Source organism: Orcinus orca, chromosome 1 (assembly GCF_937001465.1).
Source record: "Orcinus orca chromosome 1, mOrcOrc1.1, whole genome shotgun sequence".
Classification (NCBI taxonomy): domain Eukaryota; kingdom Metazoa; phylum Chordata; class Mammalia; order Artiodactyla; family Delphinidae; genus Orcinus; species Orcinus orca.
In genome coordinates, this window is record NC_064559.1 from 68,342,146 (window position 1) to 68,414,234 (window position 72,089).

The window sequence follows — 72,089 nt, forward strand, 5'->3', positions numbered from 1 at the left end:
GCCCTCTGGTGGCAGTTGGAGCCTGCTGGGAGCCTCCTTCCATTGGTGATGAGGGTCCTCTGGCGTCAGGCCCTAACTGCTGGTCGCCCAAAATTTTCTGATACTTTCTCAGTGGTGCGAGGACACTCCTACCAGATTTCCATCCCCATGGGGATGTGGGCCTCCTGCTCTGAGGTCCCAATGGCTGGGTTGCTCAGTTTCATGACATGGGCCCTCTTCTGTGAGTTCACTGTGGCCTGGATCCCATAGCCTCGGTGCTCTGGGCTGCCTGCTGGGAGGTTCCAACTGCTGGATTCCTCACTTTTTTATTCTATGGGCCCAGTGTTGTGAGGCTACTCCTGCCTGCCTCACTCTGAGGCCCTTGGAGATGTGGGTCCTCTGGTTTGAGGACACATGTGCTGAGTACCTCACCTTTCGATGATGTGGCCCCACTGGTGTGAAGACACTCCTGCCTGGTTCCCATCCCCTTGGTGATGTGGACCCTCTGGTGAGAGTCTGATGTTGGCTGGGTTTCTCACACTTCTGTGAGGTGGGACTTCTGCTGTGAGGTAACTCCTGCCTGGCTTGCTCACGTTGCCTTGGCAATGTGAGCCCTCAGGTGGCAGTTGGAGCCTGCTGTGAATCTCCTCCCCTCAGTTATGAGAGCTCTGGATAAAACACATATGCACTTTTTTGCCAAGTGCATTATTTTCCAAGTTCTGTCTCTTTTCCTATGCTTTAAGAGCGACTCCCTTGTACCTTCTGAAATCGGTTTCCAGCAATTCTGCCCCGCATTCAAGTCCTCTTCGCAGCCTTACTTCAGAATAACTTTGGATGATAGCTGTCATTTATAACTCCACAGGTTTGTGAATTACAGTGCCCCTCAGCTCCTTTCTTCAACTCGCTTTCTTGTGAGCTGGCCGCAACACCACAGGATCTCTTCAGGCCCTAATCTAGTTCCAGCACGGCATGCGGAGCCTTTGGTTCATTCGTCTTCCTGGTAGGAAATGACAGTTAAATTTGCCCGTCCAGCCACCTACAGATAGTCTCCCATTGCTTCTCCTTATTCCTGTTCGTCTTCTGCAGAAATTGCAAACTGGGCCAAACAGGAGGTTAAAGGCACTGACTCTCCAAGTGGGGAGAGTGTTAGTAAACCGTCTGGAATGTTGCACCTGAGTACAAGGGGACGAAAACTGAGACACATTGGAACACGTTTCCCGATCACACGGTGGATCATACTCTGGGTTCCACATGTATGTTTTACTGAAGGAAGAATCCCTTAAACCTGGAGAGTAGAGACCCATGGAATGGGTAATATGCAATATGACTTCAAAGGGTCTGCATTTGCTCACCGAACCTCACCAATCCTATCACTGCTGCGTTTATGCCGCTGTACACACGCTTGATTCTCTTTTGGAGACATATAAATCCATAGGTTTTAAGATTCTTACTAGTCAGGTATATTCTTAGGCGTTTAATATGGGGTGTTGAGTCCACGTCGTTGAGCAAGGAGTAACTCTTGTCTATTACATATTTGGCTTATGGAATGGTATCTTTGCTAATTTCAATCTCTGGTTTTATGCAGCACCCCAACTCACCTTTCCACTTAAGAAAGCATAAGTTGGTTTTCTACATTTGAGACCCTGTTCTGTTTTGTAATTCAGTACCTGTGTAGCCAAGTTTACATTCCGTGTAGTAGTGATATCTTATGATGTTTCTTTTTCTGTGTGACTTATTTCACTTAGAATCATCGTACCTGAATGCACTCATTATGCTGCTACGGGCCTGATGACAGAGATTTCTTTGCTGAGTGATATTGCATTGTACGTAAGTACCACAACTTCTTTATCCATTTTTCGCTGTCTGTGATATTGAACTTGTACCGTAAACGAGGTTCTTGTAAACAGAGCCATCCCAAACTTTGGGGTGGCTGTGTCTTTTTGATTTTAATTTCCCTAAGCTATAGGACCATAAGTGGAAATGCCCTAGGCTCTGTTGCTTTGTTTTTTGCATGTTTCAGGAAACACCATACACTTCTCCAGAGTGGCTCTTGGCAATTTACATCCCGCCCGTCATCATGACAAGGCTCCCAGTTCTCCATGGCCTGTCCTGCCTTTCTGGATTTTACACTTTTTTGAGATGGCCCTTTTGACCGGGGGGCAGTGAGACTTCATTGTAGTGCAGATTTCCTTTGCAAGCTTGCTTGGTTGGCCAAAAGGGGTGTATGCGTTTTTTCCTGAATATATTCAGGAAAAAACGCATACGCCCCTTTTGGCCAAGTGCATCATTGTGGACGTTCTGCCTCTTTTCCTATGCTTTACATGCAATTCCAGTCTACCTCCTGAAATCGTTTTCCTGAAATTCTGCCCCGCTTTCAAGTCGTCTTGGCAGCCTTACTTCAATATATTTTTGGACGATAGCTGTCATTTATAACTCTGCAGGTTAGTTAATTAGAGTGCCCCTGAGCTCTTTTCTTCAACTCGCTTTCTTGTGAGCTGGCCGCAACACCGCAGGATTGCTTCAGGCCCTAGTGTGGTTCCAGCACGGCATGCTGAGCCTTTGGTTAATTCCTCTTCCTGGTGGGAAATGAGAGTTAAATTTGCCCGTCTAGACACCTCCAGCTAGTCTCTCATTGGTTCTCCCTATTCCTGTTCATTTTCCGCAGAAATTGCAAACTGGGCCAAACAGGAGGTTAAAGGCACTGACTCTCCAAGTGGAGAGAGTGTTAGTAAAGCGTCTGGAATGTTGCACCCGAGTACCAGGGGACGAAAACTGAGACACTTTTGAACACGTTTCCCGATCACACTGTGGATCATACTCTGGGTTCCACATGCATGTTTTAGCTGAAGGAAGAATCCCTTAAACCTGGAGAGTTGAGACCCATGGAATGGGTACCATGCAATATGACTTCAAAGGGTCTGCATTTGCCTACTGAACCTCACCAATCCCATCACTGCTGCGTTTATGCTGCTCTACACACGCTTGATTCTCTTTCGGAGACATATCAATCCATAGGTCTTAAGATTCTTACTAGTCAGGTATATTCTTAGGCGTTTAATATGGGGTGTTGAGTCCACTTCGTTGAGCAAGGAGTAGCTCTTGTCTATTACATATTTGGCTTATGGAAGGGTATCTGTGCTAATTTCAATCTCTGGTTTTATGCAGCACCCCAACTCACCTTTCCCCTTAAGCAAGCATAAGTTGGTTTTCTACATTTGAGACCCTGTTCTGTTTTGTAATTCAGTTCCTGTGTAGCCAAGTTTACATTCCGTGTAGTAGTGATATCTTATGATGTTTCTTTTTCTGTGTGACTTATTTCACTTAGAATCATCGTACCTGAATGCACTCATTATGCTGCTACGGGCCTGATGACATAGATTTCATTGCTGAGTGATATTGCATTGTACGTAAGTACCACAACTTCTTTATCCATTTTTCGCTTTCTGCGATATTGAACTTGTACCGTAAACGAGGTTCTTGTAAACAGAGCCGTCCCAAACTTTGGGGTGGCTGTGTCTTTTTGATTTTAATTTCCCTAAGCTATAGGACCATAAGTGGAAGTGCCCTAGGCTCTGTTGCTTTGTTTTTTAGATGTTTCAGGAAACACTATACACTTCTCCAGAGTGCCTGTTGGCAATTTACATCCCGCCCATCAGCATAACAAGGCTCCCAGTTCTCCATGGCCTATCCTGCCTTTCTGGATTTTACACTTTTTTTGGATGGCCCTTTTGACCGGGGGGCAGTGAGACTTCATTGTAGTGCAGATTTTCTTTGCAAGCTTGCTTGGTTGGCCAAAAAGGGCGTTTGCGTCAGGAAAAAACGCAAACGCCCTTTTTGGCCAAGTGCATCATTGTGGACGTTCTGCCTCTTTTCCTATGCTTTACATGCATTTCCAGTCTACCTCCTGAAATCGGTTTCCTGCAATTCAGCCCAGCTTTCAAGTCCTCTTGGCAGCCTTATTTCAATATATTTTTGGACGATAGCTGTCATTTATAACTCTGCAGGTTTGTTAATTAGAGTGCCTCTGAGCTCCTTTCTTCAACTCCTTTCTTGTGACCTGGCCGCAAAACCGCAGGATTGCTTCAGGCCCTAGTGTGTTTCCGGCACGGCACGCTGAGCCTTTGGTTAATTCCTCTTCCTGGTGGGAAATGAGAGTTAAATTTGCCCGTCCAGACACCTCCAGCTAGTCTCTCAGTGTTTCTCCCTATTCCTGTTCATTTTCCGCAGAAATTGCAATCTGGGCCAAACAGGAGTTTAAAGGCACTGACTCTCCAAGTGGGGAGAGTGTTAGTAAAGCGTCTGGAATGTTGCACCCGAGTACCAGGGAACGAAAACTGACACACATTTGAACACGTTTCCCGATCACACAGTGGATAATACTCTGGGTTCCACATGCATGTTTTAGCTGAAAGAAGAATCCCTTAAACCTGGAGAGTTGAGCCCCATGGAATGGGTACCATGCAATATGACTTCAAAGGGTCTGCATTTGCTCACCGCACCTCACCAATCCTATCACTGCTGCGTTTATGCCGCTGTACACATGCTTGATTCTCTTTCGGAGACATATAAATCCATAGGTTGTAAGTTTCTTACTAGTCAGGTATATTCTTAGGCGTTTAATATGGGATGTTGAGTCCACTTCGTTGAGCAAGGAGTAGCTCTTGTCTATTACATATTTGGCTTATGGAACGGTATCTGTGCTAATTTCAATCTCTGGTTTTATGCAGCACCCCAACTCACCTTTCCCCTTAAGCAAGCATAAGTTGGTTTTCTACATTTGAGACCCTGTTCTGTTTTATATTTCAGTTCCTGTGTAGCCAAGTTTACATTCCGTGTATTAGTGATATCTTATGATGTTTCTTTTTCTGTGTGACTTATTTCACTTAGAATCATCGTATCTGAATCCACTCATTATGCTGCTACGGGCCTGATGACATAGATTTCATTGCTGAGTGATATTGCATTGTACATAAGTACCACAACTTCTTTATCCATTTTTCGCTTTCTGCGATATTGAACTTGTACCGTAAACGAGGTTCTTGTAAACAGAGCCGTCCCAAACTTTGGGGTGGCTGTGTCTTTTTGATTTTAATTTCCCTAAGCTGTAGGACCATAAGTGGAAGTGCCCTAAGCTCTGTTGCTTTGTTTTTTGGATGTTTCAGAAACACCATACACTTCTCCAGAGTGGCTCTTGGCAATGTACATCCCACCCATCAGCATAACAAGTCTCCCAGTTCTCCATGGCCTGTCCTGCCTTTCTGGATTTTACACTTTTTTCAGATGGCCCTTTTGACCGGGGGGCAGTGAGACTTCATTGTAGTGCAGATTTCCTTTGCAAGCTTGCTTGGTTGGCCAGAAAGGGCGTATGCGTTTTTTCCTGAATATATTCAGGAAAAAACGCATACACCCTTTTTGGCCAAGTGCATCATTGTGGACGTTCTGCTCTTTTCCTATGCTTTAAATGCAATTCCAGTCCACCTCCTGAAATCGGTTTCCTGCAATTCTGCCCCGCTTTCAAGTCGTCTTGGCAGCCTTACTTCAATATATTTTTGGACGATAGCTGTCATTTATAACTCTGCAGGTTTGTGAATGACAGTGCCCCTGAGCTCCTTTCTTCAACTTGCTTTCTTGTGAGCTGGCCGCAACACCGCAGGATTGCTTCAGGCCCTAGTGTGGTTCTGGCACGGCATGCTGAGCCTTTGGTTACTTCCTCTTCCTGGTGGGAAATGAGAGTTAAATTTGCCCCTCCAGACACCTCCAGCCAGTCTCTCATTGGTTCTCCCTATTCCTGTTCATCTTACGCAGAAATTGCAAACTGGGCCAAACAGGAGTTTAAAGGCCCTGATTCTCCACGTGGGGAGTGTGTTAGTAAAGTGTCTGGAATGTTGCACCCGAGTATCAGGGGACGAAAACTGAGACACATTTGAACACGTTTCCTGATCACATGGTGGATCATACTCTGGGTTCCACATGCATGTTTTAGCTGAAGGAAGAATCCCTTAAACCTGGAGAGTTGAGACCCATGGAATGGGTACCATGCAATATGACTTCAAAGGGTCTGCATTTGCTCCCCGAACCTCACCAATCCTATCACTGCTGTGTTTATGCCGCTGTAAACACACTTGACTCTCTTTCGGAGACCTATAAATCCATACGTTTTAAGATTCTTACTAGTCAGGTATATTCTTAGGCGTTTAATATGCGGTGTTGTGTCCAATTCGTTGAGCAAGGAGTAGCTCTTGTCTATTACATATTTGGCTTATGTAACGGTATCTGTGCTCATTTCAATCTCTGGTTTTATGCAGCACCCCAACTCACCTTTCACTTTAGCAGGCATAAGTTGGTTTTCTACATTTGAGACACTGTTCTGATTTGTAATTCAGTTCCTGAGTAGCCAAGTTTATATTCCGTGTATTAGTGATATCTTATGATATTTCTTTTTCTGTGTGACTTATTTCACTGAGAATCATCGTACCTGAATCCACTCATTATGCTGCTACGGGCCTGATGACATAGATTTCATTGCTGAGTGATACTGAATTGAATGTAAGTACCACAACTTCTTTATCCGTTTTTCACTTTCTGCGATATTGAACTTGTACCGTAAACGAGGTTCTTGTAAACAGAGCTGTCCCAAACTTTAGGGTGGCTGTGTCTTTTTGATTTTAATTTCCCTAAGCTATAGGACCATAAGTGGAAGTGCCCTAGGCTCTGTTGCTTTGTTTTTTAGATGTTTCAGGAAACACCATACACTTCTCCAGAGTGGCTGTTGGCAATTTTCATCCCGCCCAGCAGCATAACAAGGCTCCCAGTTCTCCATGGCCTGTCCTGCCTTTCTGGATTTTATACTTTATTAAGATGGCCCTTTTGACCGGGGGTAAGTGAGACTTCATTGTAGTGCAGATTTCATTTGCAAGCTTGCTTGGTTGGGCAAAAAGGACGTATGCGGTTTTTCCTGAATATATTCAGGAAAAAACGCATACGCCCTTTTTGGCCAAGTGCATCATTGTGGACGTTCTGCCTCTTTTCCTATGCTTTACATGCAATTCCAGTCTACCTCCTGAAATTGGCTTCTTGAAATTTTGCCCCGCTTTCAAGTCCTCTTGGAAGCCTTACTTCAATATATTATTGGACGATAGCTGTCATTTATAACTCTGCAGGTTTGTGAATGACAGTGCCTCAGAGCTCCTTTCTTCAACACGCTTTCTTGTGAGCTGGCCGCAACACCGCAGGATTGCTTCAGGCCCTAGTGTGGTTCCGGCACGGCACGCTGAGCCTTTGTTTAATACCTCTTCCTGGTGGGAAATGAGAGTTAAATTTGCCCATCCAGACACCTCCAGCTAGTCTCTCATTGGTTCTCCCTATTCCTGTTCATCTTCCGCAGAAATTGCAAACTGGGCCAAACAGGAGGTTAAAGGCACTGACTCTCCAAGTGGGGAGAGTGTTAGTAAAGCGTCTGGAATGTTGCACCCGAGTACCAGGGGATGAAATCTGAGACACATTTGAACACATTTCCCGATCACACGGTGGATCATACTCTGGGTTCCACATGCATGTTTTAGCTGAAGGAAGAATCCCTTAAACTTGGAGAGTAGAGACCCATGGAATGGGTACCATGCAATATGACTTCAAAGAGTCTTCATTTGCTCACCGAACCTCACCAATCCTATCACTGCTGCGTTTATGCCGCTGTACACATGCCTTGATTCTCTTTCGGAGACATATCAATCCATAGGTTTTAAGATTCTTACTAGTCAGGTATATTCTTAGGCGTTTAATATGGGGTGTTGAGTCCATTTCGTTGAGCAAGGAGTAGCTCTTGTCTATTACATATTTGGTTTATGGAATGGTATCTGTGCTCATTTCAATCTCTGGTTTTATGCAGCGCCCCAACTCACCTTTCCCCTTAAGCAAGCATAATTTGGTTTTCTACATTTGAGACCCTGTTCTGTTTTGTAATTCAGTTCCTGTGTAGCCAAGTTTACATTCCGTGTAGTAGTGATATCTTATGATGTTTCTTTTTCTGTGTGACTTATTTCACTTAGAATCATCATACCTAAATCCACTAGTTATGCTGCTACGGGCCTGATAACATATATTTCATTGCTGAGTGATACTGAATTGAATGTAAGTACCACAACATCTTTATCCGTTTTTCGCTTTCTGCGATATTGAACTTGTACCGTAAACAAGGTTCTTGTAAACAGAGCCGTCCCAAACTTTGGGGTGGCTGTGTCTTTTTGATTTTAATTTCCCTAAACTATAGGACCATAAGTGGAAGTGCCCTAGGTTCTGTTGCTTTGTATTTTAGATGTTTCAGGAAACACCATACTCTTCTCCAGAGTGGCTGTTGGCAATTTACATCCCACCCATCAGCATAACAAGGCGCCCAGTTCTCCATGGCCTGTCCTGCCTTTCTGGATTTTACACCTTTTTCAGATGGCCATTTTGACCGGCGGGAAGTGAGACTTCATTGTAGTGCAGATTTCCTTTGCAAGCTTGCTTGGTTGGCCAAAAAGGGCGTATGCGTTTTTTCCTGAATATATTCAGGAAAAAACGCATACGCCCTTTTTGGCCAAGTGCATCATTGTGGACGTTCTGCCTCTTTTCCTATGCTTTACATGCAATTCCAGTCTACCTCCTGAAATCGGTTTCCTGCAATTCTGCCCCGCTTTCAAGTCCTCTTGGCAGCCTTACTTCAATATATTTTTGGACGATAGCTGTCATTTATAACTCTGCAGGTTTCTGAATGACAGTGCCCCTGAGCTCCTTTCTTCAACTCGCTTTCTTGTGAGCTGGCCGCAACACCGCAGGATTGCTTCAGGCCCTAGTGTGGTTCCGGCATGGCACGCTGAGCCTTTGGTTAATTCCTCTTCCTGGTGGGAAATGAGAGTTAAATTTGCCTGTCCAGACACCTCCAGCTAGTCTCTCATTGGTTCTCCCTATTCCTGTTCATCTTCCGCAGAAATTGCAAACTGGGCCAAACAGGAGGTTAAATGCCGTGACTCTCCAGGTGGGGAGAGTGTTACTAAAGCGTCTGGAATGTTGCACCCGAGTACCAGGGTAGGAAAACTGAGACACATTTGAACACGTTTCCCGATCACACGGTGGATCATACTCTGGGTTCCACATGCATGTTTTAGCTGAAGGAAGAATCCCTTAAACCTGGAGAGTTGAGACCCATGGAATGGGTACCATGCAACATGACTTCAAAGGGTCTGCATTTGCTCACCGAACCTCACCAATCCTATCACTGCTGCATTTATGCCGCTGTACACACGCCCGATTCTCTTTCGGAGACATATCAATCCGTAGGTTTTAAGATTCTTACTAGTCAGGTACATTCTTAGGCGTTTAATATGAGGTGTTGAGTCCATTTCGTTGAGCAAGGAGTAGCTCTTGTCTGTTACATATTTGGCTTATGGAACGGTATCTGGGCTAATTTCAGTCTCTGGTTTTATGCAGCACCCCAACTCAACTTTCCCCTTAAGCAAGCATAAGTTGGTTTTTTACATTTGAGACCCTGTTCTGTTTTGTAATTCAGTTCCTGTGTAGCCAAGTTTACATTCCGTGTAGTAGAGATATCTTATGATATTTCTTTTTCTCTGTGACTTATTTCACTTAGAATCGTCGTACCTGAATCCACTCATTATGCTGCTATGGGCCTGATGACATAGATTTCATTGCTGAGTGATATTGCATTGTACGTAAGTACCACAACTTCTTTATCCATTTTTCGCTTTCTGCGATATTGAACTTGTACCATAAACGAGGTTCTTGTAAACAGAGCCATTCCAAACTTTCGGATGGCTGTGTATTTTTGATTTTAACTTCCCTAAGCTATAGGACCATAATTGGAAGTGGCCTATGCTCTGTTGATTTGTTTTTAGATGTTTCAGGAAACACCATACACTTCTCCAGAGTGGCTGTTGGCAATTTACATCACGCCCATCAGCATAACAAGGCTCCCAGTTCTCCATGGCCTGTCCTGCCTTTCTGGATTTTACACTTTTTTGAGATGACCCTTTTGACCGGGGGGCAGTGAGACTTCAATGTAGTGCAGATTTCCGTTGCAAGCTTGCTTGGTTGGCCAAAAAGGGCGTATGCGTTTTTTCCTGAGGAAAAAACACATACGCCCTTTTTGGCCAAGTGCATCATTGTGGACGTTCTGCCTCTTTTCCTATGCTTAAAATGCAATTCCAGTCTACCTCCTGAAATCGGTTTCCTGCAATTCTGCCCCGCTTTCAAGTCCTCTTGGCAGCCTTACTTCAATATATTTTTGGACGATAGCTGTCATTTATAACTCTACAGGTTTGTGAATTACAGTGCCCCTGAGCTCCTTTCTTCAACTCGCTTTCTTGTGAGCTGGCTGCAACACTGCAGGATTGCTTCAGTCCCTAGTGTGGTTCCGGCATGGCACGATGAGCCTTTGGTTAATTCCTCTTCCTGGTGGGAAATGAGAGTTAAATTTGCCCGTCCAGACACCTCCAGCTAGTCTCTCATTGGTTCTCCCTATTCCTGTTTATTTTCCGCAGAAATTGCAAACTGGGCCAAACAGGAGGTTAAAGGCACTGACTCTCCAAGTGGGGAGAGTGTTAGTAAAGTGCCTGGAATGTTGCACCCGAGTACCAGGGGACGAAAACTGAGACACATTTGAACACGTTTCCCGATCACACGGTGGATCATACTCTGGGTACCACATGCATGTTTTAGCTGAAGGAAGAATCCCTTAAACCTGGAGAGTTGAGACCCATGGAATGGGTACCATGCAATATGACTTCAAAGGGTCTGCATTTGCTCACTGAACCTCAGCAATCCTATCACTGCTGCATTTATGCCGCTGTACACACGCTTGATTCTCTTTCGGAGACATATAAATCCATAGGTTGTAAGATTCTTACTACTCAGGTATATTCTTAGGCGTTTAATATGGGGTGTTGAGTCCACTTCGTTGAGCAAGGAGTAGCTCTTGTGTATTACATATTTGGCTTCTGGAATGGTATATGTGCTAATTTCAATCTCTGGTTTTATGCAGCACCCCAACTCACCTTTCCCCTTAAGCAAATATAAGTTGGTTTTCTACATTTGAGACCCTGTTCTGTTTTGTAATTCAGTTCCTGTGTAGCCAAGTTTACACTCCGTGTAGTAGTGATATCTTCTGATGTTTCTTTTCCTGTGTGACTTATTTCATTTAGAATCATCGTACCTGAATCCACTCATTATGCTGCTACTTTCCTGATGACATAGATTTCATTGCTGAGTGATATTGCATTGTACGTAAGTACCACAACTTCTTTATCCATTTTTCACTTTCTGTGATATTGAACTTGTACCTTAAAGGAGGTTCTTGTAAACAGACCCGTCCCAAACTTTGGGGTGGCTGTGTCTTTTTGATTTTAATTTTCCTAAGCTATAGGACCATAAGTGGAAGTGCCCTAGGCTCTGTTCCTTTGTTTTTTAGATGTTTCAGGAAACACCATACACTTCTCCAGAGTGGCTGTTGGCAATTTACATCCCGCCCATCAGCATAACAAGGCTCCCAGTTCTCCATGGCCTGCCCTGTCTTTCTGGATTTTACACTTTTTTCAGATGGCCCTTTTGACCGGGGGGCAGTGAGACTTCATTGTAGTGCAGATTTCATTTGCAAGCTTGCTTGGTTGGCCAAAAAGGGCGTATGCGTTTTTTCCTGAATATATTCAGGAAAAAACGTATACGCCCTTTTTGGTCAAGTGCATCATTGTGGACGTTCTGCCTCTTTTCCTATGCTTTACATGCAATTCCAGTCTACCTCCTGAAATCGGTTTCCTGCAATTCTGCCCCGCTTTCAAGTCCTCTTGGCAGCCTTACTTCAATATATTTTTGGACGATAGCTGTCATTTATAACTTTGCAGGTTTGTGAATTACAGTGCCCCTGAGCTCCTTTCTTCAACTCGCTTTCTTGTGAGCTGGCCGCAACACCGCAGGATTGCTTCAGTCCCTCTTGTGGTTCCAGCATGGCACGCTGAGCCTTTTGTTAATTGCTCTTCCTGGTGGGAAATGAGAGTTAAATTTGCCTGTCCAGACACCTCCAGCTAGTCTCTCATTGGTTCTCCCTATTGCTGTTCATCTTCCGCAGAAATTGCAAACTGGGCCAAACAGGAGGTTAAATGCCCTGACTCTCCAAGTGGGGAGAGTGTTACTAAAGCGTCTGGAATGTTGCACCCGAGTACCAGGGGAGGAAAACTGAGACATATTTGAACACGTTTCCCGATCACACGGTGGATCATACTCTGGGTTCCACATGCATGTTTTAGCTGAAGGAAGAATCCCTTAAACCTGGAGAGTTGAGACCCATGGAATAGGTACCATGCAATATGACTTCAAAGGGTCTGCATTTGCTCACCGAACCTCACCAATCCTATCACTGCTGCATTTATGCCGCTGTACACACGCCAGATTCTCTTTCGGAGACATATCAATCCGTAGGTTTTAAGATTCTTACTAGTCAGGTACATTCTTAGGCATTTAATATGAGGTGTTGAGTCCATTTCGTTGAGCAAGGAGTAGCTCTTGTCTGTTAAATATTTGGCTTATGGAACGGTATCTGTGCTAATTTCAGTCTCTGGTTTTATGCAGCACCCCAACTCACCTTTCCCCTTAAGCAAGCATAAGTTGGTTTTTTACATTTGAGACCCTGTTCTGTTTTGTAATTCAGTTCCTGTGTAGCCAAGTTTACATTCCGTGTAGTAGAGATATCTTATGATATTTCTTTTTCTCTGTGACTTATTTCACTTAGAATCGTCGTACCTGAATCCACTCATTATGCTGCTATGGGCCTGATGACATAGATTTCATTGCTGGGTGATATTGCATTGTACGTAAGTACCGCAACTTCTTTATCCATTTTTCGCTTTCTGCGATATTGAACTTGTACCATAAACGAGGTTCTTGTAAACAGAGCCATTCCAAACTTTGGGATGGCTGTGTATTTTTGATTTTAAATTCCGTAAGCTATAGGACCATAATTGGAAGTGGCCTATGCTCTGTTGCTTTGTTTTTAGATGTTTCAGGAAACACCATACACTTCTCCAGAGTGGCTGTTGGCAATTTACATCACGCCCATCAGCATAACAAGGCTCCCAGTTCTCCATGGCCTGTCCTGCCTTTCTGGATTTTACACTTTTTTCAGATGACCCTTTTGACCGGGGGGCAGTGAGACTTCAATGTAGTGCAGATTTCCTTTGCAAGCTTGCTTGGTTGGCCAAAAAGGGCGTATGCGTTTTTTCCTGAATATATTCAGGAAAAAACGCATACGCCCTTTTTGGCCAAGTGCATCATTGTGGACGTTCTGCCTCTTTTCCTATGCTTTACATGCAATTCCAGTCTACCTCCTGAAATCGGTTTCCTGCAATTCTGCCCCGCTTTCAAGTTCTCTTGGCACCCTTACTTAAATATATGTTTGGACGATAGCTGTCATTTATAACTCTGCAGGTTTGTGAATTACAGTGCCCCTGAGCTCCTTTCTTTAACTCGCTTTCTTGTGAGCTTGCCGCAACACCGCAGGATTCCTTCAGGCCCTAGTGTGGTTCCGGCATGGCACGCTGAGCCTTTGGTTAATTCCTCTTCCTGGTGGGAAATGAGAGTTAAATTTGCCCGTCCAGACACCTCCAGCTAGTCTCTCATGGGTTCTCCCTATTCCTGTTCATTTTCCGCAGAAATTGCAAACTGGGCCAAACAGGAGGTTAAAGGCACTGACTCTCCAAGTGGGGAGAGTGTTAGTAAAGCGTCTGGAAAGTTGCACCCGAGTACCAAGGGACGAAAACTGAGACACATTTGAACACGTTTCCTGATCACACGGTGGATCATACTCTGGGGTCCACATGCATGTTTTAGCTGAAGGAAGAATCCCTTAAACCTGGAGAGTTGAGACCCATGGAATGGGTACCATGCAATATGACTTCAAAGGGTCTGCATTTGCTCACCGAACCTCATCAATCCTACCACTGCTGTGTTTATGCCGCTGTACACATGCTTCATTCTCTTTCGGAGACATATAAATCCATAGGTTTTAAGATTCTTACTAGTCAGGTATATTCTTAGGCATTTAATATGGGGTGTTGTGTCCACTTCGTTGAGCAAGGAGTAGCTCTTGTCTATTACATATTTGGCTTATGGAACGATATCTGTGCTAATTTCAATCTCTGGTTTTATGCAGCACCCCAACTCACCTTTCCCCTTAAGCAAGCATAAGTTTTTTTTCTACATTTGAGACCCTGTTCTGTTTTGTAATTCAGTTCCTGTGTAGCCAAGATTACATTCTGTGTAGTAGTGATATCTTACGATGTTTCTTTTTCTGTGTGACTTATTTCAATTAGAATCATCGTACCTGAATCCAGTCATTATGCTGCTATGGGCCTGATGACATAGATTTCATTGCTGAGTGATATTACATTGTACGTAAGAACCACAACGTCTTTATTCATTTTTCGCTTTCTGTGATATTGAACTTGTACCGTAAACGAGGTTGTTGTAAACAGAGCCGTCCCAAATTTTGGGGTGGCTGTGTCTTTTTGATTTTCATTTCCCAAAGCTATAGGACTTTAAGTGGAAGTGCCCTAGGCTCTGTTGCTTTGTGTTTTATATATTTCAGGAAACACCATACACTTCTCCAGAGTGGCTGTTGGCAATTTACATCACGCCCATCAGCATAACAAGGCTCCCAGTTCTCCATGGCCTGTCCTGCCTTTCTGGAGTTTACACTTTTTTCAGATGGCCCTTTTGACCGGGGGGCAGTGAGACTTCATTGTAGTGTAGATTTCCTTTGCAAGCTTGCTTGGTTGGCCAAAAAGTGCGTATGAGTTTTTTCCTAAATATATTCAGGAAAAAACGTATACGCAATTTTTGGCCAAGTGCATCATTGTGGACGTTCTGCCTCTTTTCCTATGCTTAAAATGCAATTCCAGTCTACCTCCTGAAATCGGTTTCCTGCAATTCTGCCCCGCTTTCAAGTCCTCTTGGCAGCCTTACTTCAATATATTTTTGGACGATAGCTGTCATTTATAACTCTGCAGGTTTGTGAATTACAGTGCCCCTGAGCTCCTTTCTTCAACTCGCTTTCTTGTGAGCTGGCCGCAACACTGCAGGATTGCTTCAGTCCCTAGTGTGGTTCCGGCATGGCACGCTGAGCCTTTGGTTAATTCCTCTTCCTGGTGGGAAATGAGAGTTAAATTTGCCCGTCCAGACACCTCCAGCTAGTCTCTCATTGGTTCTCCCTATTCCTGTTTATTTTCCGCAGAAATTGCAAACTGGGCCAAACAGGAGGTTAAAGGCACTGACTCTCCAAGTGGGGAGAGTGTTAGTAAAGTGCCTGGAATGTTGCACCCGAGTACCAGGGGACGAAAACTGAGACACATTTGAACACGTTTCCCGATCACACGGTGGATCATACTCTGGGTACCACATGCATGTTTTAGCTGAAGGAAGAATCCCTTAAACCTGGAGAGTTGAGACCCATGGAATGGGTACCATGCAATATGACTTCAAAGGGTCTGCATTTGCTCACTGAACCTCAGCAATCCTATCACTGCTGCATTTATGCCGCTGTACACACGCTTGATTCTCTTTCGGAGACATATAAATCCATAGGTTGTAAGATTCTTACTACTCAGGTATATTCTTAGGCGTTTAATATGGGGTGTTGAGTCCACTTCGTTGAGCAAGGAGTAGCTCTTGTGTATTACATATTTGGCTTCTGGAATGGTATATGTGCTAATTTCAATCTCTGGTTTTATGCAGCACCCCAACTCACCTTTCCCCTTAAGCAAATATAAGTTGGTTTTCTACATTTGAGACCCTGTTCTGTTTTGTAATTCAGTTCCTGTGTAGCCAAGTTTACACTCCGTGTAGTAGTGATATCTTCTGATGTTTCTTTTCCTGTGTGACTTATTTCACTTAGAATCATCGTACCTGAATCCACTCATTATGCTGCTACTTTCCTGATGACATAGATTTCATTGCTGAGTGATATTGCATTGTACGTAAGTACCACAACTTCTTTATACATTTTTCACTTTCTGTGATATTGAACTTGTACCTTAAAGGAGGTTCTTGTAAACAGACCCGTCCCAAACTTTGGGGTGGCTGTGTCTTTTTGATTTTAATTTTCCTAAGCTATAGGACCATAAGTGGAAGTGCCCTAGGCTCTGTTCCTTTGTTTTTTAGATGTTTCAGGAAACACCATACACTTCTCCAGAGTGGCTGTTGGCAATTTACATCCCGCCCATCAGCATAACAAGGCTCCCAGTTCTCCATGGCCTGTCCTGTCTTTCTGGATTTTACACTTTTTTCAGATGGCCCTTTTGACCGGGGGGCAGTGAGACTTCATTGTAGTGCAGATTTCATTTGCAAGCTTGCTTGGTTGGCCAAAAAGGGCGTATGCGTTTTTTCCTGAGGAAAAAACGCATCCGTCCTTTTTGGCCAAGTGCATCATTGTGGACGTTCTGCCTCTTTTCCTATGCTTTACATGCAATTCCAGTCTACCTCCTGAAATCGGTTTCCTGCAATTCTGCCCCGCTTTCAAGTCCTCGTGGCAGCCTTACTTCAGTATATTTTTGCACGGTAGCTGTCATTTATAACTCTGCAGGTTTGTGAATGACAGTGCCCCTGAGCTCCTATCCTCTACTCGTTTTCTTGTTAGCTGGCCGCAACACTGCGGGATTGCTTCAGGCCCTAGTGTGGTTCTGCCACGGCACGCTGAGCCTTTGGTTCATTCCTCTTCCTGGTGGGAAATGAGAGTTAAATTTGCCCGTCCAGACACCTCCAGCTAGTCTCACATTTGTTCTCACTATTCCTGTTCATCTTCCGCAGAAATTGCAAACTGGGCCAAACAGGAAGTTAAAGGCACTGACTCTCCAAGTGGGGAGAGCGTTAGTAAAGCATCTGGAATGTTGCACCCGAGTACCAGGGGACGAAAACTGAGACATATTTGAACACGTTTCCCGATCACACGGTGGATCATACTCTGGGTACCACATGCATGTTTTAGCTGAAGGAAGAATCCCTTAAACCTGGAGAGTTGAGACCCATGGGATGGGTACCATGCAATATGACTTCAAAGGGTCTGCATTTGCTCACCGAACCTCACCAATCCTATCACTGCTGCGTTTATGCCGCTGTACACACGCCAGATTCTCTTTCGGAGACATATCAATCCGTAGGTTTTAAGATTCTTACTAGTCAGGTATATTCTTAGGCGTTTAATATGGGGTGTTGAGTCCACTTCGTTGAGCAAGGTGTAGCTCTTGTCTATTACATATTTGGCTTATGGAACGGTATCTGTGCTAATTTCAGTCTCTGGTTTTATGCAGCACCCCAACTCACCTTTCCCCTTAAGCAAGCATAAGTTGGTTTTCTACATTTGAGACCCTGTTCTGCTTTGTAATTCAGTTCCTGTGTAGCCAAGTTTACATTCCGTGTAGTAGTGATATCTTATGATATTTCTTTTTCTGTGTAACTTATTTCACTTAGAATCATCGTACATGAATCCACTCATTACGCTGCTACGGGGCTGATGACATAGATTTCATTGCTGGGTGATATTGCATTGAACGTAAGTACCGCAACTTCTTTATCCATTTTTCGCTTTCTGTGATATTGAACTTGTACCGTAAACGAGCTTCCTCTAAATAGAGCCATCCCAAACTTTGGGGTGGCTGTGTCTTTTTGATTTTAATTTCCCAAAGCTATAGGACCATAAGTGCAAGTGTCTTAGGCTCTGTTGCTTTGTGTTTTAGATGTTTCAGGAAACACCATGCACTTCTCCAGAGTGGCTGTTGGCAATTTACATCCCGCCCATCAGCATAACAAGTCTCTCATTTCTCCATGGCCTGTCCTTCCTTTCCGGATTTTACACTTTTTTCAGATGGCCCTTTTGACCGGGGGGCAGTGAGACTTCATTGTAGTGCAGATTTCCTTTGCAAGCTTGCTTGGTTGGCCAAAAAGGGCGTATGCGTTTTTTCCTGAATATATTCAGGAAAAAACACATACGCCCTTTGTGGCCAAGTGCATCATTGTGGACGTTCTGCCTCTTTTCCTATGCTTTACATGCAATTCCAGTCTACCTCCTGAAATCGGTTTCCTGCAATTCTGCCCCTCATTCAAGTCCTCTTGGCAGACTTACTTCAGTATATTTTTGGACGATAGCTGTCATTTTTAACTCTGCAGTTTTGTGAATTACAGTGCCCCTGAGCTCCTTTCTTCAACTCCTTTTCTTGTGAGCTGGCCGCAACACCGCAGGATTGCTTCAGGCCCTAGTGTGGTCCCGGCATGGCACGCTGAGCCTTTGGTTAATTCCTCTTCCTGGTGGGAAATGAGAGTTAAATTTGCCCGTCCAGACACCTCCAGCTAGTCTCTCATTGGTTCTCCCTATTCCTGTTCATTTTCCGCAGAAATTGCAAACTGGGCCAAACAGGAGGTTAAAGGCACTGACTCTCCAAGTGGGGAGAGTGTTAGTTAAGCGTCTGGAATGTTGCACCCGAGTACCAGGGGACGAAAACTGAGACACATTTGAACACGTTTCCCGATCACATGGTGGATCATACTCTGTGTTCCACATGCATGTTTTAGCTGAAGGAAGAATCCCTTAAACCTGGAGAGTTGAGACCCATGGAATGGGTACCATGCAATATGACCTCAAAGGGTCTGTATTTGCTCACTGAACCTCACCAATCCTATCACTACTGCGTTTATGCCGCTGTACACACACTTGATTCTCTTTTGGAGACATATAAATCCATAGGTTTTAAGATTCTTACTAGTCAGGTATATTCTTAGGCATTTAATATGTGGTGTTGAGTCCACTTCGTTGAGCAAGGAGTAGCTCTTGTATATCACATATTTGGCTTATGGAACGGTATCTGTGCTAATTTCCATCTCTGGGTTTATACAGCACCCCAACTCACCTTTCCGCTTAAGCAAGCATAAGTTTGTTTTCTACATTTGAGACCCTGTTCTGTTTTGTAATTCAGTTCCTTAGTAGCCAAGTTTACATTCCGTGTAGTAGTGATATCTTATGAAGTTTCTTTTTCTGTGTGACTTATTTCACTTAGAATCATCGTACCTAATCCACTCATTATGCTGCTACAGGCCTCATGACATAGATTTCATTGCTGAGTGATATTGCATTGTACGTGAGTACCACAACTTCTTTATCCATTTTTCCCTTTCTGTGATATTGAACTTGTACCGTAAATGAGGTTCTGTAAACAGAGCCGTCCCAAACTTTGGGGTGGCTGTGTCTTTTTGATTTTAATTTCCCTAAGCTATAGGACCATAAGTGGAAGTGCCCTAGGCTCTGTTGCTTTGTTTTTTGGATGTTTCAGGAAACACCATACACTTCTGCAGAGTGGCTGTTGACAATTCACATCCCGCCCATCAGCATAACAAGGATCCCAGTTCTCCATGGCCTGTCCTGCCTTTCTGGATTTTACACTTTTTTCAGATGGCCCTTTTGACCGGGGGGAAGTGAGACTTTATTGTAGTGCAGATTTCCTTTGCGAGCTTGCTTGGTTGGCCAAAAAGTGCGTATGCGTTTTTTCCTCAATATATTCAATAAAAAACGCATACGCACTTTTTGGCTAAGTGCATCATTGTGGACGTTCTGCCTCTTTTCCTATGCTTTAAATGCAATTCCAGTGTACTTCCTAAAATCGGTTTCCTGCAATTCTGCCCAGATTTCAAGTCCTCTTGTCAGCCTTACTTCAATATCTTTTTGGAGGATAGCTGTCATTTATAACTCTGCAGGTTTGTGAATGAGAGTGCCCCTGAGCTCCTTTCTTCAACTCGCTTTCTTGTGAGCTGGCCGCAACACCGCAGGATTGCTTTAGGCCCTAGTGTGGTTCCTGCACGGCACGCTGAGCCTTTGGTTAATTCCTCTTCCTGGTGGGATATGAGAGTTAAATTTGCCCGTCCAGACACCTCCAGCTAGTCTCACATTTGTTCTCACTATACCTGTTCATCTTCCGCAGAAATTGTAAACTGGGCCAAACAGGAGGTTAAAGGCACTGACTCTCCAAGTGGGGAGAGTGTTAGTAAAGCGTCTGGAATGTTGAACCCGAGTACCAGGGGATGAAAACTGATACACATTTGAACACGTTTCCCGATCACATGGTGGATCATACTCTGGGTTCCACATGCATGTTTTAGCTGAAGGAAGAATCCCTTAAACCTGGAGAGTTGGGACCCATGGAATGGATAGCATGCAATATGATTTCAAAGCGTCTGCATTTGCTCACCGAACCTCACCAATCCTATCACTGCTGCGCTTATGCCGCTGTACACATGCTTGATTCACTTTTGGAGACATATAAATACATAGATTTTAAGATCATTACTAGTCAGGTATATTTTTCGGCGTTTAGTATGGGGTGTTGAGTCCACTTCGTTGAGCAAGGAGTAGCTCTTGTCTATTACATATTTGGCTTATGGAAAGGTATCTGTGTTAATTTCAATCTCTGGTTTTATGCAGCACCCCAACTCACCTTTCCCCTTAAGCAAGCATAAGTTGGTTTTCTACATTTGAGATCCTCTTATGTTTTGTAATTCAGTTCCTGTGTAGCCAAGTTTACATTCCGTGTAGTAGTGATATCTTATGATGTTTCTTTTTCTGTGTGACTTATTTCACTTAGAATCATCGTACCTGAATACAATCATTATACTGCTATGGGCCTGATGACATAGATTTCATTGCTGAGTGATATTGCATTGTACGTAAGTACCACAACTTCTTTATCCATTTTTCGCTTTGTGCGATATTGAACTTGTACCGTAAACGAGGTTCTTGTAAACAGAGCCAATCCAAACTTTGGGGTGGCTGTGTCTTTTTGATTTTAATTTCCCTAAGTATAGGACCATAAGTGGAAGTGCCCTAGGCTCTGTTGCTTTGTTTTTTAGATGTTTCAGGAAACACCATACACTTCTCCAGAGTGGCTGTTGGCAATTTACATCCCGCCCATCAGCATAACAAGGCTCCCAGTTCTCCATGGCCTGTCCTGCCTTTCTGGATTTTACACTTTTTTCAGATGGCCCTTTTGACTGGGGTGCAGTGAGACTTCATTGTAGTGCAGATTTCCTTTGCAAGCTTGCTTGGTTGGCCAAAAGGGCGTATTCGTTTTTTTCTGAATATATTCAGGAAAAAACGCATACGCCCTTTTTGGCCAAGTGCATCATTGTGGACGTTCTGCCTCTTTTCCTATGCTTTACATGCAATTCCAATCTACCTCCTGAAATCGGTTTCCTGCAATTCTGCCCCGCTTTCAAGTCCTCTTGGCAGCCTCACTTCAATATATTTTTGGACAATAGCTGTCATTTACAACGCTGCATGTTTGTGAATCACAGTGCCCCTGAGCTCCTTTCTTAAACTCGCTTTCTTGTGAGCTGGCCGCAACACCGCAGGATTGCTTCAGGCCCTAGTGTGTTTCCGGCACAGCACGCTGAGCCTTTGTTTAATTCCTCTTCCTGGTGGGAAATGAGAGTTAAATTTGCCCGTCCAGACACCTCCAGCTAGTCTCTCATTGGTTCTCTCTATTCCTGTTCATCTTACGCAGAGTTTGCAAACTGGGCCAAACAGGAGTTTAAAGGCACTGACTCTCCAAGTGGGGAGAGTGTTAGTAAAGCGTCTGGAATGTTGCACCCGAGTACCTGGGGGCGAAAACTGAGACACATTTGAACACGTTTCCCGATCACACGGCGGATCATACGCTGGGTTCCCCATGTATGTTTTAGCTGAAGGAAGAATCCCTTAAACCTGGAGAGTTGAGACCCATGGAATGGGTACCATGCAATATGACTTCAAAGGGTCTGCATTTGCTCACCGAACCTCACCAATCCTATCACTGCTGCGTTTATGCCCCTCTACACACGCTTGATTCTCTTTCGGAGACATAGAAATCCATAGGTTTTAACATTCTTACTAGTCAGGTATATTCTTAGGCGTTTAATATGGGGTGTTGTGTCCACTTCGTAGAGCAAGGTGTAGCTCTTGTCTATTACATATTAGGCTTATGGAACGGTATCTGTGCTAATTTCAATCTCTGGTTTTATGCAGCACCCCAACTCACCTTTCCCCTTAAGCAAGCATAAGTTGGTTTTCTACGTTTGAGACCCTGTTCTGTTTTGTAATTCAGTTCCTGTGTAGCCAAGTTTACATTCCGTGTATTAGTGATATCTTATGATGTTTCTCTTCTGTGTGACTTATTTCACTTAGAATCATCGTACCTGAATCCACTCATTCTGCTGCTACGGGCCTGATGACATAGATTTCATTGCTGAGTGATATTGCATTGTACGTAACTACCACAAGTTCTTTATCCATTTTTCCCTTTCTGCGATATTGAACTTGTACCGTAAACGAGGTTCTTGTAAACAGAGCCGTCCCAAACATTGGGGTGGCTGTTTCTTTTTGATTTTAATTTCCCTAAGCTATAGGACCATAAGTGGAAGTGCCCTAGGCTCTGTTGCTTTGTTTCTTAGCTGTTTCAGGAAACACCATACACTTCTCCAGAGTGGCTGTTGGCAATTTACATCCCGCCCATCAGCATAACAAGGCTCCCAGTTCTCCATGGCCTGTCCTGCCTCTGGATTTTACACTTTTTTCAGATGCGCCTTTTGACTGGGGGGAAGTGAGACTTCATTGTAGTGCAGATTTCCTTTGCAAGCTTGCTTGGTTTGTCAAAAAGTGCGTATGAGTTTTTGCCTGAATATATTCATGTAAAAACGCATATGCCCTTTTTGCCCAAGTGCATCATTGTGGACGTTCTGCCTCTTTTCTTATGCTTTAAATGCAATACCAATCTACCTCGTGAAATCGGTTTCCTGCAATTCTGCCCCACTTTCAAGTCCTCTTGGCAGCCTTATTTCAATATATTTTTGGACAATAGCTGTCATTTATAACTCTGCAGGTTTGTGAATGACACTGCCCCTGAGCTCCTTTCTTCAACTCGCTTTCTTGTGAGCTGGCCGCAACACCGCAGGACTGCTTCAGGCTCTAGTGTGGTTCCAGCATGGCACACTGAGCCTTTGGTTAATTCCTCTTCCTGGTGGGATATGAGAGTTAAATTTGCCCGTCCAGACACCTCCAACTAGTCTCTCATTGGTTCTCCCTATTCCTGTTCATTTTCCGCAGAAATTGCAAACTGAGCCAAACAGGAAGTTAAAGGCACTGACTCTCCAAGTGGGGAGAGTGTTAGTAAAGCGTCTGGAATGTTGCACCCGAGTACCAGGGGACGAAAACTGAGACACTTTTGAACACGTTTCCCGATCACACGGTGGATCATACTCTGGGTTCCACATGCATGTTTTAGCTGAAGGAAGAATCCCTTAAACCTGGAGAGTTGAGACCCATGGAATGGGTACCATGCAATGTGACTTCAAAGGGTCTGCATTTGCTCACTGAACCTCACCAATCCTATCACTGCTGCGTTTATGCCACTGTACACAAACTTGATTCTCTTTTGGAGACATATAAATCCATAGGTTTTAAGATTCTTACTAGTCAGGTATATTCTTAGGTATTTAATATGGGGTGTTGAGTCCACTTCGTTGAGCAAGGTGTAGCTCTTGTCTATTACATATTTGGCTTATGGAATGGTATCTGTGCTAATTTCAATCTCTGGTTTTATGCAGCACCCCAACTCACCTTTCCCCTTAAGCAAGCATAAGTTGGTTTTCTACATTTGAGACCCTGTTCTGTTTTGTAATTCAGTTCCTGTGTAGCCAAGTTTACATTCCGTATAGTAGTGATATCTTATGATGTTTCTTTTTCTGTGTGATTTATTTCACTTAGAATCATCATACCTGAATCCACTCATTATACTGCTATGGGCCTGATGACATAGATTTCATTGCTGAGTGATATTGCATTGTATGTAAGTGCCACAACTTCTTTATCCATTTTTCGCTTTCTGTGATATTGAACTTGTACCGTAAACAAAGTTCTTGTAAACAGAGCCGTCCCAAACATTAGGGTGGCTGTGTCTTTTTGATTTTAATTTCCCTAAGCTATAGGACCATAAGTGGAAGTGCCCTAGGCTCTGTTGCTTTGTTTTTAGATGTTTCAGGAAACACCATACACTTCTGCAGAGTGGCTGTTGGCAATTTACATCCCGCCCATCAGCATAACAAGGCTCCCAGTTCTCCATGGCCTGTCCTGCCTTTCTGGATATTACACTTTTTTCAGATGCACCTTTTGACCAGGGGAAGTGAGACTTCATTGTAGTGCAGATTTCCTTTGCAAACTTGCTTGGTTGGCCAAAAAGGGCGTAGGCGTTTTTCCTGAATATATTCAGGAATAAACGCATATGCCCTTTTTGGCCAAGTCCATCATTGTGGACGTTCTGCCTCTTTTCCTATGCTTTACATTCAATTCCAGTTTACCTCCTGAAATAGGTTTCCTGCAATTCTTCCCCACTTTCAAGTCCTCTTGGCAGCCTTACTTCAATATATTTTTGGACGATAGCTGTCATTTAAACTCTGCAGGTTTGTGAATTACAGTGGCCCTGAGCTCCTTTCTTCAACTCGCTTTCTTGTGAGCTGGCCGCAACACCGCAGGATTGCTTCAGGCCCTAGTGTGGTTCCCGCACGGCACGCTGAGCCTTTGGTTAATTCCTCTTCCTGGTGGGAAAGGAGAGTTAAATTTGCCCATCCAGACACCTCCAGCTAGTCTCTCATTGGTTCTCCCTATTCCTGTTCATCTTCCGCAGAAATTGCAAACTGGGGCAAACAGGAGGTTAAAGGCACTGACTCTCCAAGTGGGGAGAGTGTTCATAAAGCGTCTGGAATGTTGCACCCGAGTACCAGGGGACGAAAACTGAGACACATTTGAACACGTTTGCCAATCACACGGTGGATCATACGCTGGGTCACACATGCATGTTTTAGCTGAAGGAAGAATCCCTTAAACCTGGAGAGTTGAGACCCATGGAATGGGTACCCTACAATATGACTTCAACGGGTCTGCATTTGCTCAACGAACCTTACCAATCCTATCACTGCTGCGTTTATGCCACTGTACACGTGCTTGTTTCTCTTTCTGAGACATACAAGTCCATAGGTTTTAAGATTCTTACTAGTCAGGTATATTCTTAGGCGTTTAATATGTGGTGTTGTGTCCACTTCGTTGAGCAAGGAGTAGCTCTTTTCTATTACGTATTTGGCTTATGGAACGGTATCTGTGCTAATTTCTATCCCTGATTTTATGCAGCAGCCCAACTCACCTTTCCCCTTAAGCAAGCATAAGTTGGTTTTCTACATTTGAGACCCTGTTCAGATTTGTAATTCAGTTCCTGTGTAGCCAAGTTTACATTCCGTGTATTAGTGATATCTTATGATGTTTCTTTTTCTGTGTGACTTATTTCACTTAGAATCATCGTACCTGAATCCACTCATTATTCTGCTATGGGCCTGATGACATAGATTTCATTGCTGAGTGATATTGCATTGTACGTAAGTACCACAACTTCTTTATCCATTTTTCGCTCTGCGATATTGAACTTGTACCGTAAACGAGGTTCTTGTAAACAGAGCCATCGCAACTTTGGGGTGGCTGTGTCTTTTTGATTTTAATTTCCCTAAACTATAGGACCATAAGTGGAAGTATGCTAAGCTCTGTTGTTTTGCTTTTTAGATGTTTCAGGAAACACCATACACTTCTCCAGAGTGGCTGTTGACAATTTACATCCAGCCCATCAGCATAACAAGGCTCCCAGTTCTCCATGGCCTGTCCTGCCTCTGGATTTTACACTTTTTTCAGATGGGCCTTTTGACTGGGTGGAAGTGAGACTTCATTGTAGTGCAGATTTCCTTTGCAAGCTTGCTTGGTTTGTCAAAAAGTGCGTATGAGTTTTTGCCTGAATATATTCATGTAAAAACGCATATGCCCTTTTTGCCCAAGTGCATCATTGTGGACGTTCTGCCTCTTTTCTTATGCTTTAAATGCAATACCAGTCTACCTCCTGAAATCGGTTTCCTGCAATTCTGCCCTGCTTTCAAGTCCTCTTGGCAGCCTCACTTCAATATATTTTTGGACGATAGCTGTCATTTATATCTCTGCAGGTTTGTGAATGACAGTGCCCCTAAGTTCCTTTCTTCAACTCGCTTTCTTGTGAGCTGGCCGCAACACCGCATGATTGCCTCAGGCCCCAGTTTGGTTCCGGCATGGCACGCTGAGCCTTTGGTTAATTCCTCTTCCTGGTGGGAAATGAGAGTTCACTTTTCCCGTCCAGACACATCCAGCTCGTCTCTCATTGGTTCTCCCTATTCCTGTTCATTTTCCGCAGAATTTGCAAACTCGGTCAAACAGGAGGTTAAAGGCACTGACTCTCCAAGTGGGGAGAGTGTTAGTTAAGCGTCTGGAATGTTGCACCCGAGTACCAGGGGATGAAAACTGAGACACATTTGAACACGTTTCCCGATCACATGGTGGATCATACTCTGGGTTCCACATGCATGTTTTAGCTGAAGGAAGAATCACTTAAACCTGGAGAGTTGAGACCCATGGAATGGGTACCATGCAATATGACCTCAAAGGGTCTGTATTTGCTCACTGAACCTCACCAATCCTATCACTACTGCGTTTATGCCGCTGTACACACACTTGATTCTCTTTTGGAGACATATAAATCCATAGGTTTTAAGATTCTTACTAGTCAGGTATATTCTTAGGTGTTTAATATGTGGTGTTGAGTCCACTTCGTTGAGCAAGGAGTAGCTCTTGTATATCACATATTTGGCTTATGGAACGGTATCTGTGCTAATTTCCATCTCTGGGTTTATACAGCACCCCAACTCACCTTTCCCCTTAAGCAAGCATAAGTTTGTTTTCTACATTTGAGACCCTGTTCTGTTTTGTAATTCAGTTCCTTAGTAGCCAAGTTTACATTCCGTGTAGTAGTGATATCTTATGATGTTTCTTTTTCTGTGTGACTTATTTCACTTAGAATCATCGTACCTAATCCACTCATTATGCTGCTACAGGGCTGATGACATAGATTTCATTGCTGAGTGATATTGCATTGTACGTGAGTACCACAACTTCTTTATCCATTTTTCGCTTTCTGTGATATTGAACTTGTACTGTAAACGAGGTTCTGTAAACAGAGCCATCCCAAACTTTGGGGTGGCTGTGTCTTTTTGATTTTAATTTCCCTAAGCTATAGGACCATAAGTGGAAGTGCCCTAGGCTCTGTTGTTTTGTTTTTTGGATGTTTCAGGAAACACCATACACTTCTGCAGAGTGGCTGTTGGCAATTTACATCCCGCCCATCAGCATAACAAGGCTCCCAGTTCTCCATGGCCTGTCCTGCCTTTCTGGGTTTTACACTTTTTTCAGATGGCCCTTTTGACCAGGGGGCACTGAGACTTCATTGTAGTGCAGATTTCCTTTGCAAGCTTGCTTTGTTGGCCTAAAAGGGCGTATGCGTTTTTTCCTGAATATATTCAGGAAAAAATGCATACGCCCGTTTTGGCCAAGTGCATCATTGTGGACGTTCTGCCTCTTTTCCTATGCTTTACATGCAATTCCAGTCTACCTCCTGAAATCAGTTTCCTGCAATTCTGCCCCACTTTCAAGTCCTCTTGGCAGCCTTATTTCAATATATTTTTGGACGATAGCTGTCATTTATAACTCTGCAGGCTTGTGAATGACAGTGCCCCTGAGCTCCTTTCTTCAACTCGCTTTCTTGTGAGCTGGCCGCAACACCGCAGGACTGCTTCAGGCCCTAGTGTGGGTCCGGCACGTCACGCTGAGCCTTTGGTTAATTCCTCTTCCTGGTGGGAAAGGAGAGTTAAATTTGCCCATCCAGACACCTCCAGCTAGTCTCTCATTGGTTCTCCCTATTCCTGTTCATCTTCCGCAGAAATTGCAAACTGGGCCAAACAGGAGGTTAAAGGCACTGACTCTCCAAGTGGGGAGAGTGTTCGTAAAGCGTCTGGAATGTTGCACCCGAGTACCAGGGGACGAAAACTGAGACACATTTGAACACGTTTGCCAATCACACGGTGGATCATACGCTGGGTCACACATGCATGTTTTAGCTGAAAGAAGAATCCCTTAAACCTGGAGAGTTGAGACCCATGGAATGGGTACCATGCAATATGACTTCAAAGGGTCTGCATTTGCTCACCGAACCTTACCAATCCTATCACTGCTGCGTTTATGCCACTGTACACATGCTTGTTTCTCTTTCGGAGACATACAAGTCCATAGGTTTTCAGATTCTTACTAGTCAGGTATATTCTTAGGCGTTTAATATGGGGTGTTGTGTCCACTTCGTTGAGCAAGGAGTAGCTCTTGTCTATTACATATTTGGCTTATGGAACGGTATCTGTGCTAATTTCTATCTCTGATTTTATGCAGCACCCCAACTCACCTTTCCCCTTAAGCAAGCATAAGTTGGTTTTCTACATTTGAGACCCTGTTCTGTTTTGTAATTCAGTTCCTGTGTAGCGAAGTTTACATTCCGTGTAGTAGTGATAACTTATGTTTCTTTTTCTGTGTGTCTTATTTCACTTAGAATCATCGTACCTGAATCAACTCATTATGCTGCTATGGGCCTGATGACATAGATTTCATTGCTGAGTGATATGGCACTGTACGTAAGTACCACAAATTTTTTATCCATTTTTCGCTTTTTGCGATATTGAACTTGTACCGTAAACGAGGTTCTTGTAAACACAGCCGTCGCAAACTTTGGGGTGGCTGTGTCTTTTTGATTTTAATTTCCCTAATCTATAGGCCCATAGTGGAAGTGCCCTAGGCTCTGTTGCTTTGTTTTTTGGATATTTCGGGAAACACCATACACTTCTCCAGAGTGGCTGTTGGCAATTTACATCCCGCCCATCAGCATAACAAGGCTCCCAGGTCTCCATGGCCTTTCCCGCCTTTCTGGATTTTACACTTTTTTCAGATGGCCCTTTTGACCAGGGGGAAGTGAGACGTCATTGTAGTGCAGATTGCCTTTGCAAGCTTGCTTGGTTGGCCAAAAAGGGCGTATGAGTTTTTTCCTGATTCAGGAAAAATCGCATACGCACTTTTTGGCCAAGTGCATCATTGTGGACGTTCTGCCTCTTTTCCTATGCTTTACATGCAATTCCAGTCTACCTCCTGAAATCGGTTGTCTGCAGTTCTGCCCTGCATTTTAGTCCTCTTGGCAGCCTTACTTCGATATATTTTTGGACGATAGCTGTCATTTATAACTCTGCAGGTTTGTGAATTACAGTGCGTGTGAGATCCTTTCTTCAACTAGCTTTCTTGTGAGCTGGCCGCAACACCACAGGATTGCTTCAGGCCCTAGTGTGGTTCCGGCATGGCATGCTGAGCTTTTGGTTAATTCCTCTTCCTGGTGGGAAATGAGAGTTAAATTTGCCCGTCCAGACACCTCCAGCTAGTCTCTCATTGGTTCTCCCTATTCCTGTTCATCTTCCGCAGAAATTGCAAACTGGGCCAAACAGGAGGTTAAAGGCACTGACTCTCCAAGTGGGGAGAGTGTTAGTAAAGCATCTGAAATGTTGCACCCGAGTACCAGGGGACTAAAACTGAGACACATTTGAACACGTTTCCCGATCACACGATGGATCATACTCTGGGTTCCTCATGCATGTTGTAGCTGAAGGAAGAATCCCTTAAACCTGGAGAGTTGTGACCCATGGAATGGGTACCATGCAATATGACTTCAAAGGGTCTGCATTTGCTCACCGAACCTCACCAATCCTATCACTGCTGCGTTTATGCTGCTGTACACACGTTTGATTCTCTTTCGGAGACATATAAATCTATAGGTTTTAAGATTCTTACTAGTCAGGTATATTCTTAGGAGTTTAATATAGCGTGTTGAGTCCACTTCGTTGAGCAAGGAGTAGCTCTTGTCTATTACATATTTGGCTTATGGAACGGTATCTGTGCTAATTTCAATCTCTGGTTTTATGCAGCACCCCAACTCACCTTTCCCCTTAAGCAAGCATAAGTTGGTTTTCTACATTTGAGACCCTGTTCTGTTTTGTAATTCAGTTCCTGTGTAGCCAAGTTTACATTCCGTGTAGTAGTGATATCTTATGATGTTTCTTTTTCTGTGTGAATTATTTCACTTAGAATCATCGTACCTGAATCCACTCATTATGCTGCTATGTGCCTGATGACATAGATTTCATTGCTGAGTGATATTGCATTGTACGTAAGTACCACAACTTCTTTATCCATTTTTCGCTTTCTGCGATATTGAACTTGTACCGTAAATGAGGTTCTTGTAAACAGAGCCGTCCCAAACTTTGGGGTGGCTGTGTCTTTTTGATTTTAATTTCCCTAAGCTATAGGACCATAAGTGGAAGTGCCCTAGGCTCTGTTGCTTTGTTTTTTGGATGTTTCAGGAAACACCATACACTTCTCCAGAGTAGCTGTTGGCAATTTACATCCCGCCCATCAGCACAACAAGGCTCCCAGGTCTCCATGGCCTGTCCTGCCTTTCTGAATTTTACACTTTTTTCAGATGGCCCTTTTGACCGGGGGGCAGTGAGACTTCATTGTAGTGCAGATTTCCTTTACAAGCTTGCTTGGTTGGACAAAAAGGGCGTATGCGTATTTTCCTGAATATGTTCAGGAAAAAACGCATACGCCCTTTTTGGCCAAGTGCATCATTGAGGACGTTCTGCCTCTTTTCCTATGCTTTAATGCAATTCCGGTCTACCTCCTGAAACCGGTTTCCTGAAATTCTGCCCCGCTTTCAAGTCCTCTTGGCAGCCTTACTTCAATATATTTTTGGACGATAGCTGTCATTTATAACTCTGCAAGTTTGTGAATTACAGTGCCCCTGAGGTCCTTTCTTCAACTCGCTTTCTTGTGAGCTGGCCGCAACACCGCAGGATTGCTTCAGGCCCTAGTGTGGTTCCGGCATGGCACGCTGAGCCTTTGGTTAAATCCTCTTCCTGGTGGGAAATGAGAGTTAAATTTGCCCGTCCAGACACCTCCAGCTAGTCTCTCATTGGTTCTCCCTATTCCTGTTCATCTTCCGCAGAAATTGCAAACTGGGCCAAACAGGAGGTTAAAGGCACTGACTCTCCAAGTGGGGAGAGTGTTAGTAAAGCATCTGGAATGTTGCACCCGAGTACCAGGGGACGAAAACTGAGACACATTTGAACACGTTACCCGATCACACGGTGGATCATACTCTGGGTTCCACATGCATGTTTTAGCTGAAGGAAGAATCCCTTAAACCTGGAGAGTTGTGACCCATAGAATGGGTACCATGCAATATGACTTCAAAGGGTCTGCATTTGCTCACCGAACCTCACCAATCCTATCACTGCTGCATTTATGCCGCTGTACACACGCTTGATTCTCTTTCGGAGACATATAAATCCATAGGTTTTAAGATTCTTACTAGTCAGGTATATTCTTAGGCGTTTAATATGGCGGGTTGAGTCCACTTCGTTGAGCAAGGAGTAGCTCTTGTCTATTACATATTTGGCTTATGGAACGGTATCTGTGCTAATTTCAATCTCTGGTTTTATGCAGCACCCCAACTCACCTTTCCCCTTAAGCAAGCATAAGTTGGTTTTCTACATTTGAGACCCTGTTCTGTTTTGTAATTCAGTTCCTGTGTAGCCAAGTTTACATTCCGTGTAGTAGTGATATCTTATGATGTTTCTTTTTCTGTGTGACTTATTTCACTTAGAATCATCGTACCTGAATCCACTCATTATGCTGCTACGTGCCTGATGACATAGATTTCATTGCTGAGTGATATTGCATTGTACATAAGTACCACAACTTCTTTATCCATTTTTCGCTTTCTGCGATATTGAACTTGTACCGTCAACGAGGTTCTTGTAAACAGAGCCGTCCCAAACTTTGGGGTGGCTGTGTCTTTTTGATTTTAATTTCCCTAAGCTATAGGACCATAAGTGGAAGTGCCCTAGGCTCTGTTGCTTTGTTTTTTGGATGTTTCAGGAAACACGATACACTTCTCCAGAGTGGCTGTTGGCAATTTACATCCCGCCCATCAGCACAACAAGGCTCCCAGGTCTCCATGGCCTGTCCTGCCTTTCTGGATTTTACACTTTTTTCAGATGGCCCTTTTGACCGGGGGGCAGTGAGACTTCATTGTAGTGCAGATTTCTTTGCAAGCTTGCTTGGTTGGCCAAAAAGGGCGTATGCGTTTTTTCCTGAATATATTCAGGAAAAAACGCATGCGCCCTTTTTGGCCAAGTGCATCATTGTGGACGTTCTGCCTCTTTTCCTAAGCTTTACATGCAATTCTAGTCTACCTCCTGAAATCGGTTTCCTGCAATTCTGCCCCGCTTTCAAGTCCTCTTGGCAGCCTTACTTCAATATATTTTTGGACGATAGCTGTCATTTATAACTCTGCAGGTTTGTGAATTACAGTGCCCCTGAGCTCCTTTCTTCAACTCGCTTTCTTGTGAGCTGGCCGCAACACCGCAGGATTGCTTCAGGCCCTAGTGTGGTTCTGGCATGGCACGCTGAGCCTTTTGTTAATTCCTCTTCCTGGTGGGAAATGAGAGTTAAATTTGCCCGTCCAGACACCTCCAGCTAGTCTCTCATTGGTTCTCCCTATTCCTGTTCATCTTCCGCAGAAATTGCAAACTGGGCCAAACAGGAGGTTAAAGGCACTGACTCTCCAAGTGGGGAGAGTGTTAGTAAAGCATCTGGAATGTTGTACCCGAGTACCAGGGGACGAAGATGAGACACATTTGAACACGTTTCCCGATCACACGATGGATCATACTCTGGGTTCCACATGCATGTTTTAGCTGAAGGAAGAATCCCTTAAACCTGGAGAGTTGAGACCCATGGAATGGGTACCATGCAATATGACTTCAAAGGGTCTGCATTTGCTCACCGAACCTCACCAATCCTATCACTGCTGCGTTTATGCCGCTGTACACACGCTTGATTCTCTTTCGGAGACATATAAATCCATAGGTTTTAAGATTCTTACTAGTCAGGTATATTCTTAGGCGTTTAATATGGCGTGTTGAGTCCACTTCGTTGAGCAAGGAGTAGCTCTTGTCTATTACATATTTGGCTTATGGAACCGTATCTGTGCTAATTTCAATCTCTGATTTTATGCAGCACCCCAACTCACCTTTCCCCTTAAGCAAGCATAAGTTGGTTTTCTACATTTGAGACCCTGTTCTGTTTTGTAATTCAGTTCCTGTGTAGTCAAGTTTATATTCCGTGTATTAGAGATATCTTATGATGTTTCTTTTTCTGTGTGACTTATTTCACTTAGAATCATCGTACCTGTATCCACTCATTATGCTGTTACGTGCCTGATGACATAGATTTCATTGCTGAGTGATATTGCATTGTACGTAAGTACCAAAACTTTTTTATCCATTTTTCGCTTTCTGTGATATTGAACTTGTACCATAAACAAGGTTCTTGTAAACAGAACCGTCCCAAACTTTGGGGTGGCTGTGTCTTTTTGATTTTAATTTCCCTAAGCTATAGGACCATAAGTGGAAGTGCCCTAGCCTCTGTTGCTTTGTTTTTTAGATGTTTCAGGAAACACCATACACTTCTCCAGAGTGGCTGTTGGCAATTTACATCCCGCCCATCAGCATAACAAGGCTCCCAGTTCTCCATGGCCTGTCCTGCCTTTCTGTATTTTACACTTTTTTCAGATGGCCCTTTTTACCGGGGGGCAGTGACACTTCATTGTAGTGCAGATTTCCTTTGCAAGCTTGCTTGGTTGGCCAAAAAGGGCGTATGCATTTTTTCCTGAATATATTCAGGAAAAAACGCATACGCAGTTTTTGGCCAAGTGCATCATTGTGGACGTTCTGCCTCTTTTCCTATGCTTTACATGCAATTCCAGTCTACCTCCTGAAATCGGTTTCCTGCAATTCTGCCCCACTTTCAAGTCCTCTTGGCAGCCTTACTTCAATATACTTTTGGACGATAGTTGTCATTTATAACTCTGCACGTTTGTGAATTACAGTGCCTCTGAGCTCCTTTCTTCAACTCGCTTTCTTGTGAGCTGGCCGCAACTCCGCAGGATTGCGACAGACCCTAGTGTGGTTCCGGCATGGCATGCTGACCCTTTGGTTAATTCCTCTTCCTGGTGGGAAATGAGAGATAGATTTGCCCGTCCAGACACCTCCAGCTAGTCTCTCATGGGTTCTCCCTATTCCTGTTCATTTTCCGCAGAAATTGCAAACTGGGCCAAACAGGAGGTTAAAGGCACTGACTCTCCAAGTGGGGAGAGTGTTAGTAAAGTGTCTGGAAAGTTGCACCTGAGTACCAGGGGTGGAAAACTGAGACACATTTGAACACGTTTCCCGATCACACGGTGGATCATACTCTGGGTTCCACATGCATGTTTTAGCTGAAGGTAGAATCCCTTAAACCTGGAGAGTTGAGACCCATGGAATGGGTACCATGCAATATGACTTCAAAGGGTCTGCATTTGCTCACCGAACCTCACCAATCCTATCACTGCTGCATTTATGCCGCTGTACACACGCTTGATTCTCTTTCGGAGACATATAAATCCATAGGTTTTAAGATTCTTACTAGTCAGGTATATTCTTAGGCGTTTAATATGGCGGGTTGAGTCCACTTCGTTGAGCAAGGAGTAGCTCTTGTCTATTACATATTTGGCTTATGGAACGGTATCTGTGCTAATTTCAATCTCTGGTTTTATGCAGCACCCCAACTCACCTTTCCCCTTAAGCAAGCATAAGTTGGTTTTCTACATTTGAGACCCTGTTCTGTTTTGTAATTCAGTTCCTGTGTAGCCAAGTTTACATTCCGTGTAGTAGTGATATCTTGTGATGTTTCTTTTTCTGTGTGACTTATTTCACTTAGAATCATCGTACCTGAATCCACTCATTATGCTGCTACGTGCCTGATGACATAGATTTCATTGCTGAGTGATATTGCATTGTACATAAGTACCACAACTTCTTTATCCATTTTTCGCTTTCTGCGATATTGAACTTGTACCGTAAACGAGGTTCTTGTAAACAGAGCCGTCCCAAACTTTGGGGTGGCTGTGTCTTTTTGATTTTAATTTCCCTAAGCTATAGGACCATAAGTGGAAGTGCCCTAGGCTCTGTTGCTTTGTTTTTTGGATGTTTCAGGAAACACGATACACTTCTCCAGAGTGGCTGTTGGCAATTTACATCCCGCCCATCAGCACAACAAGGCTCCCAGGTCTCCATGGCCTGTCCTGCCTTTCTGGATTTTACACTTTTTTCAGATGGCCCTTTTGACCGGGGGGCAGTGAGACTTCATTGTAGTGCAGATTTCTTTGCAAGCTTGCTTGGTTGGCCAAAAAGGGCGTATGCGTTTTTTCCTGAATATATTCAGGAAAAAACGCATGCGCCCTTTTTGGCCAAGTGCATCATTGTGGACGTTCTGCCTCTTTTCCTAAGCTTTACATGCAATTCTAGTCTACCTCCTGAAATCGGTTTCCTGCAATTCTGCCCCGCTTTCAAGTCCTCTTGGCAGCCTTACTTCAATATATTTTTGGACGATAGCTGTCATTTATAACTCTGCAGGTTTGTGAATTACAGTGCCCCTGAGCTCCTTTCTTCAACTCGCTTTCTTGTGAGCTGGCCGCAACACCGCAGGATTGCTTCAGGCCCTAGTGTGGTTCTGGCATGGCACGCTGAGCCTTTTGTTAATTCCTCTTCCTGGTGGGAAATGAGAGTTAAATTTGCCCGTCCAGACACCTCCAGCTAGTCTCTCATTGGTTCTCCCTATTCCTGTTCATCTTCCGCAGAAATTGCAAACTGGGCCAAACAGGAGGTTAAAGGCACTGACTCTCCAAGTGGGGAGAGTGTTAGTAAAGCATCTGGAATGTTGTACCCGAGTACCAGGGGACGAAGATGAGACACATTTGAACACGTTTCCCGATCACACGATGGATCATACTCTGGGTTCCACATGCATGTTTTAGCTGAAGGAAGAATCCCTTAAACCTGGAGAGTTGAGACCCATGGAATGGGTACCATGCAATATGACTTCAAAGGGTCTGCATTTGCTCACCGAACCTCACCAATCCTATCACTGCTGCGTTTATGCCGCTGTACACACGCTTGATTCTCTTTCGGAGACATATAAATCCATAGGTTTTAAGATTCTTACTAGTCAGGTATATTCTTAGGCGTTTAATATGGCGTGTTGAGTCCACTTCGTTGAGCAAGGAGTAGCTCTTGTCTATTACATATTTGGCTTATGGAACCGTATCTGTGCTAATTTCAATCTCTGATTTTATGCAGCACCCCAACTCACCTTTCCCCTTAAGCAAGCATAAGTTGGTTTTCTACATTTGAGACCCTGTTCTGTTTTGTAATTCAGTTCCTGTGTAGTCAAGTTTATATTCCGTGTATTAGAGATATCTTATGATGTTTCTTTTTCTGTGTGACTTATTTCACTTAGAATCATCGTACCTGTATCCACTCATTATGCTGTTACGTGCCTGATGACATAGATTTCATTGCTGAGTGATATTGCATTGTACGTAAGTACCAAAACTTTTTTATCCATTTTTCGCTTTCTGTGATATTGAACTTGTACCATAAACAAGGTTCTTGTAAACAGAACCGTCCCAAACTTTGGGGTGGCTGTGTCTTTTTGATTTTAATTTCCCTAAGCTATAGGACCATAAGTGGAAGTGCCCTAGCCTCTGTTGCTTTGTTTTTTAGATGTTTCAGGAAACACCATACACTTCTCCAGAGTGGCTGTTGGCAATTTACATCCCGCCCATCAGCATAACAAGGCTCCCAGTTCTCCATGGCCTGTCCTGCCTTTCTGTATTTTACACTTTTTTCAGATGGCCCTTTTTACCGGGGGGCAGTGACACTTCATTGTAGTGCAGATTTCCTTTGCAAGCTTGCTTGGTTGGCCAAAAAGGGCGTATGCATTTTTTCCTGAATATATTCAGGAAAAAACGCATACGCAGTTTTTGGCCAAGTGCATCATTGTGGACGTTCTGCCTCTTTTCCTATGCTTTACATGCAATTCCAGTCTACCTCCTGAAATCGGTTTCCTGCAATTCTGCCCCACTTTCAAGTCCTCTTGGCAGCCTTACTTCAATATACTTTTGGACGATAGTTGTCATTTATAACTCTGCACGTTTGTGAATTACAGTGCCTCTGAGCTCCTTTCTTCAACTCGCTTTCTTGTGAGCTGGCCGCAACTCCGCAGGATTGCGACAGACCCTAGTGTGGTTCCGGCATGGCATGCTGACCCTTTGGTTAATTCCTCTTCCTGGTGGGAAATGAGAGATAGATTTGCCCGTCCAGACACCTCCAGCTAGTCTCTCATGGGTTCTCCCTATTCCTGTTCATTTTCCGCAGAAATTGCAAACTGGGCCAAACAGGAGGTTAAAGGCACTGACTCTCCAAGTGGGGAGAGTGTTAGTAAAGTGTCTGGAAAGTTGCACCTGAGTACCAGGGGTGGAAAACTGAGACACATTTGAACACGTTTCCCGATCACACGGTGGATCATACTCTGGGTTCCACATGCATGTTTTAGCTGAAGGTAGAATCCCTTAAACCTGGAGAGTTGAGACCCATGGAATGGGTACCATGCAATATGACTTTAAACGGTCTGCATTTGCTCACCGATCCTCAGCAATCCTATCACTGCTGAGTTTATGCCACTGTACACACTCTTGATTCTCTTTCGGAGACATATATATCCATAGGTTTTAAGATTCTTACTAGTCAGGTATATTCCTAGACTTTTAATATGGGGTGTTGAGTCCATTTCGTTGAGCAAGCAGTAGCTCTTGTCTGTTACATATTTGGCTTATGGAATGGTATCTGTGCTAATTTCAATCTCTGGTTTTATGCAGCACCTCAACTCACCTTTCCCCTTAAGCAAGCAGAAGTTGGTTTTCTACATTTGAGACCCTGTTCTGTTTTGTAATTCAGTTCCTGTGTAGCCAATTTTACATTCCGTGTATTAGTGATATCTTATGATGTTTCTTTTTCTGTGTGACTTATTTCACTTAGAATCATCGTACCTGAATCCACTCATTATGCTGTTACGGGCCTGACGACATAGATTTCATTGCTGAGTGATATTGCATTGTACGTAAGTACCACAACTTCTTTATCCATTTTTCGCTTTCTGTGATATTGAACTTGTACCGTAAAAGAGGTTCTTGTAAACAGAGCCGACCCAAACTTTGGGGTGGCTGTGTCTTTTTGATTTTAATTTCCCTAAGCTATAGGACCATAAGTGGAAGTGCCCTAGGCTCTGTTGCTTTGTTATTTAGATGTTTCAGGAAACACCATACACTTCTCCAGAGTGGCTGTTGGCAATTTACATCCCGCCCATCAGCATAACAAGGCTCCCAGTTCTCCATGGCCTGTCCTGACTTTCTGGATTTTACACTTTTTTCAGATGGCCCTTTAGACCGGGGGGCAGGGAGACATCATTGTAGTGCAGATTTCCTTTGCAAGCTTGCTTGGTTTTACAAAGAAGGGCGTATGCATTTTTCCTGAATATATTCAGGAAAAAACGCATACGCCCTTTTTGGCCAAGTGCATCATTGTGGACGTTGTGCCTCTTTTCCTATGCTTTACATGCAGTTCAACTCTACCTCCTGAAATCGGTTTCCTGCAATTCTGCCCCGCTTTCAAGTCCTCTTGGCAGCGTTACTTCAATATATTTTTAGACGATAGCTGTCATTTATAACTCTGCAGGTTTGTGAATGACAGTGCCCCTGAACTCCTATCTTCAACTCGCTTTCTTGTGAGCTGCCCGAAACACCGCAGGATTGCTTCAGGCCCTAGTGTGGTTCCGGCATGGCATGCTGAGCCTTTGGTTAATTCCTCTTCCTGGTGGGAAATGAGAGTTAAATTTGCCCGTCCAGACACCTCCAGCTAGTCTCTCATGGGTTCTCCCTATTCCTGTTCATTTTCCGCAGAATTTGCAAACTGGGCCAAACAGCAGGTTAAAGGCACTGACTCTCCAAGTGGGGAGAGTGTTAGTAAAGCGTCTGGAATGTTGCACCCGAGTACCAGGGGACGAAAACTGAGACACATTTGAACACGTTTCCCGATCACATGGTGGATCATACTCTGGGTTCCACATGCATGTTTTAGCTGAAAGAAGAATCTCTTAAACCTGGAGAGTTGAGACCCATGATATGGGTGGCATGCAATATGACTTCAAAGGGTCTGCATTTGCTCACCGAACCTCACCAATCCTATCACTGCTGCGTTTATGCCGCTATACACACGCTTGATTCTCTTTTGGAGACATATCAATCCATAGATTTTAAGATTCTTACTAGTCAGGTATATTCTTAGGCGTTTAATATGGCGTGTTGAGTCCACTTCGTTGAGCAAGGAGTAGCTCTTGTCTATTACATATTTGGCTTATGAAACGGTATCTGTGCTCATTTCAATCTCTGGTTTTATGCAGCACCCCAACTCACCTTTCCCCTTAAGCAAGCATAAGTTGGTTTTCTACATTTGAGACCCTGTTCTGTTTTGTAATTCAGTTCCTGTGTAGCGAAGTTCACATTGCGTGTAGTAGTGATATCTTATGATGTTTCTTTTTCTTTGTGATTTATTTCACTTAGAATCATCCTACCTGAATCCACTCATTATGCTGCTATGGGCCTGATGACATAGATTTCATTGCTGAGTGATATTGCATTGTACGTAAGTACCACAACTTCTTTATCCATTTTTCGCTTTCTGTGATATTGAACTTGTACCGTAAAAGAGGTTCTTGTAAACAGAGCTGTCCCAAACTTTGGAGTGGCTGTGTCTTTTTGATTTTAATTTCCCTAAGCTATAGGACCATAAGTGGAAGTGCCCTAGGCTCTGTTGCTTTTTTTTGGAATGTTTCACGAAACACCATGCACTTCTCCAGAGTGGCTGTTGGCAATTTACATCCCGCCCATCAGCATAACAAGGCTCCCAGTTTTCCATGGCCTGTCCTGCCTTTCTGGATTTTACAGTTTTTTCAGATGGCCCTTTTGACTGGGGGGCAGTGAGCCTTCATTGTAGTGCAGATTTCCTTTGCAAGCTTGCTTGGTTGGCCAAAAAGGGCATATGAGTTTTTTCCTGATTCAGGAAAAAACGTATACGCCCTTTTTGGCCAAGTGCATCATTGTGGACGTTCTGCCTCTTTTCCTATGCTTTACATGCAATTCCATTCTACCTCCTGAAGTCGGTTTCCTGCAATTCTGCCCCGCTTTCAAGTCTTCTTGGCAGCCTTACTTCAATATATTTTTGGACGATAGCTGTCATTTATAACTCTGTAGGTTTGTGAATGACAGTGTCCCTGAGCTCCTTTCTTCAACTCGCTTTCTTGTGAGCTGGCCACATAACTGCAGGATTGCTTCAGGCCCTAGTGTGTTTCCGGTATGGCATGCTGAGCCTTTGGTTAATTCCTCTACCTCGTGGGAAATGAGAGTTAAATTTGCCCGTCCAGACACCTGCAGCTACTCGCTCATGGGTTCTCCCTATTCCTGTTCATTTTCCGCAGAATTTGCAAACTGGGCCAAACAGGAGGTTAAAGGCACTGACTCTCCAAGTGAGGAGAGTGTTAGTAAAGCCTCTGGAATGTTGCACCCGAGTACCAGGGGACGAAAACTGAGACACATTTGAACACATTTCCCGATCACACGGTGGATCATACTCTGGCTTCCACATGCATGTTTTAGCTGAAGGAAGAATCCCTTAAACCTGGAGAGTTGAGACCCATGGAATGGGTACCATGCAATATGACTTCAAAGCGTCTGTATTTGCTCACCGAACCTCACCAATCCTATCACTGCTGCATTTATGCCGCTGTCCATGCGCTTGCTTCTCTTTCGGAGACATATAAATCCATAGGTTTTAAGATTCTTACTAGTCAGGTATATTCTTAGGCGTTTAATATGGGGTGTTGAGTCCACTTCGTTGAGCAAGGAGTAGCTCTTGTCTATTACATATTTGGCTTATGGAACGGTATCTGTGCTAATTTCAATCTCTGGTTTTATGCAGCACCCCAACTCACCTTTCCCCTTAAGCAACCATAAGTTGGTTTTCTACATTTGAGTCCCTGTTCTGTTTTGTAATTCAGTTCCTGTGTAGCCAAGTTTACATTCCGTGTAGTATTGATATCTTGTGATGTTTCTTTTTCTGTGTGACTTATTTCACTTAGAATCATCGTACCTGAATCCACTCATTATGCTGCTATGGGCCTGATGACATAGATTTCATTGCTGAGTGATATTGCATTGTACGTAAGTACCACAACTTCTTTATCCATTTTTCGCTTTCTGTGATATTGAACTTGTACCGTACAGGAGGTTCTTGTAAACAGAGCCGGCCCAAACTTTGGGGTGGCTGTGTCTTTTTGATTTTAATTTCCCTAAGCTATAGGATCATAAGTGGAAGTGCCCTAGGCTCTGTTGCTTTGTTTTTTAGATGTTTCAGGAAACACCATTCACTTCTCCATAGTGGCTGTTGGCAATTTACATTCCGCCCATCAGCATAACAAGGCTCCCAGTTCTCCATGGCCTGTCCTGCCTTTCTGGATTTTACACTTTTCTCAGATGGCCCTTTTGACCAGGGGGAAGTGAGACTTCATTGTAGTGCAGATTTACTTTGCAAGCTTGCTTGGTTGGCCAAAAAGTGCGTATGCGTTTTTTCCTGAATATATTCAGGAAAAAACGCCTACGCCCTTTTTGGCCAAGTGCATCATTGTGGACGTTCTGCCTCATTTCGTATGCTTTACATGCAATTCCAGTCTACCTCCTGAAATCGGTATCCTGCAATTCTGCCCCGCTTTCAAGTCCTCTTGGCAGCCTTACTTCAAAATATTTTTGGACGATAGCTGTCATTTATAACTCTGCAGGTTTGTGAATGACAGTGCCCCTGAGCTCCTTTCTTCAACTCGCTTTCTTGTGAGCTGGCCGGAACACTGCAGGATTGCTTCAGGCCCTAGTGTTGTTCCGGCATGGCGCACTGAGCCTTTGGTTAATTCCTCTTCCTGGTGGGAAATGAGAGTTAAATTTGCCCGTCCAGACACCTCCAGCTAGTCTCTCATTGGTTCTCCCTATTCCTGTTCATCTTACGCAGAAATTGCAAACTGGGCCAAACAGGAGGTTAAAGGCACTGACTCTCCAAGTGGGGAGAGTGTTAGTAAAGCGTCTGGAATGTTGCACCCGAGTACCAGAGGACGAAAACTGAGACACATTTGAACACATTTCCCGATCACACGGTGGATCATACTCTGCGTTCCACATGCATGTTTTTGCTGAAGGAAGAATCCCTTAAACCTGGAGAGTTGAGACCCATGGAATGGGTACCATGCAATATGACTTCAAAGGGCCTGCATTAGGGCTTCCCTGGTGGCGCAGTGGTTGAGAACCCGCCTGCTGATGCAGGGGACATGGGTTCGTGCCCCGGTCCGGGAAGATCCCACGTGCCACGGAGCGGCTGGGCCCATGAGCCGTGGACGCTGAGCTTGCGCGTCCGGAGCCTGTGCTCCGCAATGGGAGAGGCCACAACAGTGGGAGGCCTGCGTACCGCAAAAAAAAAAAAAAAAAAAAAAAGGGCCTGCATTTGCTCACCAAACCTCACCAATCCTAACACTGCTGCGTTTATGCCGCTGTACACATGCTTGATTCTCTTTCGGAGATATATAAATCCATAGGTTGTAAGATTCTTACTAGTCAGGTATATTCTTAGGCGTTTAATATGGGGTGTTGTGTCCACTTCGTTGAGCAAGGAGTAGCTCTTGACTCTTACATATTTGGCTTATGGAGCGGTATCTGTGCTAATTTCAATCTCTGGTTTTATGCAGCACCCCAACTCACCTTTCCCCTTAAGCAAGCATAAGTTGGTTTTCTACATTTCAAACCCTGTTCTGTTTTTTAATTCAGTTCCTGTGTAGCCAAGTTTACATTCCGTGTATTAGTGATATCTAATGATGTTTCTTTTCCTCTGTGACTTATTTCACTTAGAATCATCATACCTGAATCCACTCATTATGCTGCTACGGGCCTGATGACATACATTTCATTCCTGAGTTATATTGCATTGTACGTAAGTACCATAACTTCTTTATCCATTTTTCGCTTTCTGTGATATTGAACGTGTACTGTAAACGAGGTTCTTGTAAACAGAGCCGTCCCAAACTTTGGGGTGGCTGTGTCTTTTTGATTTTAATTTGCCTAAGCTATAGGACCATAAGTGGAAGTGCCCTAGGCTCTCTTGCTTTGTTTCTTATATGTTTCAGGAAACACCATACACTTCTCCAGAGTGGCTGTTGGCAATTTACATCCCGCCCATCAGCATAACAAGGTTCCCAGTTCTCCATGGCCTGTCCTGCCTTTCTGGATTTTACACTTTTTTCAGTTGGCCCTTTTGACCGGGGGAAGTGAGACTTCATTGTAGTGCAGATTTCCTTTGCAAGCTTGCTTGGTTGACCAAAAAGGGCGTATGCGTTTTTTCTTGAATATATTCAGGAAAAAACGCATACGTCCTTTTTGGCCAAGTGCATCATTGTGGTCGTTCTGCCTCTTTTCCTATGTTTTACATGCAATTCCTGTCTACCTCCTGAAATCGGTTTCCTGCAATTCTGCCCCGCTTTCAAGTCCTCTTGGCAGCCTTACTTCAATATATTTTTGGACGATAGCTGTCATTTATAACTCTGCAGGTTTGTGAATGACAGTGCCCCTGAGCTCCTTTCTTCAACTCGCTTTCTTGTGAGCTGGCCGCAACACCGCAGGATTGCTTCACGCCCTAGTGCGGTTCCGGCATGGCACGCTGAGCCTTTGGTTAATTCCTCTTCCTGGTGGGAAATGAGAGTTAAATTTGCCCGTCCAGACACCTCCAGCTAGTCTCTCATTGGTTCTCCCTATTCCTGTTCATTTTCCGCAGAAATTGCAAACTGGGCCAAACAGGAGTTTAAAGGCACTGACTCTCCAAGTGGGGAGAGTGTTAGTGAAGCCTCTGGAATGTTGCACCCGAGTACCAGGGGACGAAAACTGAGACACATTTGAACACGTTTCCCGATCACATGGTGGATCATACTCTGGGTTCCTCATGCATGTTTTAGCTGAAGGAAGAATCCCTTAAACCTGGAGAGTTGAGACCCATGGAATGGGTACCATGCAATATGACTTCAAAGGGTCTGCATTTGCTCACCGAACCTCACCAATCCTATCACTGCTGCGTTTATGCCGCTGTACACACACTTGATTCTCTTTCGGAGACATATAAATCCATAGGTTGTAAGATTCTTACTAGTCAGGTATATTCTTAGGCGTTTAATATGGGGTGTTGAGTCCACTTCGTTGATCAAGGAGTAGCTCTTGTCTATTACATATTTGGCTTATGGAACAGTATCTGTGCTAATTTCAATCTCTGGTTTTATGCAGCACCCCAACTCACCTTTCCCCTTAAGCAAGCATAAGTTGGTTTTCTACATTTGAGACCCTGTTCTGTTTTGTAATTCAGTTCCTGTGTAGCCAAGTTTACATTCCGTGTAGTAGTGATATCTTGTGATGTTTCTTTTTCTGTGTGACTTATTTCACTTAGAATCATCGTACCTGAATCCACTCATTATGCTACTATGGGCCTCATGACAGATATCATTGCTGAGTGATATTGCATTGTAGGTAAGTACCACAACTTCTTTATCCATTTTTCGCTTTCTGTGATATTGAACTTGTACCATACACGAGGTTCTTGTAAACAGAGCCGGCACAAATTTTGGGGTGGCTGTGTCCTTTTGATTTTAATTGCCCTAAGCTATAGGACCATAAGTGGAAGTGCCCTAGGCTCTGTTGCTTTGTTTTTTAGATGTTTCAGGAAACACCATTCACTTCTCCAGAGTGGCTGTTGGCAATTTACATCCCGCCCATCAGCATAAAAAGGCTCCCAGTTCTCCATGGCCTGTCCTGCCTTTCTGGATTTTACACTTTTTTCAGATGGCCCTTTTGACCAGGGGGAAGTGAGACTTCACTATAGTGCAGATTTCTTTGCAAGCTTGCTTGGTTGGCCAAAAAGTGTGTATGCGTTTTTTCCTGAATATATTCAGAAAAAGACGCATACGCCCTTTTTGGCCAAGTGCATCATTGTGGACGTTCTGCCTCTTTTCGTATGCTTTACATGCAATTCCAGTCTACCTCCTGAAATCGGTTTCCTGCAATTCTGCCCCGCTTTCAAGTCCTCTTGGCAGCCTTACTTCAATATATTTTTGGACGATAGCTGTCATTTATAACTCTGCAGGTTTGTGAATTATAGTGCCCCTGAGCTCCTTTCTTCAACTCACTTTCTTGTGAGCTGGCCGGAACTCTGCAGGATTGCTTCAGGCCCTAGTGTGGTTCCAGCATGGCACACTGAGCCTTTGGTTAATTCCTCTTCCTGGTGGGAAATGAGAGTTAAATTGGCCCGTCCAGACACCTCCAGCTAGTCTCTCATTGGTTCTCCCTATTCCTGTTCATCTTATGCAGAAATTGCAAACTGGGCCAAACAGGAGGTTAAAGGCACTGACTCTCCAAGTGGGGAGAGTGTTAGTAAAACATCTGGAATGTTGCACCCGAGTACCAGAGGACGAAAACTGAGACACATTTGAACACATTTCCCGATCACGCGGTGGATCATACTCTGGGTTCCACATGCATGTTTTAGCTGAAGGAAGAATCCCTTAAACCTGGAGAGTTGAGACCCATGGAATGGGTACCATGCAATATGACTTCAAAGGGTCTGCATTTGCTCACCGAACCTCACCAATCCTATCACTGCTGCGTTTATGCCGCTGTACACACGCTTGATTCTCTTTCGGAGACATATAAATCCATAGGTTGTAAGATTCTTACTAGTCAGGTATATTCTTAGGTGTTTAATATGGGGTGTTGTGTCCACTTCGTTGAGCAAGGAGTAGCTCTTGTCTATTACATATTTGGCTTATGGAAAGGTATCTGTGCTAATTTCAATCTCTGGTTTTATGCAGCACCCCAACTCACCTTTCCCCTTAAGCAAGCATAAGTTGGTTTTCTACATTTCAGACCCTGTTCTGTTTTGTAATTCAGTTCCTGTGTAGCCAAGTTTACATTCCGTGTATTAGTGATATCTAATGATGTTTCTTTTTCTCTGTGACTTATTTCACTTATAATCATCGTACCTGAATCCACTCATTATGCTACTACGGGCCTGATGATATAGATTTCATTGTGAGTGATATTGCATTGTACGTTTAGTACCACAACCTCTTTATCCATTTTTCGCTTTCTGCTATATTGAACTAGTAACGTAAACGAGGTTTTTGTAAACAGAGCCGTCCCAAAATTTGGGGTGGCTGTGTCTTTTTGATTTTAATTTCCCTAAGCTATAGGACCATAAGTGGAAGTGCCCTAGGCTCTCTTGCTTTGTTTCTTAGATGTTTCAGGAAACACCATACACTTCTCCAGAGTGGCTGTTGGCAATTTACATCCCGCCCATCAGCATAACAAGGTTCCCAGTTCTCCATGGCCTGTCCTGCCTTTCTGGATTTTACACTTTTTTCAGATGACCCTTTTGACCGGGGGAAGTGAGACTTCATTGTAGTGCAGATTTCCTTTGCAAGCTTGCTTGGTTGGCCAAAAAGGGCGTATGCGTTTTTTCTTGAATATATTCAGGAAAAAACGCATACGTCCTTTTTGGACAAGTGCATCATTGTGGACGTTCTGCCTCTTTTCCTATGTTTTACATGCAATTCCTGTCTACCTCCTGAAATCGGTTTCCTGCAATTCTGCCCCGCTTTCAAGTCCTCTTGGCAGCCTTACTTCAATATATTTTTGGACGATAGCTGTCATTTATAACTCTGCAGGTTTGTGAATTACAGTGCCCCTGAGCTCCTTTCTTCAACTCGCTTTCTTGTGAGATGGCCGCAAACCCGCAAGACTGCTTCAGGCCCTAATCTGCTTCTGGCAGGGCATGCTGAGCCTTTGGTTAATTCCTCTTCCTGGTGGGAAATGAGTGTTAAATATGTCCGTCCAGACACCTACCTCACTCTCAACCCCTTGGTGATGTGGGTCCTCTGGTTTGTGGCCACCTTTGCTGGGTTCCTCACCTTTCGATGATGTGGCCCCACTAGTGTGAGGACACTCCTGCCCGGTTCTCATCCACGTGGTTATGTGGACCCCCTGGTGATAGTCTGTTCCTGGCTGTGTTCCTCATCCTTCTGTGAGGGAGACCCTCTGCTGATAGGTCACTCCTGCATGGCGGGCACACATTGCCTTGGTGAAGTCAGCCGTGTGGTGGCAGTTGAAGCGTGCTGGGAATCTCCTCCCCCCGGTGATGAGGGCCGTCTTGCGTCAGGCCCTAACTGCTGGGCTCACCAAATTTTCTTAGTGAGCCCAATGATGCATGGGCACTCCTCTTAGGATCCCATCTCCATGGGGATGTGGGCCTTCTGCTCTGAGTTCCCAACGGCTTGGTTGTTCACATTTTCATGATGTGGGCTCTCTGGTGTTAGTTCACAGAGGCCTGGATCCCATAGCCTCTGTGCTCTTGGCTGCCTGCTGGGAGGTTCCAACTGCTGGATTCCTCACTTTTTTAATTTTTTGGGCCCTCTGTTGTGAGGATCCTCCTGCCTGCCTCACTCCCAGCCCCTTCGTGATGTGTGTCCTCTGGTTTGAGGCCACATGTGCTGGGTTCCTCACCTTTCGATGATGTGGGACCAATGGTCTTAGGAGACTCCTGCCTGGTTCACATCCCCTTGGTGATGTGGGCCCTCTGTTGAGAGTCTGATCCTGGCTGGGTTCCTCACCCATCTGTGAGGTGGGCCGTCTGCTGTGAGGTCACTCCTGCGTGGCTTGCTCACCTCGCCTTGTGGACATGAGCCCTCTGGTGGCACTTGGAGCCTGCTGGGAGCCTCCTCCCCTCGGTGATGAGGGCCCTCTGGCGTCAGGCCCTAACTGCTGGGCTCCCCACATTTTGTGATGTGCGCCCAGTGGTGCGAGGACACTCCAGCCGGGTTCACATCCCCATTGGGATGTGGGCCTTCTGCTCTGAGGTCCCAACGCCTGGGTTGCTCACAGTTTCATGATGTGGGCTCTCTGCTGTTAGTTCACTCCTGCCTGCAACCCATAGCTTCTGTGCTCTCGGCCGCCTGCTGGGAGATTCCAACTTCTGGATTCCTCACCTTTCTTATTCTTTGGGCCCTCTGTTTTTAGGCTACTTCTGCCTGCCTCACTCCCATTCCCTTTGTGATATGTGTCCTCTGATTTGAGGCCACATGTGCTGGGTTCCGCACCTTTCGATGATGTGGCCCCACTGGAGGGAAGACAGTCCTGTCTGGTTCCCATCCCCTTGCTGATGTGGGCCCTCAGGTGAGAGTCTGATCGTGGCTGGGTTCCTCACCCTTCTGTGAGGTGGGCCCTCTGCTGTGAGGTCAATCATGCCTGTCTGGCACACGTCACCTTGGCGACGTGGGCCCTCTTGTGGCAGTTGGAGTGTGCTGGGATCCTCCTCCCCTCGGTGATGAGGGCCCTCTTGCGTTAGGCCATAACTGCTGGACTCCCCACATTTTCTGATGTGCGCCAAGTGCGTGAGGACACTCTTGCCAGGTTCCCATCCCCAAGGGGATATGGGCCTTCTGCTCTGAGGTCAAAACGGCTGGCTTGCTCTCAGTACCATGATGTGGGCCCTCTGCTGTGAGTTCACTCCGGCAAGGATCCCTTATCTTCGGTGCTCTGAGCCGCCTGCTGGGAGGTTCCAACTGCTGGATTCCTCAACTTTTTTATTCCTTGTGCCCTCTGTTGTGAGGCTCCTCCTGCCTGCCTCACTGCCAGCCCCTTGGTGATGACTGTCCTATGGCTTGAGGCCACATGTGCTGCGTTCCTCACCTTTCGATGATGTGGCCCCACTCGTGTGAGGACACTCCTGCCTGGTTCCCATCCCCTTGCTGAGGTGGGCCCTCTGGCGAGAGTCTGATCCTGGCTGGGTTCCTCAACATTCTGTGAGGTAGGCCCTCTGCTGTGAGGTCACTCCTGCCTGGCTGGCACACATCACCTTGGAGACGTGAGCCCTCTGGTGGCAGTTGGAGCGTGCAGGGTGCCTCCTCCTCTCGGTGATGACGGCCCTCTGGCATCAGGCCCTAAATGGTGGGCTCCCCACATTTTCTGAGGTGTGCCCAGTGGTGCGAGACACTCCAGCCAGGTTCCCATTCCCATGGGGATGCGGGCCTTCTGCGCTGAGTCCCAACGCCTGGGTTGTTCACAGTTTTATGATGTGGGCCCTCTGCTGTGAGTTCACTGCGGCCTGGATCCCATAGCCTCAGTGTTCTGAGCCGCCTGCTGGAAGGTCTAAATGCTGGAATCCTCACGTTTTTTATATTATGTGCCCTGTGTTGTGAGGCTACTCCTGCCTGCCTCACTCCAAGGCCCTTGGTGATGTGGGTCCTCTGGTTTGACGACACATGTGCTGGGTTCCTCACCTTAAGATGATGAGGCCCCACTGGTGTGAGGATAATCCTGACTGGTTCCCATCCCGTTTGTGATGTGGGCCCTCTGGTGAGAGTCTGATCCTGGCTGGGCTCCTCACCCATCTGTGAGGTGGGCCCTCTACTATCAGGTAACTCTTGCCTGGCTTGCTCACCTCGCCTTGTTGACATGAGCCCTCTGGTGGCACTTGGACCCTGCTGGGAGCCTCCTCACCTCTGTGATGAGGGCCCTCTGACGTCAGGCCCTAACTGCTGGGCTCCCCAACTTTTCTTAGTGAGCCCAGTGATGCTCGGGCACTCCTCTTAGGTTCCCATCTCCATGGGGATGTGGGCCTTCTGCTCTGAGGTCCCAACGGCTGGGTTGTTCACAGTTTCATGATGTGGGCTCTCTGCTGTTAGTTCACTCTGGCCTGGATGCCATAGCCTCTGTGCTCTGGGCCGCCTGCTGGGAGGTTCCAACTGCTCGATTCCTCAACTTTTGTATTCTATGGGTCCTGTGTTGTGATGCTCCTCCTGCCTGCCTCACTCGCAACCCCTTCGTGATGTGGGTCCTCTGGTTTGCGGCCACATGTGCTGGGTTCCGCAACTTTCAATGATGTGGTCCCACTGGTGTGAGGACACCCCTGCCTGGTTCCCATCCCCTTGGTGATGTGGGCCTTCTGGTGACAGTCTTATCCTCGCTGAGTTCGTCACTCTTCTGTGAGGTGGGCCCTCTTCAGTGAGGTCAATCCTGCCTGACTTGCACACATCACCTTGGTGACGTGGGCCCTCTGTTGGCACATGGAACCTGCTGGGAGCCTCCTGCCCTCGGTGTTGACGGCCCTCTAGCATCAGACCCTAACTGCTGGGCTCCCCACGTTTTCTGATGTGAGCCCAGTGACACCAGGACACTCCTGTCAGGTTCCTATCCCCATGGGGATGTGGGCTTTCTGCTCTGAGGTCCCAACGCCTGGGTTGCTCACAGTTTCATGATGTGGGCTCTCTGGTGTTAGTTCACTCCTGCCTGCATCCCATAGCTTCTGTGCTCTCGGCCGCCTGCTGGGAGGTTCCAAATGCTGGATTCCTCACCTTTTTTATTCTTTGGGCCCTCTGTTTTTAGGCTACTCCTACCTGCCTCACTCCCATCCCCTTTGTGATGTATGTCCTCTGATATGAGGCCGCATGTGCCGGGTTCCTCACCTTTCGATGATGTGGCCCCACTGGTGGGAGGACAGTCCTGACTGGTTCCCATCCCCTTGGTGTTATGGGCCCTCTGGCGAGAGTCTCATCCTGCCTCGGTTCCTCACCCTTCTGTGAGATAGGCCCTCTGCTGTGAGGTCACTACTGCCTGGCTGGCGCATGCCACCTTGTAGACGTGGGCCCTCTGTTGGCAGTTGGAACCTGCTGGGAGTCTCCTCCCCTCAGTTATGAGGGCCCCCTGGCGTCAGGCCCTAACTGCTGGGCTCCTAACATTTTCTGATATGTGCTAAGTGGTGCGAGGCCACTCCTGCCAGGTTCCCATCCCAATGGGGATGTGGGCCTTCTGTTCTGAGGTCACAACGGCTGGGCTGCTCACAGGTTCATGATGTGGGCCCTCTGCTGTGAGTTCACTGCGGCCTGGATCCCATAGCCTCGGTGCTCTGGACCGCTTGCTGGGAGGTTCCAACTGCTGGATTCCTCAACTTTTATATTCTATGGACCCTGTGTTGTGAGTCCGGTCCTGCCAGCCTCATTCCGTACCCCTTGGTGATGTGGTTCCTCTGGTTTGAGGCTACATGTGCTGGGATCCTCACCTTTCGATGATGTTGTCCCACTGGTGTGGGGACACTCCTGCCTGGTTCCCATCCCCTTGGTGATGTGGGCCCTCTGCTGAGAGTCTGATCCTGGCTGTGTTCCTCACCCTTCTGTGAGGTGGGCCCTCTGCTGTGAGGTCACTCCTGCCGGGCTGGCACACATCGTCTTGGCGACGTTGGCCCTCTGGTGGCAGCTGGAGCCTGCTGGGAGCCTCCTCCCCTCGGTGATGAGTGCCCTCTAGCGTCAGGCCCTAACTTCTGAGCACCCCACGTTTTCTGATGTGAGCCCAGTGATGCCAGGCCACTCCTGTCATGTTCCCATCACCATGGGGATGTGGGCCTTCTGCTGTGAGGTCCCAATGTCTGGGTTGCTCACAGTTTCATGATGTGGGCTGTCTGGTGTTAGTTCACTCTGGCCTGGATCCCCTAGCCTCTGTGCTCTGGGCCGCTTGCTGAGAGGTTCCAACTGCTGGATTCCTCACCTTTCTTATTTTTGGGCCCTCTGTTGTGAGGCTCCTCCTGCCTGCCTCACTCCCAGCCCCTTGGTGATGGGTGTCCTATGGTTTGAAGCCACATGTTCTGGGTTCCTCACCTTTAGATGATGTGGCCCTACTCATGTGAGGACACTCCTGCCTGGTTCCAATCCATTTGGTGATGTGGGCCCTCTGGTGCGAGTCTGATCCTGACTGGGTTCGTCACACTTCTCTGAGGTGGGCCCTCTGCTGTGAGGTCATTCGTGCCTGCTTGGCACACATCGCCTTGGCGACATCAGCCCTCTGGTGGCAGTTGGAGCCTGCTGGGAGCCTCCTTCCCTTGGTGATGAGGGTCCTCTGGCGTCAGGCTCTAACTGCTGGTCTCCCAAAATTTTCTGATACGTTCTCAGTGGTGCGAGGACACTCCTACCAGATTTCCATCCCCATGGGGATGTGGGCCTCTTGCTCTGAGGTCCCAATGGCTGGGTTGCTCAGTTTCATGACATGGGCCCTCTTCTGTGAGTTCACTGTGGCCTGGATCCCATAGCCTCGGTGCTCTGGGCTGCCTGCTGGGAGGTTCCAACTGCTGGATTCCTCACTTTTTTATTCTATGGGCCCAGTGTTGTGAGGCTACTCCAGCCTGCCTCACTCCGAGGCCCTTGGTGATGTGGGTCCTCTGGTTTGAGGACACATGTGCTGAATACCTCACCTTTCGATGATGTGGCCCCACTGGTGTGAAGACACTCCTGCCTGGTTCCCAACCCCTTGGTGATGTGGTCCCTCTGGTGAGAGTCTGATGTTGGCTGGGTTTCTCACCCTTCTGTGAGGTGGGACCTCTGCTGTGAGGTAACTCCTGCCTGGCTGGCTCACGTTGCCTTGGCAACGTGAGCCCTCAGGTGGCAGTTGGAGCCTGCTGGGAATATCCTCCCCTCGGTTATGAGAGCTCTGGATAAAACACATATGCCCGTTTCTGCCAAGTGCATTATTTTCCAAGTTCTGTCTTTATTCCTATGCTTTAAGAGCGACTCCCGTGTACCTTCTGAAATCGGTTTCCAGCAATTCTGCCCCGCATTCAAGTCCTCTTCGCAGCCTTATTTCAATACATTTTTGGACGATAGCTGTCATTTATAACTCTGCAGGTTTGTGAATGACAGTGCCCCTGAGCTCCTTTATCAACTCGCTTTCTTGTGAGCTGGCCGCAACACCGCAGGATTGCTTCAGGCCCTAGTGTGGTTCCCGCATGGCACGCTGAGCCTTTGGTTAATTCCTCTTCCTGGTGGGAAATGAGAGTTAAATTTGCCCGTCCAGAAACCTCCAGCTAGTCTCTCATTGGTTCTCCCTATTCCTGTTCATCTTCCGCAGAAATGGCAAACTGGGCCAAACAGGATTTTAAAGGCACTGACTGTCCAAGTGGGTAGAGTGTTAGTAAAGCGTCTGGAATGTTGTACCCGAGTACCAGGGGATGAAAACTGAGACACATTTGAACACGTTTCCCTATCACACGGTGGATCATACTCTGGGATCCATATGCATGTTTTAGCTGAAGGAAGAATCCCTTAAACCTGGAGAGTTGAGACCCATGGAATGGGTACCATGCAATATGACTTCAAAGGGTCTGCATTTGCTCACCGAACCTCACCAGTCCTATCACTGCTGCGTTTATGCCGCTGTACACACGCTTGATTCTCTTTCGGAGATGTATAAATCCATAGGTTTTAAGATTCTTACTAGTCAGGTATATTCTTAGGCGTTTAATATGAGGTGTTGAGTCCATTTCATTTAGCAAGGAGTAGCTCTTGTCTGTTACATATTTGGCTTATGGAACGGTATCTGTGCTAATTTCAATCTCTGGTTTTATGCAGCACCCCAACTCACCTTTCCCCTTAAGCAAGCATAAGTTGGTTTTCTACATTTGAGACCCTGTTCTGTTTTGTAATTCAGTTCCTGTGTAGCCAAGTTTACATTCCGTGTATTAGTGATATATTATGATGTTTCTTTTTCTGTGTGACTTCTTTGACTTAGAATCATCGTACCTGAATCCACTCATTATGCTACTACGGGCCTGATGATATAGATTTCATTGTTGAGTGATATTGCTTTGTACGTAAGTAGCACAAATCCTTAATCCATTTTTCGCTTTCTGCGATATTGAACTTGTACCGTAAACGAGTTTCTTGTAAACAGAGCCGTCCCAAACTTTGGGGTGGCTGTGTCTTTTTGATTTTAATTTCCCTAAGCTATAGGACCAAAAGTGGAAGTACCCTAGGCTCTGTTGCTTTGTTTCTTAGATGTTTCAGAAAACACCATACACTTCTCCAGATTGGCTGTTGGCAATTTACATCCCGCCCATCAGCATAACAAGGCTCCCAGTTCTCCATGGCCTGTCCTGTCTTTCCGGATTTTACACTTTTTTCAGATGCCCCTTTTGACTGGGGGGAAGTGAGACTTCATTGTAGTGCAGATTTCCTTTGCCAGCTTGCTTGGTTGGCCAAAAAGGGCGTATGCGTTTTTTCCTGAATATATTCGGGAAAAAACACATACGCCCTTTTTGGCCAAGTGCATCATTGTGGACGTTCTGCCTCTTTTCCTATGCTTTAAATGCAATTCCAGTCTACCTCCTGAAATCGGTTTCCTGCAATTCTGCCCCGCTTTCAAGTCCTCTTGGCAGCCTTACTTCAATATATGTTTTTGGACGATAGCTGTCATTTATAACTCTGCAGGTTTGTGAATTACAGTGCCCCTGAGCTCCTTTCTTCAACTCGCTTTCTTGTGAGCTGGCCGCAACATCGCAGGATTGCTTCAGGCCCTAGAGTGGTTCCGGCATGGTACGCTGAGCCTTTGGTTAATTCGTCTTCCTGATGGGAAACGAGAGTTAAATTTGCCCGTCCAGACACCTCCAGCTAGTCTCTCATTGGTTCTCCCTATTCCTGTTCATTTTCCGCAGAAATTGCCAACTGGGCCAAACAGGAGTTTAAAGGCACTGACTCTCCAAGTGGGTAGAGTGTTAGTAAAGCGTCTGGAATGTTGCACCCGAGTACCAGGGGACGAAAACTGAGACACATTTGAACACGTTTCCCGATCACACGGTGGATCATACTCTGGGTTCCACATGCATGTTTTAGGTGAAGGAAGAATCCCTTAAACCTGGAGAGTTGAGACCCATGGAATGGGTACCATGCAATATGACTTCAAAGGGTCTGCATTTGCTCACCGAACCTCACCAATCCTATCACTGCTGCATTTATGCCGCTGTACACATGCTTGATTCTCTTTCAGAGACATATAAATCCATAGGTTTTAAGATTCTTACTAGTCACGTATATTCTTAGGCTTTTAATATGGGGTGTTGAGTCCACCTCGTTGAGCAAGGAGTAGCTCTTGTCTGTTACATGTTTGGCTTATGGAATGGTATCTGTGCTAATTTCAATCTCTGGTTTTATGCAGCACCCCAACTCACCTTTCCCCTTAAGCAAGCATAAGTTGGTTTTCTACATTTGAGACCCTGTTCTGTTTTGTAATTCAGTTCCTGTGTTGCCATGTTTACATTCCGTGTAGTCGTGATATCTTATGATGTTTCTTTTCCTCTGTGACTTATTTCACTTAGAATCATCATACCTGAATCCACTCATTATGCTGCTACGGGCCTGATGACATACATTTCATTGCTGAGTTATATTGCATTGTACGTTAGTACCATAACTTCTTTATCCATTTTTCGCTTTCTGTGATATTGAACTTGTAACGTAAACGAGGTTCTTGTAAACAGAGCCGTCCCAAACTTTGGGGTGGCTGTGTCTTTTTGATTTTAATTTGCCTAAGCTATAGGACCATAAGTGGAAGTGCCCTAGGCTCTCTTGCTTTGTTTCTTATATGTTTCAGGAAACACCATACACTTCTCCAGAGTGGCTGTTGGCAATTTACATCCCGCCCATCAGCATAACAAGGTTCCCAGTTCTCCATGGCCTGTCCTGCCTTTCTGGATTTTACACTTTTTTCAGTTGGCCCTTTTGACCGGGGGAAGTGAGACTTCATTGTAGTGCAGATTTCCTTTGCAAGCTTGCTTGGTTGACCAAAAAGGGCGTATGCGTTTTTTCTTGAATATATTCAGGAAAAAACGCATACGTCCTTTTTGGCCAAGTGCATCATTGTGGTCGTTCTGCCTCTTTTCCTATGTTTTACATGCAATTCCTGTCTACCTCCTGAAATCGGTTTCCTGCAATTCTGCCCCGCTTTCAAGTCCTCTTGGCAGCCTTACTTCAATATATTTTTGGACGATAGCTGTCATTTATAACTCTGCAGGTTTGTGAATGACAGTGCCCCTGAGCTCCTTTCTTCAACTCGCTTTCTTGTGAGCTGGCCGCAACACCGCAGGATTGCTTCACGCCCTAGTGCGGTTCCGGCATGGCACGCTGAGCCTTTGGTTAATTCCTCTTCCTGGTGGGAAATGAGAGTTAAATTTGCCCGTCCAGACACCTCCAGCTAGTCTCTCATTGGTTCTCCCTATTCCTGTTCATTTTCCGCAGAAATTGCAAACTGTGCCAAACAGGAGGTTAAAGGCACTGACTCTCCAAGTGGGGAGAGTGTTAGTGAAGCCTCTGGAATGTTGCACCCGAGTACCAGGGGACGAAAACTGAGACACATTTGAACACGTTTCCCGATCACATGGTGGATCATACTCTGGGTTCCACATGCATCTTTTAGCTGAAGGAAGAATCCCTTAAACCTGGAGAGTTGAGACCCATGGAATGGGTACCATGCAATATGACATCAAAGGGTCTGCATTTGCTCACCGAACCTCACCAATCCTATCACTGCTGCGTTTATGCCGCTGTACACACGCTTGATTCTCTTTGGAGCCATATAAATCCAAAGGTTTCAAGATTCTTACTAGTCAGGTATATTCTTAGGCGTTTAATATGGGGTGTTGTGTGCACTTCGTTGAGCAAGGAGTAGTTCTTCTCTATTACATATATGGCTTATGGAACGGTATCTGTGCTAATTTCAATCTCTGGTTTCATGCACCGCCCAAACTCACCTTTCCCCTTAAGCAAGCATAAGTTGGTTTTCTACATTTGAGCCACTGTTCTGTTTTGTAATTCGGTTCCTGTGTAGCCAAGGTTACATTCCATGTATTAGTGATATCTTCTGATGTTTCTTTTTCTGTGTGACTTATTTCACTTAGAATCATTGTACCTGAATCCACTCATTATGCTGCTACAGGCCTCATGACATAGATTTCATTGCTGAGTGATATTGCATTGTACGTAAGTACCACAACTTCTTTATCCATTTTTCGCTTTCTGTGATATTGAACTCGTACCATAAACGAGGTTCTTGTAAACAGAGCCATCCCAAACTTTGGGGTGGCTGTGTCTTTTTGATTTTAATTTCCCTAAGCTATAGGACCATAAGTGGAAGTGCCGTAGGCTCTGTTGCTTTGTTTCTTAGATGTTTCAGGAAACACCATACACTTCTCCAGAGGGGCTGTTGGCAATTTACATCCCACCCATCAGCATAACAAGGCTCCCAGGTCTCCATGGCCTGTCCTGACTTTCTGGATTTTACACTTGTTTCAGATGGCCCTTTTGACCGGGGGGCAGTGAGACTTCATTGTAGTGCAGATTTCCTTTGCAAGCTTGCATGGTTGGCCAAGAAGGGCATATGCGTTTTTTCCTGAATATATTCAGGAAAAAACGCATATGCCCTTTTTGGCCAAGTGCATCATTGTGGACGTTCTGCCTCTTTCCCTATGCTTTACATGCAATTCCAGTCTACCTCCTGAAATCGGTTTCCTGCAATTCTGCCCAGCTTTCAAGTCCTCTTGGCAGCATTACTTCAATATATTTTTGGACGATATCTGTCATTTATAACTCTGCAGGTTTGTGAATTACAGTGCCCCTGAGCTCCTTTCTTCAACTCGCTTTCTTGTGAGCTGGCCACAACACCGCAGGATTGCTTCAGGCACTAGTGTGGTTCCGGCATGGCACGCAGAGCCTTTGGTTAATTCCTCTTCCTGGTGGGAAATGAGAGTTAAATTTGCCCGTCCAGACACCTCCAGCTAGTCTCTCATTGGCTCTCCCTATTCCTGTTAATCTTCCGCAGAAATTGCAAACTGGGCCAAACAGGAGGTTAAAGGCAGTGACTCTCCAAGTGGAGAGAGTGTTAGTAAAGCGTCTGGAATGTTGCCCCCGAGTACCAGGGGACGAAAACTGAGACACATTTGAACACATTTCCCGATCACACGGTGGATCATACTCTGGGTTCCACATGCATGTTTTAGCTGAAGGAAGAATCCCTTAAACCTGGAGAGTTGAGACCCATGGAATGGGTACCATGCAATATGACTTCAAAGGGTCTGCATTTGCTCACCGAACCTCACCAATCCTATCACTGCTGCGTTTATGCTGCTGTACACACGCTTGATTCTCTTTCGGAGACATATAAATCCATAGGTTTTAAGATTCTTACTAGTCAGGTATATACTTAGGCATTTAATATGGGGTGTTGAGTGCACTTCGTTGAGCAAGGAGTAGCTCTTGTCTATTACATATTTGGCTTATGGAACGGTATCTGTGCTAATTTCAATCTCTGGTTTTATGCAGCACCCCAACTCACCATTCCCCTTAAGCAAGCATAAGTTGGTTTTCTACATTTGAGACCCTGTTCTGTTTTGTAATTCAGTTGCTGTGTAGCCAAGTTTACATTCCGTGTAGTAGTGATATCTTATGATGTTTCTTTTTCTGTGTGACTTATTTCACTTAGAATCATCGTACCTGAATCCACTCATTATGCTGCTACGGGCCTGATGACATAGATTTCATTGCTGAGTGATATTGCATTGTACGTAAGTACCAGAACTTCTTTACCCATTTTTCGCTTTCTGCGATATTGAACTTGTACTGTAAACAAGGTTCTGGTAAACAGAGCCTCCACAAACTTTGGGGTGGCTGTGTCTTTTTGATTTTAATTTCCCTAAGCTTTAGGACCATAAGTGGAAGTGCCCTAGGCTCTGTTGCTTTGCTTTTAGATGTTTCAGGAAACACCATACACTTCTCCTGAGTGGCTGTTGGCAATTTACATCCAGCCCATCAGCATAACAAGGCTCCCAGTTCTCCATGGCCTGTCCTGCCTTTCTGGATTTTACACTTTTTTCAGATGGCCCTTTTGACTGGGGGGAAGTGAGACTTCATTTTAGTGCAGATATCCTTTGCAAGCTTGCTAGGTTGGCCAAAAAGGGCGTATGCGTCTTTTCCTGAATATATTCAGGAAAAACCCATACGCCCTTTTTGGCCAAGTGCATTACTGTGGAAGTTCTGCCTCTTTTCCTATGATTTACATGCAATTCCAGTCTACCTCCTGAAATCGGTTTCCTGCAATTCTGCCCCGCTTTCAAGTCCTCTTGGCAGCGTTACTTCAATATATTTTTGGACGATAGCTGTCATTTATGACTCTGCAGGTTTGTGAATGACAGTGCCCCTGAGCTCCTTTCTTCAACTCGCTTTCTTGTGAGCGGGCCGCAACACCGCAGGATTGCTTCAGGCCCTAGTGTGTTTCCGGCACGGCACGCTGAGCCTTTGGTTAATTCCTCTTCCTGGTGGTAAATGAGAGTTAAATTTGCCCGTCCAGACACCTCCAGCTAGTCTCTCATTGGTTCTCCCTATTCCTGTTCATTTTCCGCAGAAATTGCAAACTGGGAAAAACAGGAGGTTAAAGGCACTGACTCTCCAAGAGGGGAGAGTGTTAGTAAAGCGTCTGGAATGTTGCACCCGAGTACCAGGGGACGAAAACTGAGACACATTTGAACACACTTCCTGATCACATGGTGGATCATACTCTGGGTTTCACATGCATGTTTTAGCTGAAGGAAGAATCCCTTAAACCTGGAGAGTTGAGACCCATGGAATGGGTACCATGCAATATGACTTCAATGGGTCTGCATTTGCTCACCGAACCTCACCAATCCTATCACTGCTGCGTTTATGCCGCTGTACACATGCTTGATTCTCTTTCGGGGACATATAAATCCATAGGTTTTAAGATTCTTACTAGTCAGGTATATGCTTAGGCGTTTAATATGGCGTGTTGAGTCCACTTCGTTGAGCAAGGAGTAGCTCTTGTCTATTACATATTTGGCTTATGGAATGGTATCTGTGCTAATTTCAATGTCTGGTTTTATGCAGCACCCCAACTCACCTTTCCCCTTAAGCAAGCATAAGTTGGTTTTCTACATTTGAGACCCTGTTCTGTTTTGTAATTCAGTTCCTGTGTAGCCACGTTTACATTCCGTGTATTAGTGATATCTTACGATGTTTCATTTTCTGTGTGACATATTCAACTTAGAATCATCGTACCTGAATCCACTCATTATGCTGCTACGGGCCTGATGACATAGATTTCATTGCTGAGTGATATTGCATTGTACGTAAGTACCACAACGTCTTTATCCATTTTTCGCTTTCTGCGATATTGAACTTGTACCGTAAACGAGGTTCTTGTAAACAGAGCCGTCCCAAACTTTGGGGTGGCTGTGTCTTTTTTATTTTAATTTCCCTAAGCTATAGGACCATAAGTGGAAGTGCCCTAGGCTCTGTTGTTTTGTTGTTTAGATGTTTCAGGAAACACCATACACTTCTCCAGAGTGGCTGTTGGCAATTTACATCCCGCCCATCAGCATAACAAGGCTCCCAGTTCTCCATGGCCTGTCCTGCCTTTCTGGATTTTACACTTTTTTCAGATTGTTCTTTTGACCGGGGGGCAGTGAGACTTCATTGAAGTGCAGATTTCCTTTGCAAGCTTGCTTGGTTGGCCAAAAGGTGCGTATGCGTTTTTTCCTGAATATATTCAGGAAAAAATGCATAAGACCTTTTTGGCCAAGTGCATCATTGTGGAAGTTCTGTCTCTTTTCCTATGCTTTACATGCAACTCCAGCCTAACTCCTGAAATCGGTTTCCTGCAATTCTGCCCCACTTTCAAGTCCTCTTGGCAGCCTTACTTCAATATATTTTTGGACGATAGCTGTGATTTATAACTCTGCAGGTTTGTGAATTACAGTGCCCCTGAGCTCCTTTCTTCAACTCACTTTCTTGTGAGCTGGCCGCAACACCGCAGGATTGCTTCAGGCCCTAGTGCGGTTCTGGCATGGCATGCTGAGCCTTTGGTTAATTCCTCTTCCTGGTTGCAAATGAGAGTTAAATTTGCCCGTCCAGACACCTCCAGCTAGTCTCTCATTGGTTCTCCCTATTCCTGTTCATTTTCCGCAGAAAGTGCAAACTGGGCCAAACAGGAGGTTAAAGGCACTGACTCTCCAAGTGGGGAGAGTGTTAGTAAAGCGTCTGGAATGTTGCACCCGAGTACCAGGGGAGGAAATCTGAGACACCTTTGAACACGTTTCCCGATCACACGGTGGATCATACTCTGGGTTCCACATGCATGTTTTAGCTGAAGGAAGAATCCCTTAAACCTGGAGAGTTGAGACCCATGGAATGGGTACCATGCAATATGACTTCAAAGGGTCTGCATTTGCTCACCAAACCTCACCAATCCTATCACTGCTGCGTTTATGCCGCTGTACACATGCTTGATTCTCTTTCCGAGACATATAAATCCATAGGTTTTAATATTCTTACTAGTCAGTTATATTCTTAGGCGTTTAAAATGGGGTGTTGAGTCCACTTCGTTGAGCATGGAGTAGCTCTTGCTATTATATATTTGGCTTATGGAACGGTATCTGTGCTAATTTCAATCTCTGGTTTTATGCAGCACCCCAACTCACCTTTCCCCTTAAGCAAGCATAAGTTGGTTTTCTACAATTGAGACCCTGTTCTGTTTTGTAATTCAGTTCCTGTGTAGCCAAGATTGCATTCTGTGTATTAGTGATATCTTATGATGTTTCTTTTTCTGTGTGACTTATTTCAGTTAGAATCATCTTACCTGTATTCACTCATTATGCTGTTATGGGCCTGATGACACAGATTTCATTGCTGAGTGATATTGCATTGTATGTAAGTACCACAACTTCTTTATCCATTTTTCGCTTTCTGTGATATTGAACTTGTACCGTAAATGAGGTTCTTGTAAACAGAGCCGTCCCAAACTTTGGGGTGGCTGTGTCTTTTTGATTTTAATTTCCCTAAGCTATAGGACCATAAGTGGAAGTGCCCTAGGCTCTGTTGCTTTGTTTTTTAGATGTTTCAGGAAACACCATACACTTCTCCAGAGTGGCTGTTGGAAATTTACATCCCGCCCATCAGCATAACAAGGCTCCCAGTTCTCCATGGCCTGTCCTGCCTTTCTGGATTTTACACATTTTTCAGATGGCCCTTTTGACCGGGGGGCAGTGAGACTTCATTGTAGTGCAGATTTCATTTGCAAGCCTGCTTGGTTGGCCAAAAAGAGCGTATGAGTTTTTTCCTGAGGAAAAAACACATACGTCCTTTTTGGCCAAGTGCATCATTGTGGACATTCTGCCTCTTTTCCTATGCTTTACATGCAATTCCAGTCTACCTCCTGAAATCAGTTTCCTGCAATTCTGCCCCGCTTTCAAGATCTCTTGGCAGCCTTACTTCAATATATTTTTGGACGATAGCTGTCATTTATAACTCTGCAGGTTTGTGAATGACAGTGTCCCTGAGCTCCTTTCCTCAACTCGCTTTCTTGTGAGCTGGCCGCAACACTGCAGGATTGCTTCAGGCCCTAGTGTGGTTCCGCCACGGCACGCTGAGCCTTTGTTTAATTCCTCTTCCTGGTGGGAAATGAGAGTTAAATTTGCCCGTCCAGACACCTCCAGCTAGTCTCTCATTGGCTCTCCCTATTCCTGTTCATCTTATGCAGAATTTGCAAACTGGGCCAAACAGGTGTTTAAAGGCACTGACTCTCCAAGTGGGGAGAGTGTTAGTAAAGAGTCTGGAATGTTGCACCCGAGTACCTGGGGACGAAAACTGAGAAACATTTGAACACGTTTCCCGATCACACGGCGGATCATATGCTGGGTTCCACATGCATGTTTTAGCTGAAGGAAGAATCCCTTAAACCTGGAGAGTTGAGACCCATGGAATGGGTACCATGCAATATGACTTCAAAGGGTCTGCATTTGCTCACCGAACCTCACCAATCCTATCACTGCTGCGTTTATGCCGCTGTACACACGCTTGATTCTCTTTCGGAATCATATAAATCCATAGGTTTTAAGATTCTTACTAGTCAGGTATATTCTTAGGCGTTTAATATGGGGTGTTGAGTCCACTTCGTTGAGCAAGGAGTAGCTCTTCTCTATTACATATTTGGCTTATGGAACGGTATCTGTGCTAATTTCAATCTCTGGTTTTATGCAGCACCCCAACTCACCTTTCCCCTTAAGCAAGCATAAGTTGGTTTTCTACATTTGAGACCCTGTTCTGTTTTGTAATTCAGTTCCTGTGTAGCCAAGTTTACATTCCGTGTAGTAGTGATATCTTATGATGTTTCTCTTTCTGTGTGACTTATTTCACTTAGAATCATCGTACCTGATTCCACTCATTATGCTGCTATGGGCGTGATGACATAGATTTCATTGCTGAGTGATATTGCATTGTACGTCAGTACCACAACTTCTTTATCCATTTTTCGCTCTGCGATATTGAACTTGTACCGTAAAAGAGGTTTTTGTAAACAGTGCCATCCCAACTTTGGGGTGGCTGTGTCTTTTTGATTTTAATTTCCCTAAATTATAGGACCATAAGTGGAAGTACCCTAGGCTCTGTTGTTTTGTTTTTTAGATGTTTCAGGAAACACCATACACTTCTTCAGAGTGGCTGTTGACAATTTACATCCCGCCCATCAGCATAACAAGGCTCCCAGTTCTCCATGGCCTGTCCTGCCTTTCTGGATTTTACACTTTTTTCAGATGGCCCTTTTGACCGGGGGGAGTGAGACTACATTGTAGTGCCGATTTCCTTTCCAAGCTTGCTTGGTTGGCCAAAAAGGGCGTATGCGTTTTTTCCTGAATATATTCAGGAAAAAACGCATACGCCCTTTTTGGCCAAGTGCATCATTGTGGACGTTCTGCCTCTTTTCCTATGCTTTACATGCAATTCCAGTCTACCTCCTGAAATCAGTTTCCTGCAATTCTACCCCGCTTTCAACTCCTCTTGGCAGCCTTACTTCAATATATTTTTGGACGATAGCTGTGATTTATAACTCTGCAGGTTTGGGAATTACAGTGCCCCTGAGCTCTTTTCTTCAACTCGCTTTCTTGTGAGCTGTCCGCAACACCGCAGGATTGCTTCAGGCACTAGTGTTGTTCTGGAATGGCACGCTGAGCCTGTGGTTAATTCCTCTTCCTGGTGGGAAAGGAGAGTTAAATTTGCCCGTCCAGACACCTCCAGCTAGTCTCTCATTGGTTCTCCCTATTCCTGTTCATCTTCCGCAGAAATTGCAAACTGGGCCAAACAGGAGGTTAAAGGCACTGACTCTCCAAGTGGGGAGAGTGTTACTAAAGCGTCTGGAATGTTGCACCCGAGTACCAGGGGACGAAAACTGAGACACATTTGAACACGTTTCCCGATCACACGGTGGATCATACTCTGGGTTCCACATGCATGTTTTAGCTGAAGGAAGAATCCCTTAAACCTGGAGAGTTGAGACCCATGGAATGGGTACCATGCAATATGTCTTCAAAGGGTCTGCATTTGCTCACCGAACCTCACCAATCCTATCATTGCTGCATTTATGCCGCTGTACACACGCTTGATTCTCTTTCGGAGACATATAAATCCATAGGTTTTAAGATTCTTACTAGTCAGGTATATTCTTAGGCGTTTAATATGGCGGCTTGAGTCCACTTCGTTCAGCAAGGAGTAGCTCTTGTCTATTACACATTTGGCTTATGGAACGGTATCTGTGCTAATTTCAATCTCTGGTTTTATGCCGCACCTCAACTCCCCTTCCCCCTTAAGCAAGCATAAGTTGGTTTTCTACTTTTGAGACCCTGTTCTGTTTTGTAATTCAGTTCCTGTGTAGCCAAGTTTACATTCCGTGTATTAGTGATATCTTATGTTGTTTCTTTTTCTGTGTGACTTATTTCACTTAGAATTATCGTACCTGAATCCACTCATTTATGCTTCTATGGGCCTGATGACATAGATTTCATTGCTGAGTGATATTGCATTGTACGTAAGTACCACAATGTCTTTATCCATTTTTTGCTTTCTGCCATATTGAACTTGTACCGTAAACGAGGTTCTTGTAAACAGAGCCGTCCCAAACTTTCGGGTGGCTGTGTCTTTTTGATTTTAATTTCCCTAAGCTATAGGACCATAAGTGGAAGTGCCCTAGGCTGTGTTGCTTTGTTTTTTAGATGTTTCAGGAAACACCATACACTTCTCCAGAGTGGCTGTTGGCAACTTACATCCTGCCCATCAGCCATAACAAGGCTCCCAGTTCTCCATGGCCTGTCCTGCCTTTCTGGATTTTACACTTTTTTCAGATGGCCCTTTTGAGCGGGGGGCAGTGAGACTTCATTGTAGTGCAGATTTCCTTTGCAAGTTTGCTAGGTTGGCCAAAAAGGGCGTATGTGTCTTTTCCTGAATATATTCAGGAAAAACCCATACGCCCTTTTTGGCCAAGTGCATTACTGTGGAAGTTCTGCCTCTTTTCCTATGATTTACATGCAATTCCAGTCTACCTCCTGAAATCGGTTTCCTGCAATTCTGCCCCGCTTTCAAGTCCTCTTGGCAGCGTTACTTCAATATATTTTTGGACGATAGCTGTCATTTATAACTCTGCAGGTTTGTGAATGACAGTGCCCCTGAGCTCCTTTCTTCAACTCGCTTTCTTGTGAGCGGGCCGCAACACCGCAGGATTGCTTCAGGCCCTAGTGTGGTTCCGGCACGGCACCCTGAGCCTTTGGTTAATTCCTCTTCCTGGTGGGAAATGAGAGTTAAATTTGCCCGTCCAGACACCTCCAGCTAGTCTCTCATTGGTTCTCCCTATTCCTGTTCATTTTCCGCAGAAATTGCAAACTGGGTCAAACAGGAGGTTAAAGGCACTGACTCTCCAAGTGGGGAGAGTGTTAGTAAAGCATCTGGAATTTTGCACCCGAGTACCTGGGGACGAAAACTGAGAAACATTTGAACATGTTTCCCGATCACACGGCGTATCATATGCTGGGTTCCACATGCATGTTTTAGCTGAAGGAAGAATCCCTTAAACCTGGAGAGTTGAGACCCATGGAATGGCTACCATGCAATATGACTTCAAAGGGTCTGCATTTGCTCACCGAACCTCACCAATCCTATCACTGCTGCGTTTATGCCGCTGTACACACGCTTGATTCTCTTTCGGAATCATATAAATCCATAGGTTTTAAGATTCTTACTAGTCAGGTATATTCTTAGGCGTTTAATATGGGGTGTTGAGTCCACTTCGTTGAGCAAGGAGTAGCTCTTCTCTATTACATATTTGGCTTATGGAAAGGTATCTGTGCTAATTTCAATCTCTGGTTTTATGCAGCACCCCAACTCACCTTTCCCCTTAAGCAAGCATAAGTTGGTTTTCTACATTTGAGACCCTGTTCTGTTTTGTAATTCAGTTCCTGTGTAGCCAAGTTTACATTCCGTGTATTAGTGATATCTTATGATGTTTCTTTTTCTGTGTGACTTATTTCACTTAGAATCATTGTACCTGAATCCACTCATTATGCTGCTATGGGCCTGATGACATAGATTTCATTGCTGAGTGATATTGCATTCTACGTAAGTACCACAACTTCTTTATCCATCTTTCGCTTTCTGCGATATTGCACTTGTACCGTAAACGAGGTTCTTGTAAACAGAGCCGTCCCAAATTTGGGGTGGCTGTGTCTTTTAGATTTTAATTTCCCTAAGCTATAGGACCATAAGTGGAAGTGCCCTAGGCTTTGTTGCTTTGTTTCTTAGATGTTTCAGGAAACACCATACACTTCTCCAGAGTGGCTGTTGGCAACATGCATCTCGCCCATCAGCATAACAAGGCTCCCAGTTCCCCGTGGCCTGTCCTGCTTTTCTGGATTTTACACTTTTTTCAGATGGCCCTTTTGTCTGGGGGGAAGTGAGACTTCATTGTAGTGCAGATTTCCTTTGAAGCTTGCTTGGTTGGCCAAAAAGTGCGTATGCGTTTTTTCCTGAATATATTCAGGAAAAAACGCATATACACTTTTTGGCAAAGTGCATCATTGTGGACGTTCTGCCTCTTTTCCTATGCTTTACATGCAATTCCAGTCTACCTCCTGAAATCGGTTTCCTGCAATTCTGCCCCGCTTTCAAGTCCTCTTGGCAGCCTTACTTCAATATATTTTTGGACGATAGCTGTCGTTTATAACTCTGCAGGTTTGTGAATTACAGTTCCCCAGAGCTCCTTTCTTCAACTCGCTTACTTGTGAGCTGGCTGCAACACTGCAGGATTGCCTCAGGCCCTAGTGTGGTTCTTGCACGGCACGCTGAGCTTTTGGTTAATTCCTCTTCCTGGTGGGAAATGTGAGTTAAATTTGCACGTCCAGATACCTCCAGCTAGTCTCTCATTGGTTATCCCTATTTCTGTTCATCTTCCACAGAAATTGCAAACTGGGCCAAACAGGAGGTTAAAGGCACTGACTGTCCAAGTGGGGAGAGTGTTAGAAAAGCATCTGTAATGTTGCACCCGAGTACCAGGGGACGAAAACTGAGAGACATTTGAACACGTTTTCCGATCACACGGTGGATCATACTCTGGGTTCCACATGCATGTTTTAGCTGAAGGAAGAATCCCTTAAACCTGGAGAGTTGAGACCCATGGAAAGGGTGCCATGCAATATGACTTCAGAGGGTCTGCATTTGCTCACGGAACCTCACCAATCCTATCACTGCTGCGTTTATGACGCTGTACACACGTTTGATTCTCTTTCGGAGACATATAAATCCATAGGTTTTAAGATTCTTACTCGTCTGGTATATGCTTAGGCGCTTAATATGGGGTGTTGAATCCACTTCGTTGAGCAAGGAGTAGGTCTTGTCTATTACATATTTGGCTTATGGAACGGTATCTGTGCTAATTTCAAACTTTGGTTTTATGCAGCACCCCAACTCACCTTTCCCCTTAAGCAAGCATAAGTTGGTTTTTTACATTTGAGACCCTGTTCTGTTTTGTAATTCAGTTCCTGTGTAGCCAAGTTTACATTCCGTGTAGTAGTGATATCTTATGATGTTTCTTTTTCTGTGTGACTTATTTCACTTAGAATCATCGTACCTGATTCCACTCATTATGCTGCTATGGGCGTGATGACATAGATTTCATTGCTGAGTGATATTGCATTGTACGTAAGTACCACAACTTCTTTATCCATTTTTCGCTCTGCGATATTGAACTTGTACCGTAAAAGAGGTTCTTGTAAACAGTGCCATCCCAACTTTGGGGTGGCTGTGTCTTTTTGATTTTAATTTCCCTAAATTATAGGACCATAAGTGGAAGTACCCTAGGCTCTGTTGTTTTGTTTTTTAGATGTTTCAGGAAACACCATACACTTCTTCAGAGTGGCTGTTGACAATTTACATCCCGCCCATCAGCATAACAAGGCTCCCAGTTCTCCATGGCCTGTCCTGCCTTTCTGGATTTTACACTTTTTTCAGATGGCCCTTTTGACCGGGGGGAGTGAGACTACATTGTAGTGCCGATTTCCTTTCCAAGCTTGCTTGGTTGGCCAAAAAGGGCGTATGCGTTTTTTCCTGAATATATTCAGGATAAAACGCATACGCCCTTTTTGGCCAAGTGCATCATTGTGGACGTTCTGCCTCTTTTCCTATGCTTTACATGCAATTCCAGTCTACCTCCTGAAATCAGTTTCCTGCAATTCTACCCCGCTTTCAACTCCTCTTGGCAGCCTTACTTCAATATATTTTTGGACGATAGCTGTGATTTATAACTCTGCAGGTTTGGGAATTACAGTGCCCCTGAGTTCTTTTCTTCAACTCGCTTTCTTGTGAGCTGTCCGCAACACCGCAGGATTGCTTCAGGCACTAGTGTTGTTCTGGAATGGCATGCTGAGCCTGTGGTTAATTCCTCTTCCTGGTGGGAAAGGAGAGTTAAATTTGCCCGTCCAGACACCTCCAGCTAGTCTCTCATTGGTTCTCCCTATTCCTGTTCATCTTCCGCAGAAATTGCAAACTGGGCCAAACAGGAGGTTAAAGGCACTGACTCTCCAAGTGGGGAGAGTGTTACTAAAGCGTCTGGAATGTTGCAACCAAGGACCAGGCGACAACAACTGAGACACATTTGAACACGTTTCCCGATCACATGGTGGATCATACTCTGGGTTCCACATGCATGTTTTAGCTGAAGGAAGAATCCCTTAAACCTGGAGAGTTGAGACCCATGGAATGGGTACCATGCAATATGTCTTCAAAGGGTCTGCATTTGCTCACCGAACCTCACCAATCCTATCATTGCTGCATTTATGCCGCTGTACACACGCTTGATTCTCTTTCGGAGACATATAAATCCATAGGTTTTAAGATTCTTACTAGTCAGGTATATTCTTAGACGTTTAATATGGCGGCTTGAGTCCACTTCGTTCAGCAAGGAGTAGCTCTTGTCTATTACACATTTGGCTTATGGAACGGTATCTGTGCTAATTTCAATCTCTGGTTTTATGCCGCACCCCAACTCCCCTTCCCCCTTAAGCAAGCATAAGTTGGTTTTCTACTTTTGAGACCCTGTTCTGTTTTGTAATTCAGTTCCTGTGAGGCCAAGTTTACATTCCGTGTATTAGTGATATCTTATGTTGTTTCTTTTTCTGTGTGACTTATTTCACTTAGAATCATCGTACCTGAATCCACTCATTTATGCTTCTATGGGCCTGATGACATAGATTTTATTGCTGAGTGATATTGCATTGTACGTAAGTACCACAATGTCTTTATCCATTTTTTGCTTTCTGCCATATTGAACTTGTACCGTAAACGAGGTTCTTGTAAACAGAGCCGTCCCAAACTTTCGGGTGGCTGTGTCTTTTTGATTTTAATTTCCCTAAGCTATAGGACCATAAGTGGAAGTGCCCTAGGCTGTGTTGCTTTGTCTTTTAGATGTTTCAGGAAACACCATACACTTCTCCAGAGTGGCTGTTGGCAACTTACATCCTGCCCATCAGCATAACAAGGCTCCCAGTTCTCCATGGCCTGTCCTGCCTTTCTGGATTTTACACTTTTTTCAGATGGCCCTTTTGAGCGGGGGGCAGTGAGACTTCATTGTAGTGCAGATTTCCTTTGCAAGCTTGCTAGGTTGGCCAAAAAGGGCGTATGTGTCTTTTCCTGAATATATTCAGGAAAAACCCATACGCCCTTTTTGGCCAAGTGCATTACTCTGGAAGTTCTGCCTCTTTTCCTATGATTTACATGCAATTCCAGTCTACCTCCTGAAATCGGTTTCCTGCAATTCTGCCCCGCTTTCAAGTCCTCTTGGCAGCGTTACTTCAATATATTTTTGGACGATAGCTGTCATTTATAACTCTGCAGGTTTGTGAATGACAGTGCCCCTGAGCTCCTTTCTTCAACTCGCTTTCTTGTGAGCGGGCCGCAACACCGCAGGATTGCTTCAGGCCCTAGTGTGGTTCCGGCACGGCACGCTGAGCCTTTGGTTAATTCCTCTTCCTGGTGGGAAATGAGAGTTAAATTTGCCCGTCCAGACACCTCCAGCTAGTCTCTCATTGGTTCTCCCTATTCCTGTTCATTTTCCGCAGAAATTGCAAACTGGGCCAAACAGGAGGTTAAAGGCACTGACTCTCCAAGTGGGGAGAGTGTTAATAAAGCGTCTGGAATGTTGTGCCCATGTACCAGGGGACGAAAACTGAGATACATTTGAACACGTTTCCCGAACACACGGTGGATCATACTCTGGGTTCCACATGCATGTTTTAGCTGAAGGAAGAATCCCTTAAACCTGGAGAGTTGAGACCCATGGAATGGGTACCATGCAATATGACTTCAAAGGGTCTGCATTTGCTCACCGAACCTCACCAATCCTATCACTGCTGCGTTTATGCCGCTGTACACACGCTTGATTCTCTTTCGCAATCATATAAATCCATAGGTTTTAAGATTCTTACTAGTCAGGTATATTCTTAGGCGTTTAATATGGGGTGTTGAGTCCACTTCGTTGAGCAAGGAGTAGCTCTTCTCTATTACATATTTGGCTTATGGAAAGGTATCTGTGCTAATTTCAATCTCTGGTTTTATGCAGCACCCCAACTCACCTTTCCCCTTAAGCAAGCATAAGTTGGTTTTCTACATTTGAGACCCTGTTCTGTTTTGTAATTCAGTTCCTGTGTAGCCAAGTTTACATTCCGTGTATTAGTGATATCTTATGATGTTTCTTTTTCTGTGTGACTTATTTCGCTTAGAATCATTGTACCTGAATCCACTCATTATGCTGCTATGGGCCTGATGACATAGATTTCATTGCTGAGTGATATTGCATTCTACGTAAGTACCACAACTTCTTTATCCATCTTTCGCTTTCTGCGATATTGCACTTGTACCGTAAACGAGGTTCTTGTAAACAGAGCCGTCCCAAATTTGGGGTGGCTGTGTCTTTTAGATTTTAATTTCCCTAAGCTATAGGACCATAAGTGGAAGTGCCCTAGGCTTTGTTGCTTTGTTTCTTAGATGTTTCAGGAAACACCATACACTTCTCCAGAGTGGCTGTTGGCAACATGCATCTCGCCCATCAGCATAACAAGGCTCCCAGTTCCCCGTGGCCTGTCCTGCTTTTCTGGATTTTACACTTTTTTCAGATGGCCCTTTTGTCTGGGGGGAAGTGAGACTTCATTGTAGTGCAGATTTCCTTTGAAGCTTGCTTGGTTGGCCAAAAAGTGCGTATGCGTTTTTTCCTGAATATATTCAGGAAAAAACGCATATACACTTTTTGGCAAAGTGCATCATTGTGGACGTTCTGCCTCTTTTCCTATGCTTTACATGCAATTCCAGTCTACCTCCTGAAATCGGTTTCCTGCAATTCTGCCCCACTTTCAAGTCCTCTTGGCAGCCTTACTTCAATATATTTTTGGACGATAGCTGTCGTTTATAACTCTGCAGGTTTGTGAATTACAGTTCCCCAGAGCTCCTTTCTTCAACTCGCTTACTTGTGAGCTGGCTGCAACACTGCAGGATTGCCTCAGGCCCTAGTGTGGTTCCTGCACGGCACGCTGAGCTTTTGGTTAATTCCTCTTCCTGGTGGGAAATGTGAGTTAAATTTGCACGTCCAGATACCTCCAGCTAGTCTCTCATTGGTTATCCCTATTTCTGTTCATCTTCCACAGAAATTGCAAACTGGGCCAAACAGGAGGTTAAAGGCACTGACTGTCCAAGTGGGGAGAGTGTTAGAAAAGCATCTGTAATGTTGCACCCGAGTACCAGGGGACGAAAACTGAGAGACATTTGAACA